Below are 70940 nucleotides of genomic sequence, written 5' to 3'. Positions count from 1 at the left end.
TACTGTAACACCTGAGCTCTCAGAAGTATTCATTTGTACTGGATCATTACTCGTCCTCAGCACCGGAGAGCTCGTGTACTTTTATTAACCTGTCAGCTCTAATAAAGTGGAACCACGTAGCGCGGATTAATTTCACGCTACAGCTTTGACCTCTGACCTCTGTGCGGATCTATACGAGGAACATGAGACATGCTTTTGGACGTGGACCAAGCGGTCTGGAGGTTCGGGCCTTTTGGGCACATTCAGAAATGATTATGGGATTTCTACACTGCGCTTACTCAGCTGAGACTAGAGGCCATGATGGAGGTGGCTGACACATGTACAGAATGTTTATTAATATGTATTTTACTGACACCTTGCTCTGATCCAGGTCAGCAGGGGAATGTAGAGGTTTTAACAACAAGAGAGAGGCCTTGGGTCAGCGTGTGAAATATTCCTAATAAAACTAGATAAAACATTACAGGTCTGTTGTGGCTAATAAAATGAGTCCAGTGGGCTAATTAGAGTCTGATCCAGGCGTACACTGTCCAACCAAGAACAATAAAAGCACAGATTGATGAGGAGACGTGTCAGCGGATGAAGCAGCAGAGTAAATGTTGACGGAAATGGTACAGAAACACTGGACCTCACATGCAGTTCAAGGAGACAATGAAGGATATTTGACAGAGCACTGTGTAAAACTGGGTCAAACTGTGCGTGACAAAAACATTATGCTAACATGAAAACTGTATACAGGATCAAAGAAGACACAGGATTATTTGGTTGATCAGTGAAAAGCTACGTAACAAAACCAAATTAAGGGTGTTAAACTTATTCGGACTGTAAGGCTGGAGACAAACTCGCGCTCGTGTACACACCCGGGTGCATCATGACCGTAATTGTTCACATACGTGTCTATGCATTACGCGTGTTACTGGGAATACCTCTAGAGGGCACATGAGAGAGCTCAGGCCCTGGTGCTGAGTTAGCACTGTCGCCTCACAGCTAGGAGGTTCCTGGTTTGAGTCCTGGTTCAGGCGCACTGATGATGCATCTCCTTCTATCCCACTTTTCAGCCCATCCAGTCGAGGCAGATGGCTGCTCAACATGAGTCTAATTCTGCTCGAGGTTTCTGCCTGTTAAAAAAGAAGTCTTTCCTTGCCAATGTGCCGAATGTTGCTAAGTGCTGCTCATGGTGGGAAAAAAACGAGTACGGTCTAGACCTGCTCTTTCTGTAAAGTGTCTTGAGATAACTTTGGTTATGATTTGGCATGATACAAATAACATTTGATTGATTAATTTAATGTTCAGGATGCTCATCAGCTAGGTTAAGCATGTTAGCATGCCAACATTTGCTAATAAGCACTTAATACAACCATGTGCAATCAAGGCTGAAAGGGGGTGTCACTTATCACCCTTTACAAACTGAAATTCTGACCTGATGGTGACCTGAGCGGTTCATCAAAAGTTATGAAATCACTTGAAGTTATAATAATTCATCCTGGGGCGTGAATTTCTGCACCAAATTTCATGGCAATTGACCCAACGGTTGTACAGTCATTTTACTCAAATCCACAGGGGCCGACCCCCATGATGGCTCATGCATGAGAAGTCAGCAGATCACCAGAGTGAGTTGGATTGATCCTCTGGGGATGTTTCAGACCTGTTCCACTGTGCACCAACATTAAACATAATAGTGAACTAAACACAGAAAACGTAAAGAGATATTTTCTGTTGATCACGTCTCATATGACATCAAGAAGTAACCGCATGGAAAATGACGCTGCTTGGCTCAGCGCACAGCAGCCTTCAACTCAGATCACCTGAGACGGAGAACATAACCAGGGCGGACAACAAATTGCCCGTCTGATTTGGTCCTGGAGGTCGTTGGTAATCCGCTGTGATTTGAGGCTCTCGACTTTACATCTTTGAACCTCGTTACACTCAGCAGGCTGAATGGAGGGTAATAGGAAACATGCTGGCTGTAAAACCACACAGGGCAGAAAGAGAGGGTGTGTGTGTGTGTGTGTTTTCACTGTGTGATAGGGTCAGTGTGATAGGGGCAGGACAGGTTCCCAATCTGAGTGTAATTCCTTTGGTTTCCTGAAGAAGGTGGCTGTGTGGAGACAAAGCCTGGAGACGCTAACATGATGTTTCCTGCTCAGGACATGTGAACACGGACCTGATGCTAAAAGATCAAATGAACAAACACAAAGACAATACTTGACTCAGTCAAACTCATGCAGGAATGTGCTATCAACCATCCTGTATGAATACACACATGCAGAAGTAAGCATGCACATAGGAACAAATACATAAACTCTGGATCTTATTTTTATATTAAGATGCAAATTTATGAGCAAAATTTTACAGTGAAAATGTCGTGTGTTGTCACCAGCACTAAAGTGTTGGTTCCTGTTTTGAGACAAACTGCTGTCTGGATTTTTCATCAGCAACACCATCAGAGTATCATTGTTGAAGCTTATGCATTTGAAGCAATGATTTGCAATGATGTGCATGTGATGCTATCTCACGATAACCCTCATATCAACTTGTGTGAACTAATGCATTTCTTACATACCTGCTGCCTTTGTTTCTACAGCGATGTTGTGGACAGTGGTTATGTTTTGTTTGAGGTTTAGTCACACCAAATATTCTCTTTGCAATAGAAACCAGCGTTACAATTTAGTCAAACACTATTGCTTGTTCAAGTTGGATCTACGGGTTCTACCGTGGCCGATGGTACAAATATATAAATATCAAATATGTTGGTCTAAATATAAATTTGCTAAACCTGTCCCTCAAACAGCAGCTGTCCAATCAGAGGTTAAGAAATATCACAGCATGCTGGTCCAGCTTTGGTTTTCTCCATATGTTGAAACGCTGTGCATGTGATTTCTAAATGGTAAATGGGCAGCACTTTCATAGCAACTTCCCAGTCTTTCAACCGCTCAATGCGCTTTAATACACTACATGTAACATTCACCCTTCCTCACTAACATTCATACACTTATTTTGTGCCATGATCCACTGATCAAGTGGCCATTCATGCACATTTATACACCACAGTCTGTGCGTTCGAGGGCAATTTGGAGTTCAGTGTCTTGCCCAAGGACGCTACAGGAGCATTTAAAGACTTTGCAGGGTCAAGTCTTTCTTCAGCCTTTACAAAGCCAGAAACACAAGTGCAGAAGTGTCAGATATACTGTAGATGCAGAAGTGTCAGCTGGTATCTTTTGTATGTCCTGTATATACCAAACTTCATTTGGTTATGTGCTTTCATACAACTCAGTGCAGGCTGTGATTTAACAGTTAGGCATAAAAACAACAAATCGACCTAACCTCGGAGTTTACGACTCTGTGGTCCCTTCAGCCTCATGGGCCTGAGTCCCTCTTGTCTCTGACTGTGTGGTGACCCCTCCACATGCGTGCAACCCCTAGTTACCCCCCACAGACGTTCATTTTGCGGCCTAGACACACACAAACACACACACACTATTAACATTCAGCATCAACAAAGAACAAGACAGATGAGGTTTGAGCGGCCTACAGTGATAACTCTTTTCATATGAAAGACGAGAAACAAAGGCAGAGCGGTTAGAGAGGGAGAGGGATAAGGCCGTTCTTAGCTGTCACAGAAACCACATATCCCACAAGACACTTCTTCTCTATCAAACCGACAGGCTTTTGCGCAAACGGCTCTGGGGGGTTTCGGAATGTCATCTGATCCATCACGGCAGAGCGTTCAACGTTTCCCTAACCTTACAGTGGAGAAAAGGATCATGGGTAACGCTATTGGTTGATCACAGTTTCCTAACAGACACATCCCTTATGTTTGAACGAGAGACAAGGCAGCGCAGAGGGAGGAAAAAAGGAGGGAAAAAGAGATGAATATCATCATTTATCAGCAGTGAGTCCCTGTTGTTCCACAGCAGAGGAAAGGATGTGATACATCTTTGTTTATTAGCATATTCTAAAAAAAGTCTTTGAGGGGAGAAATCATTCTCGGCTCATTTTGGAGGACGCCATGTACAAAAGAATTGCAATGATCCTCATTAATGAGTCATTCCACTGTGATGGTGGGCTCTGTGTGTTTGTTGCCTGGTTATCAGACTCCTCCGCTGGCATTCAACAGACAAGCATCATTAACTTAGCGGAGAGCTGACTTCCCAGCTATTTCCTTTTGTGAGACAGTCTTGCCCTGCAGGCAACTGCTACTGAGCCACTGACTCCACTGTAAAAGGTGGCACACAGTTACACAATATTTTGACTCTTTAAGGTGCAACGAGAATGAATGTCATAGTTCCACATACACAGATCATGATTTGCTGTTCGTGGTTTTACAGAGTGTTCTCAGTAAATGCTAAACTAATATAATTAAAAGCTTATGGAACAAGTAATAACATTAACCAGTGGTTTAATTATACCTAAGTGCTGTACTTATGTACTAACTTCATGAATATGCACTTTACTTTCACATTCACTTGTTGTGCTACTTTTTACCTTTACCCCATTACAAATCAACTTTTTCTTAACTTCATTTAATATAGAGGTTTAGTTCTGTTACTTACATGTTACTTAACATTTTACATACAATGCATATGAAGAACTTCCATCCATCCATTATCTATATCGCTTATCCTGTTCAGGGTGGAGGGGGGCTGGAGCCAATCACAGCTGTCATTGGGCGAGAGGCGGGGTACACCCTTGACTGATCGGCAGTCAGTCACAGGGCTATAAAGAACTTATCAAAGTTAATGTATAGTTATATAACAAATAAATCCACCTTGAGCAACAACTAAAATGTTTCTAACACATTCAAATCTGTGATAAAATTAGGAATAATAAACCTATAACATATAATACAATAACACCACTTTTTATTTGTTAACTTAAAGTCTAATAGTGGTACTTTCGTTACTTTTACTTACATGACTATTTCAATACAGGACTTCTTAAAGTGCAGCAGTGAATAGATAAATCAATATAACTTATTCTGCATTCAAAATATGCTCGTTAGATACAATTACAAATTATGTAAGTCTGACCAAAATGTAATTATAAGACGATTCATATCATGACACACACTTTTTACAGTGTACCTCCATGCCGGAGCATTTAGTAGCCCGGCCTTTGAAAGCAACATTTCTCTGAAGTCTGATGAACCAGAGAGATCAGAGCTCAGGCGAATCTGCCAACATTTCTCCGAAGCACATCGTAACTCGCTCCGCAGGTCTGAAACAACACAATTCACGGCAACTGCTTTCATCTTAGCTTCCTCAGTGTTCACCATCATTCTCAGGGTATTATTGCTTTTACTGTCTGCTGCGTCATCTGTGGAGGCTTTTTTCACACATCTGTAACACTTTCCGGTGATGGAGGAGGCGGCGTACATTTTCTCTGAGGTGCTTTAGGAAGCTGTACATCACAGAGGCGCTGTGCAACAATATCAGTCCTACCAAAGCATTTCCTCTTTTATTCAACAGAATGGAAAGTTTTATCTTTTATATTAGAAATAAGTCGCTCTTATTTTACGCCATATTCAAAAACATTACTGCTAAAGTAAACTACGCTAGAAATGTTGGGAAATGTTGCTAATAATGGTTTCCTTCAGCAGGTGAATCCTCTGACTTGTTTGAATGAAATTAATATTATACAATCTGTGTGCAACATTAAACGTATTCCCTCCAAAAAATCCTCAGGAATATGAAAGTACTTTTTAAAGTTTTTTATCTGCAAAGCTTTTATTAGTCTGGTCTCAGGTTAAGTCTGGTTAAAAGCCAAAATAAATGCGACCAAACGTGTCAGTTCCTGAAAAAGCAGCAATCTGAGCGAGCAAACGTCAAGCTCGGTCCCTGCTGCACAGTTTCTAAGGACTTGGCCTAAAGTGGAACACAAACAAGCTCCCAACATTTTCTTTACAGTGTGGTTGTTGGAGTAAGACATCAGATTATATTGGACTGGACTTTCCTGGCTGACCCCAGAGAGGTTAAGTTTTTCTCATACCCAGTATGGTGTCCACGACGTGAACTTGCTTTACTTGGGAAAAGGGCAAAGTGAAATCCTCACATGTGTTTCATAAGTTTCAGTCTCATATGGCCTCATTTCGTAGGTGTGATGTTAAATACAGAGTATGGACACAAACACCAAAGGAAGTGACCGAATATAAACACATATATCTAAACTCCCGTTGGAGATACATTTCAGACAACTGAGATACAACAGCTATTTAATCATGTCAAATCAAAGGTCAACATATGTAAGGCTACAGAGAGAACATTGTTAGCTTAAAGTATTACGTCAAAGCTTTCTCATTTTTGGAGGTTTTTTGAGACTCTACAGGAATTCTCATGGGTCACACGGGAGGCTGGGTCACTCAGTGTATTTGCCAAGAATTCAAACGTATCTTGACCCCTTATTCCTCTGTGCGCTTATTATGCAGATGTCCATGCAAAACTGTTGGGTGGATTCCTCCAAGCTGTGCAGCAGTAGCATCCAGTGTAGAGATGCAGGTTGTTAGCTGTAAGGTCATCAGTTCATATCCCCAGACTGGATGAGAAATGTGGGTGTAAAACATATGGACACATGTCCATTCCCTCATCACTGATACTCTTAACCCCCATCAATAACAACTGAGCTGGTCAGAGGGGTCAGTGTGAGTGACTTAAAGTGTAGCCTCCAGGTGTTAAAGTGCTTAAAAAATTATGGTGAAGGCATCACAAGGAAACGTCCCTGGATGGATGTGCTTCATATGAATGTGACGCACTTAGTACAAAGCAGTGTAGAAAAACCTCACACTACAATATACAGTATATTCTAAAGATTATAGTTGGAGCAGTCTTTGTCAATTACTTAGCATTAGGTTGTAGCCTGTTGTGCCTGCCTTAGCTTAGTTTATTAGCTCACCTTCCACAGTTAACCTAGCATCTCTTATCGGTCTACTGAACAATGACTGGTGCTGAAGTATAACCTACAAAGACAGAGATGTGTGTCCAGAAATTAGAAAAGCAGCTAAAAGATGTTATGGGCACTCTCAGATAGCTTTAGCCCAAGTAGAGTAAATGTGTCTGTGGTCATTATATAGCCAAATCTTTATCTACAAGCCTCTAAACCAGGGGTGCCCAATCCTGCTCCTGGAGAGCTACCTTCCTGCATGTTTTAGGTTTCTCCGTGCTCCACACCTGATTCGAATGTTTTGCTCATTATCAATCCCCTGAGAAGCTTCAGTTGATAATGAGCAGATCATTCAAATCAGCTGTGTTCAAGTAAAGAGAAACCTAAAACATGCAGGAAGGTAGCTCTCCAGGAGCAGGATTGGGCACCCCTGTCTCTAAACTAAACTTTACATTCTGAATCACCATTGTCACTGAACAAACCGAAGGAAGTCAGAAAAGGCATTATGCAATGCGACCGAATGAGCAGTGGTGCGTTCAATTACTTACAAACAAAATAGTGCTTTTGAACAATAATGATGCTGAGCTTGAACAAATTATATACTGTAGTTAGAGGCTTTTCAAAGAGAATTTTCAACCTAACTGCTGAAAATAGATTTTCTAATCCACAAAGTGATTTGAGATCTCCACACCAAGATAGCAGGAACGTTAGCACTAGCACTAGCACTAGCGTAGCCCCATCAGCAGATGATTGGAAGTGTTCCCGTGTTCTGTTGTGTGAGAAAGCTCATAGCAGCTTCTTATTTGTTCGGCCCAGTTTGCAGTTGACCTTTCCCAGCCTCGTTGCTACTCCAGTTGGTCAGCCTGCTTTCAGATGGGGTTAAACAATTCATAGTACAGCCATGTCATATTAGCATAATAGCATAATGGTGTTTGCTCAAAGCCAAAGCATCTGACAAAGAAGCTCATGTCAGGGAGTTGTCATACAAATTATTAGGGAAGACAGGCACACAACACAAGCTTCAACAACGTTCTCCATGTCAGCACTAATATTAAGAAGGTATAAAGACCTCTGTCCACCTGCTGGCTAAGAATGCATAGCAACAATAAGCAAAAAATAATAAAAACTCACAACAGGACAAACATATTACTTCAAAACCAGCTCTACTATCTCCACTTTACATCGCTCAATACAAAAGATGCCAGCTATGGAGGGTTAAAACTTTATCTAAATAGTCTCTGGCTTTGATTTTTTCTTTTGGCTCAATAGCAACAATGCAGAGGCAGCTCCTTACATGGCAACAAATGCTAGCTATAAATAAGACTTAGCCCTCCCTCCCCCCCTCAATCAATCATGAGAAAATTTCTCATGGCCGATGGTCGACAGCTCTATATTACAGACATAAAACTGACAACAAGTGAAATACATGAAGCACCAGTCCTGCTGGTTTAACATGTTTCATCTCTCATCAGGAGCATTTGTTGACCACATGGTCCATTCAAAAAGGAACACAAACATACATCCAAAGTCACATTTAGTATATGTGTGATGCAGTTAGCGTTTACAGATAACTCAAAGTGCTCTGTTTGGGTGGGAAAGTACAATAAAACGCTACAGTGAAAAAGAGCTGAGCCGCGACTCCCTCCTGTGGTGAGACAGGTCACATGACTTAACAGCCAGAGAGGGATGTCACAGAGGTCAAAGGTTGTAGAACTACCTTGGGTGGCATAGTTTAGCTTTTCCCTGCAAAATCCCCCCTCAGGGAGCCATGAGGAGACTTATTATAGATGTGAACCTGGAAAAACGCCCGCTGATGCCTCAGTAACCCTCTGCGACTCTGAATCTACTCGCTGTTCCCCGGCTAAACATCAGGACGCACTGGGAACGAGCTGGTGAGAGATTTTGATGATGAGGGTATGGATTTTGAGAAATGGACAGATAAGAGCCCAGTGGGGTTTTTGTAAGCGCACGTATTCATGGGAGTCTTTCAAGGAATGTCCATGCTGATGTGAATAATGTTTTAAAAAATCAGGGATTAGACATTCTTAAACTTTGTGGCAAAGAAGAAACCATGTATCATCTATGATGTAACATGGTTTATACAAGTCTTCCAAATTTAGCAAATAGGGGCTGGTCCATGCCGTTCATAATGACACATAAAATGGTTGTCTGATCTGACGTCCCACTATCAGGATGAACATGGCAAAAAAAACGACTTGTTTAATTTTAGGGTAAAGAACATAGTTTGGGTTATAATAGGTTCTTGATTCATCATGGCTGCCATTAGACACACTTTGTTACATTTCAGGGACTATTATAGTCTTGGTTAGAGAACCCACTGTTGGCTTTAGGTAGGGGGAATTGAACATTGGTCTCCTGTATGAATTTTTTTCTTCATTTTATTGACCCGTCCATCCACCATAACTTCTTCTCTTTGCAGACTTTGTGGCTCCTAAGTTATTGCTCTCCTTTGTTACAGATGAATAAGACACATAATTCCTGAGGCCGCTAGAGGGCTTTGTCTCTTGAACTTACAACACATTGGTTTTGCCCGTTTGCTTTGGAGCGTGGAGTCCATCTCTTGTTGTATTGACTACAATTACCACCTTTTCTGGCAGCATGGTGGTGCAGTAGTTAGTGTTGTTGCCTCACAGCAAGAAGGGTTTGCATTTTCTCTCTGTCCCTGTCCTTTTCTTCAGAATCCTCTCACAGTCCAAAGACGTGCAGGATGAGTTCATTGGTGACTTTAAATTGGTGTGAATGGTTGTCCGTCTCTTGTGTCTTCCATGTGACTGACTCACAAATGCTAACTAGCTAACGTTGACAGTAATTCCTACGCTTATTCAAATTAAAGCAAATTGTTTTTTAAAAACATGAATTACCTGAACAGGTAGAGCTCCAACATAAAGCTACCTTTCGATAGAGGTGTTAAAGTTTCATTCATTAAATTCTGAACATTCTTTGTTTTTCTTTGTCAAAAAACGAGCAAATCGAATTCCATTTTTGCACTAAATGTAGTTTTCTTGCAGCACTTTCATTAAATTACAAAGTCATGGTTATGAACAATATGTGCTTCCAAACCTGAGTGACTTTCAGATGGACGGAAAATGAAAAAAATCACTAAATGAATACATTCAGCAATAAGTCGGCCATTAGCAAGATCTTGGAACTATTGTAATCTGGTCTTTCTAACATGCATCAACCTCAGAATCTAAACCTTATACCAGGCTACAAATAAAAATATGCATGTATGCAATTTACTTCGAGTGTATGCAATCTAAATCTGCATGCAAGCCTTGTTATGTATGTGTGCGTGCACGCATGTGGACGTGTGTGAGCATAAACTGATTACCTTCAAAAAGGTATTTTCAAAGTTTTTGCATAACACAGGTCGACAACAAAGTCCTTGTTCAAGAACACAGGACATAAACAGAAACACCACGAGACAATCAGATATTGAAGCGATGCAGGCGGGGTAACGTTGTTGTAAAGGGGATTTCAGGAGGCCCCAGGAGGCCACTGAACCAAAATAAAGACTGCTGGTGCTTTCCCCAAACCTTCAGAGCTGGTTCGACCTGCACTAGATGCCCCCTGATAGCCTCTGATAAACAGCTAGTCGATCCATAATTCTGACCTGGCCGTCAGTGAGGCTAGACAGAGCTTGAAACGAAGCCCACTGCTGCCACACATAAACCTCTTTGATGAATTTAAGGGAGGACCAGAAAAGGTTTGGAACAGCGACTGAAGATGAAGATCTGAATGAGAAATGAGGATTCAGATAAACGGCTACACTGGTCACGAAAACAGTGCATTCTTTGTTGGAGTTATTTTTGAAGTGAAATGCATCAGAGTCATTCATGTTGAGCAAACACAGAGATGTGTGCGCGTGTGCGCCAAGATGGGACTCGTCCTGGAGGATTGTCTTCTGCTGATCATAAATCGTTTGCTTATATGGAAATATTATTGAACATAGTTCTCAGATGATTGAATCTCTGCATATCATACTTGTCACGAGTCAGTTATCAGGTTGCCAGGTCAGATTTGGTACCTGGAAAGTATCAGATGAAGGTCCAGAGGAAGTTTGTTTGGGCCAAAGGTAGAGCTGGTGTTCACAGGGACTGTCAGGGGAATCACAGGGAGTCCAAAGTATTCACATCATTAGATTATAGTCAGGATATGAGCATAGTAATCAATTAAATGTTCATCATTGTTGATCAAAATATTAAACATGACTTCAATATATTAATGCACAACAGATGTCAAACTTGACATGTCGTGTAGATTCAGCAAAAAGAGGCCCTGGTGGAGAAAAGTGGTCTCATGTCAGTTATTAGTGCTCGTCTTCTATAAATGAAGCTCCCCCTGATACCGCCATGTTGCTTTGTTTGTGCACTGGTTCCTGTTTGGCGTCATAAATGGTGAACGGACTGCACTTACGCAGCGCTTTCCTATTCTTTACACTACATATCACTTTCATCTTTCCACACACACATTTACACACTGATAGCTGAGGCTGCAAAGTTCCAATCTGCCCATCAGGATCTAAATAAACCTAATAAGCATTCAGGAGCAATTCGGTTCAGCGTCTTGCCCAAGCACACTTGTTAAGTGATCGAGCCCCCAACCTTCTGATTAGAAGATGACCTGCTCTACCCCCAAGCTGCGGCCACCATGATTTGTGCCACAATGCAATGCACATAATACAATTAGATATTAAGAAAATATAAGTTGGCACACAATGTAAAATGCTACAGAGGTTTGGACATGCATCCATACATTTTCTCGTTATCTCGCAATAACAGCGCTGGTTTATCAGTACAACGGATTAATTTGGCCAGGTCTGTACTCGCTAACTACTACCATTAGCATGTTAACATTCACAATGAAAACAATTACAGGATGCCTCGATTCAGGTACAACATTTAGCTTCCATGTTCACAGTTTTGCATGTTATCGTGCTAGCATTTGCTAAATTCCACAATACAAATAGTGATATACTGCAGCAGAGGCTGATGGGTTTTGCAGGTATTTGGTCTTCAACTTAAGTACTGAACGGTTTTAAAAATTGTGACCTGATGCGGCGCTACATTAAAATTGTAAAAGTTTTTTAACCTATGCACAAAGTTTGAGGTGTGAGGGAGCAAAATAAAACTATTTGTGCCCCATTGAATAATTGCTCTTATAAACTTGTGCTGCAAATTGATTGTGACATTATACTTTGGCTCCTTGCTTCTTGTTAAGGGCAGCAAATACCTTTGGCGCTGCACAGTCAGTCAGCCGACATGACGAAGCAGATTTATGAGGCCTATGAGAGTATAAATTATTAACTCAGGAGCATAAATTTGCTTGGCTGAAACAACGTTTCTTATACTAGTTAATCATGTTGAAGTCCTGCTCACACAAAGATAAATTGTGTTTCTTGTGGGATGTTTGTTGGTCTGTTTGTTTGCGTGTGGTAGCTGATCTGACCCGACGCGTTGTGGCTAAACTGAACGGCCTTTTCTAGCCGAGCTGTGTGGTTGTTTTGTTCATCGCTGCTTCCCAGGACAATTACACACTGATCCACGTCTTCTGCTGTCCTAATCCAAAATGAGGAGTCTTCAGGCAGATAATGGGGAGAGTTTGAGGAGGAGGGTGTTTCTGTGTTTACATGTATATATTAATTTGTGTGTTATGCATATCATCGCCAGCACAACAGGGCATTCAGCCATATGTCGGGTGTCTGGCCGGGCCTCTGTGTCTCACTGTGACAGCTCTGTCAACACAGCAGGACCGTTCACGCTGCATTTGATCTGCCGGCTGAGGAGGGAGTGACCCCCTCTGAGGAGAAAACCCGGTGTTAAAAAGTCATTAGTCTTGATTAGCTCGCTGTGATTATTCATTTTTAAATGAGCTGCAGCTAATCCAGCCATCTGGTCTGGCAACTGCTGACCAGAGAAGTTCAAAAGACTGAGCAAACTATAAGTCCTACTGGCACAACCGGGTGTTAGCAGCGCTGAAGTTTAGCTGTTAAAAACATAATGCTGCGTTGAAATCACAATGAGGAACTAGATTATGAGAAGGCACAAAATGCAAGCATGTGAGACATTCAGAAAGCTCTATCACGTCTCAGACAAGTTGGTGCAAACTACATGCATAGTTTTTACCCACAGGAGGTACTCCATGCTGCTGGGCCAAAGTAAGTTTGCACTCCTCACATGAGCTTTTCAAAGAAGCCAATTCAAACTTATTATCATGTTGACAAGACAAGATAAATGATTTTACTTTTACTAAATACAACATTTAATGGATACAGTCCTTTGCCTTTCTGTTGTTTGTTGAGTTTGTATTTGCAGTATTACTGACTGAGTGTCTGGGGCAACATTCGCGGAAAAAAATCACAAGTGGCTCCCAGTTAGTGACGCGTTCTCGGTCACCCAGCAGTGGTTGGTCTGCCAGAGAGGGTAGGTGGAGCTAAGCGGCTGCTTTTCCGGTCTCTGCAAGGGTTGCGAGTAAACAGTAATCTACTATGGCTGAACAAACAAAGAAAAGATTGATGACTACAGATACAACTTCAAAAATAAGTGAAAAAGAAAAAGAATCATATTCGACGTTCAGATGAAGGCAAACAGTCTAAAAAGGAAAGCAACCATCAGAGAGGAAAATCAAGAGTTGCAACCGGAGCCAACCGTGGACGTCACACATGCAACACTGTCTGGATATCTGGGAAGTGTGCTCCCACAATTACCGTTTATCACCATAGGTGTCGCCAAAGAGAACGAAACTAAGATCTTTGAGATTACAACTTCAAGTCTGGACCCGCTTGGTTGACCCACCAAATGACCCACAACCTAATTTTCTGTCGCCATGGGTAAAAACAAAACTTTTGTTTCTGTCCCTGTTTGTGATGTAAACAAACCAAACTATAAACTATAAACAACACTCAGTCTAGCAGTTTGGGAATGATGGTCTCAATTGTACACTTTACATTGCGGAGGAGGACCCTTTGGATGCAAATTATTAACCTGCGGATGTCGTTCTATAAATATATGCAAAATTGTGTGTCAATTATTCAGAGCATGACGAGCTTTGCATAAGTCAGGAAGCTATTCTTTTTACTTGCAGAAATATAAATAGAAAACAGATGATCCCTGTTTAGTTAAATGAGGTTTATAAATGACATGATTTTCTAAAAAGAGAGAATGTGAATGACAGCCTCCAGTCAGTTGAAGCTGTGTGTATAACAACTGTGGGAAATACTGCCGCTTAAACCCACGCAGACATGAGAAAAAAACTCCCACTGAGAGGACCGGAGCAAAAACACAGGACCTCAGAGCGAGGTGACAAAGCTGATGATGCTGTCTCTCTTTTCTTACACACGTATGTTGAAATATTCTTATTAATACATGGGAACAATATGTAGATACTGGTGAAGTTAAATCGTAATATTCAGTATGAGCGTCGCTCACAGTTTCCTCTCTGTGATCTGCAAACAGTCAGGTTCACAGAAACAGCCTGCCTACACAGCATCCTTTGTTCCTGCGTCCCCCAGGGGGGCTGCACCCTGCTGTTAATGCAAAACCACTTTATTCACACAAAGGCTCAAATCCACAGACAGCAGATACATCATATTCAGGTCCCTGTCAGCCCGTTGTGCACACTGAAGGAGACTAAAGAGGGTCGAGCTGCTACAAATTTAATTACAGCGCAATTTCCTAAAACTTTTCGGAGGAAGTGAGGACGTTCTGTGACATGTGTGTTTAACACATGCTCTGCAGAGATGTATGTTTGTCTTCATGTGTAATGAGTGGACACATAAGTCATTCATCATCGTACAGTCCTGTCAGCTGTATTTGTGATTTTTCCTGATTAAACTGACTGATGTAAGGTCACATGAGGCTCAGGGCTGCAGAGTGCGAGACCCCAGGAAAGAGTCCTGTTCACTGTCAGACTCAAGAAAGACAGCAAAGGGCTGCAAGGCCCAGAAAGGCCTGCGCCAGGATCCAACTATGTAATGACAGGAAGTTTGAATCAATGGAGTGTCTGTCTCAGCAGCTATTGGATGGACAGTTGTTTTCAGACAATGAATCCAAATTAATTCAGTCATTCTCTTACCTTGTCTTTGGCACAGTTACCACCAGATTTGTGGTTTTGTTTTGAGACACACGCCCCCTTCAGGATGGTTAACCTAAGAGAGCTTCTACTGTTTTGATGCTATCAAGCTAAACTAAAGATGGATAGTCCATGTTGTAGAGACAATGCATTAGGTCCCAGGAACACACAGGGGGAAACAATTCATTGACTCTGTATTGTATAAAGGTGCCTCCTCATCACTTTCTTCAGCTAGCAGAACAAAAAAAAATCCCAGAAAGCTGCTGTGTGGTGGAATGCACTACCAACATGGTAAAGGACCCACAACTTATGTGCCCTGATAACTCACCTGGTGAAAGGGAGAGTTTGAAAACTGTGGAATCCTCCTTGCACCGTGATTTGGTCTGACAAACTGTCGAGAATGAAGCTAAGATATGGTACACTGAAGAGAAAAGGGTATCTTTGGCTGTCAAGGCCTGTGATACATCAGCCCAAAAAGTTTAATCAGACTCAATGAAATGATTGGATGGCCTACCTGCCCGTCTACCTATGTACCTGCCTACCTGTGCACACTATTGCTGTACGTTCATTCCGAATGAGCAGAATTGCTGAAAGAGTGAATGCTGGTTATGATAACAAGGTGTCAGACCGGTCACGGTACCCATGCTGACCCCTGTCCACCACGAAAAGCACCTATTATGAGCACGTGAGCATCAGAACTGGACCACGGAGCGATGGAAGAAGGTGTCCTGGTCTGATGAATCATGTTTTCTTTTACATCATGTGGATGGCCGGGTGCGTGTGGTTGTGCGTCTTTTACTTGGGGAAGACCTGGCACCAGGATGCACTGTGGGAAGAAGACGAGCCGACGGAGGTAGTGCGATGCTTTTGGAAGTGTTCTGCTGGGAAACCTTCGCCTGCCATTCATGTGGATGTGGACTGACAGGTACCACCTACCTAAACATTGTTGCAGACCAAGTACACCCCTACATGGAAACGGTATTCCCTAAAGTCAGTGGCCTCTTTCAGCAGGATAATGCGCCCTGCCACACTGCAGAGATGGTTCAGGAATGGTTTGAGGAAAATGACTAGTTGAAGGTGTTGACTCGGCCTCCTAATTCCCCAGATCTTGATCCAATTGAGCATCTGTGGGATGTTGGACAAACAAGTCTGATCCATGGATCCAACTCGCAACTCACAGGACTTAAAGGATCTGCTGCTAATCAGCACACCTTCAGAGGTCTACTGGAGTCCATGCCTCGATGGGTCAGGGCTGTTTTGGTGCAGAAGGGGGACCTACACAATATTAGGCAGGTGGTCATAATGTGATTTCTGATTGGTGTATATTTGATGAGGAAATATTCCTACAGTGTTGTCCACTGAAGGCTGGAGGCCCTCAGAAAGATGACATACTGGTTGCTCACGTCTGCGTTGTGACCTACAGGAGATTGCTCATGTCATAGACATGCCTTATCGTCTCTGGGATCTATCACTAACACTTTGCCTCTGTTTGGACAGAGTCATACCCCATGAATGGTGGAATAACAGGCCTTTACGTAAAGCCCACCGAGTGTTTCCTTTCCTCATCAGGACCAGATGGTATCAGCCATTAGTTAAGAACTTGATCTCAGCGGGAAAATGAAGGATTTCACAGTCAAAGCCGAAGCCTTATGGGCTTCAGCTACCTGCCATTGTTGACAATGCAACACAGATGCTTTTAACCCGTGACTAATAATCAAATATTAAAAATAGGGAACATAATCATGCCCTACAGTGTTATTAGTTGTTAGTATTAAAGTGATATTTATCACCTTTGGACTGATTTCCCTGAAGCTGCCGGACTGAACTGTTTGTTTAGACACGCTTAATGAAATAAAGTGGCATTAGGAGAGAGGGAAATGTGCCTAATGTGTGCTGAAGGTGTAAAAGATAATATGAAAGACATGCAGGTAGAGGCCAGAAAAGAGCCCTTCAGATGTCGATCAGCCAAACATATGAGGCCAGCAGGGACCTGTGAAGGCCTGCGTAGCTCAGAGTCCAGGCGTCTGCTGCCAGCTGAGCAAATAACACCACAGGAGGAAGGAGAGGGTCCCATGACGGAGAGTGGAGGAGATACAGGACCTTTGGACTCGCTGTTTGCATTAGATAGATGGAAGCTGGGAAAGGTAGGATCGCTGCAGTGTGGTGATCATGTCATGTACATAACCAAAACTACATGGAAAACAGAACAATACAGACACATATGTTGTTGAACTTTTTATTCCAAACCCAGGACTGCTGGTGAAACTTTCCTGGATGCTTTTCCACCAGATTTTGGAGCCTGGCTGAACCTGAACCTCAGCCACACAAACATTAGTGAAATGAGAAAGGCGCTGATGTTGGCCGATAAGTTCTGGCTTGCCGTCTGCATTCCAGTTCATCCCAAAGGTGTTGAATAGGGTTGAGATCAGGGCTTTTTACAGGCCAGTCCAGGCCTTTCACATGGAGGCAAATAATGGACAAAAAGATGTTGAGCTCGCAAAATAATGTTTCCAAATTATTCCACAGCCCGCAGTTGTATTTCACCTTTTGTGTGCATGTGAAAAAACGTTAATCCCTGTGGTCAAACTCGGCCATCATTCCCCCATGACAACTCTGAACACCCGGTGGTCTGACGCTCCTGTGCTAGTTTGATGAGTAACACTAACACCCTCCCGTGCTCAGAGAGTGGTTACTTTAGCAAAGCTCTCCGTCCATCAGGAGCCATTTCTCATCAAAATTTGTGTGATTTTTTTGCTCATTATAAAGTTGTGTCAGTGGTACAACAGAGACACTCTAACATCATGAAGTCTAATAATCAATAATTTCACTGCCTTGTCTCTCTCTCTTTCCCGTCAATAATTGTCAGCCATCAGAAATCAGTGCACGCTAGAATCAGTTGCTCCCTGATTGGACAGTTTAGCCTCCTCTGATTGGATGGTCAGTGGACAGCGTGGAGGCTAGCTGATTGGCTGGTTAGCTGAGGTGTAGAATTTGTGCTAGAGCTCGTAGCTTGTAACTTCAGGTTCACACATACAATACAACTGCGAGCTGTAAAATATTTGTAAACATTGTTTCGTGAGCTCAAAATCTTTTTGACCTTTCTTTGCCCCCATACTTCCACTACAAACTGGGAGCCATTTCATGTTCTTGGCTTTGTCATGTATTAACTATTGTCACATAAAGCACTGTAGTGTAACGGAGCAATATATTTTAAACCTGACATAGACGGAGCTGATCAATATCAATTTTCTAAATTGAATATTTTCTGCTTTAACTGAAAAGGCCGTAACTCTGAGAGACTGGGTTCTGTTTACGACCTGTATGTAAATGTAAGTAAAATCACTCAGCAGTAAAGAGATTAATGTTCTGCCACGAGAAGTCTTGTTGGAAACAACAAACGCAGCTGTTCCAGTGACACTTCCCGCTCGATGGCCACCCATACACCAGTCCACTGAGGCTGCATTCGACAGCTAGATTTGAGTCTGAACTTGACGCAGGGTAATGATGAAGAAAAAAAACATGTTCACCTTCCTTGTATAAAAACAAATGTGTGAGGTTTAACAGCTCGGAAAGTTTCTGCCGACATGTTGATATAGAGCAGAGATACTCTCCGCAGTAATGATAGGCCCTTAACACTACATTAACACAGTTATCGTTTCCATTTCTTTAGAAACAAAAACTCTTCAGCCATCATACTACCACCCTGAATTTATTTTTGGAGTCGTGTAAAGCATCGGTCGATATGCCAGAATAAATATCACAGTAATTTGACGTATAAATTGCCCCAATTTACGCCTCCTGTGAGGTGAGACGTCTGTATAAACAGTCCTACAGAGCTGCCGACACAGCGGCTCAGTCAAATCTGCATTTGTTGAAAAGTCGGTGCTGGAATTGAACCAAGATCATTTATGTCATGTATATATGATGATGAAACCGGAGACATGTCTCAGAAAACATCCGTGCAGACAAGAAAAATCTAACAAGCTGATAATGGACAAAGTTTTACAAAATTGTGTACAAAAAAATGTACAGCAGAACAACTGTAGGGTCTCATGAAACGCAATGCAGGTACTAAAATACAGGAACAATAAAGTAACCTGCTGCTATTCTCAGTGTGCCAGACTGTCTGTCTGTGTGTTTACCTGCACAGTGTTTACGAGACAACCTGGAATCCCCCTACTGAACAACAAAAGGTGGACGAATGTGTGTGTGTGTGTACATGCTACTCAGCAGCCTGCAGTCTGCATCTCTGCTTCTTTTAGGTGTGACCAGCTCTGCTTGGAGCCTGGCCTCCTGCTCCCCTCCCTCTGCTGGGCAGCGAGGTTCGGAGAGAGAGAGAGACAAGCGAGTGAGGGAGTCGCCCTGACCTCCGGCGCTACATGCGGAAACAATGGCGACGCGCCTCGGTGTGACAGCGGGAGACAGGAACAGGCACAAACACAGGAACCGTCCGTTCTGCCACTGAGACGGACCTGCAGAGGCCTGAGAATCTGGAGGAGGAACCGTCTTTCTCTCTCTCTCTTATGCCTCATTGCTCTCTCTGCCTCCTTGGATATGCCCTAATATGACAAAAAGTGATACACTTGTTGATTGTATGCTGTTATTAGCCACAGGTCCCAAAGGGGGAGGCTCAGAGCGCCACAGAGTCGTAGGGAAAGAGACAGAGGTATTTTAGGATACAATGATGGTCTCTCTTTGCTCATATACCTACACAAGAACTCAGAAGCTTCATACCAAAGCAACATAAACACTATTAAACAAGACTACAAGTCTGCGCTTGGGCATAGCTGAAATAAAAGCTAACGTCAGCATACTAACATGCTCATGATGACCATGCAACATTCTTATTTACTATGGTTCACATTTGAGGGTTGAGGGATTTGCTTATTAGCACTAAGCACTATAGCCACTTTCACAATCCTGTTCAAGGCTGGACAGTTGGGCCTTTATTTTGCCTTGCTGTTCTGTATAAAAGGTATGAACACAGAATGCTGGGAGCAATGCACATTTGAGCCAGTAGTAGAGGTAGTACCAGAGCAGAATCAACAGCTCTTTTTACACTAACAGATTTTCAGTTGTCAGGGGATATATCTCAACAACCACTGGATGGATGGGGACACATTTTCAGTCAGATACTGATGGTTCTGTTTCATGACGTATGATAACGCAGGTGGATTGCCATAAACAACAGCATTCATTAACTCTCTCCTTAGGATGAACTGGAATTACGAAAGTGATGCAAAGGTAGGCATGCTAACATGCTAAGCTAAGTTGATGAATGAGGTCAACATTATATCTGCTAAACTTCAGTATATTAACTATGTCATTGTAAGTTTGTTATCATGCTGGCATTAGTATGTAAAGTTCGGCCTCACAGAGCCACCAGCATGGCTCTCTTTAGTCCTTTTACACACAGGTTCTGTCACAGTGCCGTAAAAACGCTCAGCCATTACGCCACCTTCACAATTTTACACTGAACCAAGCAGCGCTGCCATATTGCTGTCCTGGTGTGATTTCACACAGCTTTACGGCCTTGCAGAAGCAAAAGAGACGTGAAGGTTCACAGCTCCCCAACTTACACTAATGCCGTTTCATCCCTGTTACTACCTCCAAAGCCGGCCCGGCGGTGGAGTGACTTCCCATTTGACAGTCCCATTTGAGTTAATTGCCATACCTAACCTACATCTGTATTTTTAAGCACAGTAAGAAGCCGTTCTCAAGGCTGAATGATGAACTTTTGGTAAATAGAAATACAATAGAGTCATTTCAAGGCTGTTCATGAATAAGGTTGGTGGTTGGTTTGTCAGATCTGCTTGTGGATAACAAAGACCAGAAAACACAGAAGACAGAAGAATGTGTGCCCTATACTCTGTGTGTGTGTGTGTGTGTGTGTGTGTGTGTGTGTAGATGGAAATACCAGGCGATACCAGGCTGTCAGTTTATAGCAGAAATAATGAATGACAGGCTCCAGCTGATTGTTAAAGAGGGTGTAGTCTGGGCTGAGCAAATTGGCCTTGAGTTTGGACTGAAATACATGATTGTATCTGATTCCAAAAAATTCATCTGGTGGTTGGAAATCAGCTCCTCAGTTTTTTCCTGACTGGGACTGAGGAAAACGTAAAGCACTAAAACACGAACAACAGAAACACAAAAACAACTTATTATTTGTGTTATAGTCCAGATAAAAGTGGACCACTTGATGGATGAAAGTGGCACGTTTGGGTAATTACCTGATAATTTTGTCCGTATAAAAACACAGCTCCTTTAAATGAGCTATAGCCGATCTTAGCTTCATTTATCTCGTGCTCAACTTCACTAAGACGCATGAAAGACAAACATTAATCATTGTCTCTTTGTTACCTTGATATTCTTCTCCCCCAAGGCCAAGGTTACTTAGGAGAAATTATGTTGAACAATGAACGTAAACTGAACTCATTTGTCACCAGCTCTCTCTCGGTATAATGGGAGCAGGGATGAAAAAGTGTCTGTGGCTTATATGATGTGTTTAAAAAATAATGAGGTATTAATTTACACAAGAAGCATTTCATTTTTCCATTCGGCCCTCCCAGCAATCAGCCACGCTGTCTCATTAGCAGCGGGTTCTGGGAGAGCCGACATGCTTCTGAGGAATGGCTTTCTGGCAGAGATTTATATCTCCCTGTGAGCATGCCAGATCACTAAAAGTAAGCAGAGTGTAAAATAGTACTTGTGCTGAAATTTGAGCTCGTCACGATAACCAAACAAGGGCTTTACAAATATTCCAGGAAATTGCCTCAATAGAAAAGAAATTATGTGAAGTCTCTAAGACAGAAGAAGCCCGGAGAGCAGGGGAACAAAATGACTTTCACATGGTTTCATATGCCGACAGCACCCTGTCTAAGAAGAAGCTGTTAGCTAACGCTACTCAGTGGGACTCGTCCATTTGTTAAACTGACCTTACACTAGGACCGCCCGTGACTTAAGATTTTCCAAGTCGAGGAGTAGTGATTATAGTTAAAGCCAATAGTGAACTACTGTTTCCATGCTTATGATATATTCTTTTTATCATTTAAATATATATTTTTAGGAGGGTTCAGAAAATGTTTTTAGCTCCTGGGCAGGAAAGGATTGTAGTAAAAAACATTGTTGGCACTGTACGACATTACAGAGAAATACAAAACCCTATTAACCCTTTAGTAAATTTGACTACGTACGCATGAAGCAAACAGCCTGCTAACAATAATGCTAACCACTAAAGTGGTTACGTTAATGTCTCTGAATTTGTCAGAAAACTATAAAGGGGACTGAACATTATTTAAACACAGTAAAACGTTGTCCCTTCATGCTTTGGTCCTCCGAAGCTTAGCTGGGAGACCTTTAGTTTCTTTAAGCTGATTCAGTTGGCTTAGCCTGGCTCGTAGCTGCTAACTAGCTAAGTAAGTAATGATAATAGCCATAGGACGTGGTTACATTGCATAAAGACCATAATGAAACTCTAACAACTATGACTATTTTCATTGACTAACTTTTGGTCGACTATTAGGCAGCAGCGTTTCAACAATCTCATATCATCATTTTTTAAGTTGATATGTTGAACTTGTTAGCAAACCGTTGCTTATTTAAACTACCAGCAGTTATAGAGCTTTCATCATTTATGTTACACAGTCGTGCATCTGGCCATCTAATAAATGTTGAATCTTTACAATCATTTAGCTGTTTTTAATCTCTCATAACTGCTGATATAATATATCAGACACTTTAGCAGCTAAATGTTCATAACCTGTGTGAGCAGTTTTTACTGGTCAGGTATTGTACGTGTGTGTACTTGTGTGTTAAAACAGCTGCCTGTAAATGATAATATGAAAACAGTGAGAGTGAACTGAAATAGTAAAGTTGCAGACATTAAAACCAAAACAACGAGCTGAAAGGAGCTTTAAGTTTTATAGAGCTGAGGGGAAACGCGGAGTTTGATGATAATACGTGGCTTCATCGCTAACAAAACACATGTTAATATAAAAATAGGCACGATAGGCACAGCTTTAAATTATATCCACATCAGATGGAGTTCATGTTATTCATCAACCGGTGAATCAACGCGGCGTAGGGGAATCTTTTTCTCTACCAGTTTTTGGTTAGTTTAGTAAGACAGGGTTAAGTTAAGGTATTTCATTACAGTACATTAATAAAGCTGTCCAATTGTCCGAAGCAACTTACATTAAGTGTATTAAACCATTTGATTAACCTTAGATTGCAATAATCTTGCAGGTACATCAACTTAATCGTACAAGCTGACCTGCTTCAAGATCAACAGGGCGGCTGTGAGACGTGGTTAAACGTGATTTACACATAATAACATGCAACCAAACCCCTGAAGATTACGCAAATTGCCTACACACAGCAGTTTTGTCACAGCAGTAGAGCACGGGTGTGCTGAAATGTTTTCTTGCAAACACAAGAGCAATTTAAATTTATGGTTCTTGATATGAGTCACAAACCCTCATGGCCTGTGTAAGCACTCCAAAGTAAATGTCATCTGGACCATACTGTCAGCTTGAACGATGCGTGTTAAAACACAACTGCACAGGAACACTTCAAGTACCTGGTGCCTTATGCTAACAATGTATGCTGCCGTGTTTTTGCATGCATTGTTTGCATTCTGGCTGTAATTGATTGTCTAAGAGGTCACAGTCTAATCTCACTGTATTATACACATACAGTATACTGCATCTCATAAACAGTACACAATAGAGCTGCTGCTAATGGAGCGATTGAGCCATAAACCTGCCAACCATTGATGTATAACAGAACACTGACTTCCTGTCTTGCTTATTGTGCTGCATTCAAGGTAAGCACTGGAAGCCTCGAGGGGCTGCGTTACAATAACTGAACAGATTACATCAGTCAGCACCCAGAGGGCACTTACCGCCACACCTCACCCCACCCCTCACACCCTCCTCTTACCTCCCTCCCTCCCTCACCCAGTAATGTGGCATTGTTCAGTATTGATGAGATTGACCTTGAGGAAATCCCCTGCAGTGGAGACTGTCAGTCTGACGAGCGCTGCCAAGGTAAACACAGTTAATCAGCCAATCGGTCTCCTCCGTCGCCATTTGACACCTGTCTAATGAGGAAGCAGGCAGTTCTCACCTCGCAGCAGTCAGGAATGTTAAACTGGGAACACTGGGGACATGTTGAGAGCGGAGTATTCTTCCTCCCTCCATCCTGTACGAGTCTCTGAAGCCGAGGCTGAGTCGCGTTCCTCTTTTCAGCAGGAACCCCCTGCTGGGTGAGGCATCGCTTTCAAAGGACTCAAATGTGCAGCGTGGCCCATGAGGCTTTTCTCTGTGGGTCGGGTGTGAGAACTGAGAACTGGCTGCAATGTGTTTTTTAAAAAGGAAATAACGCGACAAAGACTCAGTGCAACTGGGGGATGTGGAGGCCAAAGTGCCAAACGGGTGCAAACGTTGTACATGTTAACCCCTGAACTTTGTGGGTTCCCCGTGAGGGTGTTAATGCAGTGTGCAGTATACAGGCCCCCTATCATCCTGTATTAAGAGCGCTTCATTTACCTTATAAGGACAAACAGGGCAAACATCCAATCCTGTGTAATTTGGGAATATTAAATTCGAATAGGCAACACTGTCTCTTGCTCTAGTTTTCCTTTCAAAGAAATCAATTTTTAAATGTCCCTGCAGAGCTGTCTTCATTCCCACATATAAAAAAAAAATCCTTTCTGTTGTGGATTCTCTGGTGAAAGAATGTGCTGATTTAAAAAAAAAAAAAGGGTCCGGTTCAAGGAGGGAATATTTGGGCTCCGAGAAGCAAACTACGAGACATTACACCCCTGAACACAATGGATGTTGTGATGCAGATTATCCATTGTCCATTGTCAGATTCCCCCAGCCTCACCCTGTGTTACCCCACAACACATCGCCTGCACTATTACTGGAAAAAACACGGGGTGAAGCAGTGAATCCCAAACTCTTTTTGTTTGCAAACTGGTGAGGTTTTTGTGTGGCCTTGGCCTGCGTTGCCAGGGCGGTGGGACTCGCCTCTTCGTAAAAACAATCATTGGAACAGAAGATAGAGTGAAGCGTGTCCAAGAACATGGCTGCCTAAACTAGAAGACTTAGAAGAAAAAATCCTTTATGGTCACTTTTCATGAGCTCTGCAGACTGCCTGGTTTATTATGATTGCCTATGAAAGAAACAAAGTAACAACCACTTTAGTAGCACGCCTAAGAGTTTGAGAAGATGCATTGTCGGCCATTTTTCTTTGCAGAAAAGCAGAAAATTTGTTGTAAAAATCCTATTTCTTTAGGTACTAAGTTTAAGATATTAAGTTTCATTTAGTTTTTGTAAAGTTTTAATGTAGGTTAAGGTGTATCTTTTTCTGTCAAGGGAACATACCGAGTTACACACTAGTCCTTTACAACAGACAGAACAACACAGACATGCATCAAAGTGCGCACAGTAAAAAGTGTTCAGGGTGTATTTTGTGTCAGCAGGGATCAGCTGGATTTCCTGTATTTTGTGGCTTTCAACCAAATGGGACTATTTCATTCACAAAGTAGGATTTCCCATCCCTAATATACAGAGTTTCTAATCAGACTTAAAGTTTGTCCCATTTCCATGTGTTTCAGATTTACTTGGCGACACGGCGGAGAAGAGAGATAAAGGGGATGAGAGGATGTGGAGGAGGAAGAGCTGCATCCAACCCTGCAGAGATCAGTACAGTCTCCTAATAACAACGATTTGAGAAGATACATAGAAATGTCACCATATTTTAAATTCTGTTTAAGTTTAAAAATAAATGTTCACTGTGAAATATACATGGAAAAAACAACACGAAACTGTTGTCCTATATGGCACTCCCTTTTTCAAAAGAACTGTAAATGCAGGCTAAAATTAAATCCCAAAGCTTCCTGACTGTGAGTCACCCTGCAGAGCTTTGTCTGTAGCATAGCCCCATACTTCAGTGATGTCTAATTGGAACATACAGTTAAAGTATGACTGTTCGTTTCCTCCGTCTCATTACCTTGTCTCGTAGGTTCTCTCCATCCTGCCCTCACATCCACCTGCACATTGTAATGAGGTGATCGCAGCGCTCAAGTACCCGGCCGTGATCCCATCGCATGCCTGCCCCATGTGTACACTTTCCTCTCTTTGTTAGCCCACGGCCTCACGCTCACATGGAGGCCCGGGCCGCTTCCTGCAGCCGAACGCGGCGAGGTGTGTTTCTAATTATAAACCTGATGCAGGGTTAAGCACTCTCTCTGCAGGCCGCCGCAGCCACCAGGATTTATGGTACCCAGGTCCACGCTCCCGCCTGCGAGACCCTCCAGAGACGCAGAGCTGCTCACTTTCTGCAGCGATAAATCAGAGCAGTATGGCCGGTAGCTGCCAGTCCAAAGCGAACCGATAGCGTTGTATCCTGCAGGAGGTCAGAAAACAAATCTACTCCTTACACTCTTGTTAGATAAATGTGTCTCTTTATTGCCTTTAGTCCTGTGGGATTCTCAAATATTAGACTTTATCTGCAGTAATCCATCTCCAGTAATGTTACTAGTAGCTATTACTGTCCATGTCACAGCAAAGTCAGGTGTAGAATGAGAGAGACAAATGAGTATGTCAATCAGCAGGTGCAGAGAGGTCGGTATCTCCTTGAATCCTTCATAAAAATAAATAAGAAGCTGAGGGGGCAATTAGCTTAGCTTAGCTTAGCTTAGCTTAGCATAACCTTAGACGCAACGGAAAACAGCTAGTCTGGCCCTGTCCAACTGAAAATATGCTGAACAGAAACCACATTTTTCTTACATATGGTATCTTTGATCAAAATGCAAATACAAATGTAGAGCTGACGTTTACTGGGAGCAACATGCTGTAGCAGAACGATGTACTCATGAACAGCGGCTGGATGCAGTGACTTCCTGTACGAGCACAAATGGTTGGTTGTTTGTTTTTTAATTTCTGTTGGTCATTAGTGAACTTCAGCTGTTTGTTGCCATATTTTACATATTTGACACCCAATGAAAATCTGCTCAACGACACGTACAACAGGAGATTCACAGGAGAGTGGGTTCTTCTTCGGTTTAGTTACACTTGCAAGTGCTCTGGCTGAATGCACACAGGAGCTTTCTTGAGTCTACCTTTTATACCTAATCACCAAACTTACACCGACACCTGTAAGTTGTGCATCACTTCTTCTCTGACACAAATCCTTTTGTGACTAGTTGTCAAAAATGGTTTGCTTGACCCTGTCCATAGAGCAAACTCAGACTCGTGCCTTCACAAATTACAATGTCAAATATATCTGTGGCATGTACTCTGTTGTTCTGTGTTGTATACGGAGTTTAGTGTTGTGCAGGATAGTTTTCCGTTACGTAGGCCAATCACTTGAAACCCTTTCAGACTTCAATAAAAACATTGTGTGTGACGCCAACCACACTCCGTCTGTCTGTCTGTCTCTCTTTTTGAACTGTGGTCAAAGACATTTGTCAAATTTGTATGCTAGGCTTAAACCCCCCCTCAAATTAATACATTACATTAGTTCACAAAGGACAAATTAGTCAAATTGACTATGACTGGCCAAGAAATGAAACACAGTTTGTTTTGTAATATATAAAGGTCAAACACCAGAAGTATGTCCAACACTTAAGGTCACAATACATCAAAGGCATACACCCACACTGTTGCTTCTAACCCCAAAAAGTCCTTAAAATACTCAACACACACACACACACTGATCCAAAACATGACCCAAGCCAAAATGAATCCAGCTCTGAATTACTTCAGCCTGAGCCTTTTGATTATTGAAAACAAGAGGAAATCCTTCAGAGACAGGAAGGTTTCCCTTTTGTGTAATAAAGATCGAAAATATTGAGCCAAAAACAACCTGGAATGTGGTAAACAATGTACCAGAACAAAGTACCCGCATGACAAATGTGTGATTACCAGGACCTGGCATAGCTGGACAGTTGATCATAACAGAGTCATGCAAGCCCCGGGGAGCAATAGCCTCAGTTTAGCACTTACAGGGAGTGATACAAACATGATGCTATCACAGTAGCACTGTGATAAATGCCTCTAGGGTAAACACAAGTGGCCAGGCATACTTAAGAGTATTACACACCAGTTTTTTAAAGCTACATGCACCTTCCTATATATTGTTAATGACTAATGAGTCAGGGAAAAGCAGCCAAAATCCTAATAAACACAGGAAATTGTATTGAATATGGAGTCGAGGTCAATGCAATATTGTTGATCATAGGAAGCTCGTCTCGCTTATTAACAATGACAAAAACAAACAGAGGTGGGTCTGTATAGGTGGACGTTTTGGAGCAGGACAGCAACAAGCAGAAGTGGGGTTTTCCTACAGCGAGCGCGGCTCTCCAGGGCCCTTCAATACATGAAAGAAGCCCTCAGAGCTGCCAGAATCCCTTTCAATACACGGAGGTTTTGCAGAGGAAAAATATCCAATCTGGGACCTTTGTTCCTTTGTTCTTGTTCTCAAGTGTTCTTTTGAGAGCAAAAAGGTGAACTGAGGGTGTTCTTTAACCAGGGTGTGACTGCCATTACACAATTGTAGCCAGTTTAATCCCCATCTTCTCAATATTTCAGGCTGAGTAGATGCATAGTAAAAAACACAGTGATGTAAACAGGTAGCCATAGGAAGACACACTATACAATACATGACAGTGACATATAAACCATACAGTTCCTGTGTATTGTCAGCTGGTGCCATCGCCGGACACATGTTTATCTTTGCATCCGTGGCATCAAATTGAAAAAGCAATGACAAGCAAAGAATGTGCTGATATAAGTAAAGTAAAAAACAATGATGAGTGTCAGTGGTTATAGACGGGGGTGACGACTGCAGGGTTTGGGTAGGTTTCATATTGTTACAGCCCATAATATTCATGTATATGAGTCGAAAGGGACCAAAGAAGCGGTTAGTAACTCTAAAATAATTACAGGTTTAACTTAAATATTGAGACAACAGCCTATGTTATCTCCTTTGTTAACCTGGATTATTGTAACCGTTTTCAATTGCTAAATGAAAACGTATGAGGAGTTGATATCGTTTGGTGTTGCATTATATGGACTCTGGTGACACCTGGCGGTCTGAATAACGTACTACATCACAGTGTGGCGATTACTGGGAAACATTGAGCTCCATGCTATTCAGAAACCTAAATGCAGTTTTTTTTGGGGGGGGGTTAAAATAAGGATAATTAGCAGCCGAAGTGCCAACACAAGTCAATGTAAGTAAATTCAACTCTTGAATAACAAAAAAATAAATAAGTATAAGCCTACTTGTGTAAGTTTCAATTACAAAAAGCAGCATACAAAAAGTTACCTATTACCCAAATTTACACGCGTGTTTTGTCGAAGAAAGACATGTCTTACCGTTAATTTGATATTCAAATTGTGCAAACTTCATTTCCCACATCACTTACTATTTTATCTTCATCAACAACAACACGTGTTTCGAGTGAGACCCGCCTCTTTACAGCGATGAAAAACCTGATTGGTGTAAATGATGTGGATCTAACCAATCAGAATGCCTCTTCTCTCTAAGAGGACCTCTGATTGGCTTGTTGTCATAGGAACCGCGCCCCCTTTACAGTATGTCCTTTCGTCTTGCTAGGGGCTAAGAAGACAGTGTTTTAACAAGGTAAACCAGGTTTTTCTATTATCTAAGTATACAGTATTGGAAACATATACTATGTTTGTGTATACACAGGTGAAGAGCGAAGTCTATATTGTGTCAGTAGACTCGTACGTAGCTGTTGCTACTTGCATAATACAGAGGACGTGCTGTGTCAGTTTGGTAACTGTCCACCGGAATGTGATCTCCTTGCTTTGACTTGTGTCTGTCACAGTGTGAGATTTTCACACAAAACTGCAACATAAATGTAACTAAGATATTGTTTAAGAGCAACAATAATTCTTGATCAGTTAATGCGGAAATATGAGCACGTTGGTGAGTTATTATTGACTCATATAATTTAAAGTGCTAGTTAAAAAAAACTTTTTGGGACCTTTGGATTTTCTAAGTGGAAATTAAATTAAGTATTTGTATCTACAGTAGATCAGTTATATGTTATATGCATTCTTAAAATGTAATGTTTAAATTTCCAGCTTTTCTGTGCTACTGTTGTAGTGACATACATCACTGGTAAACATGAATGTCTTGTTTTAAGGTGAATACACCAGCAAGATGGAAACCAAGGTGACATCAGAGCCCAAAGCCAACGGCTTATCTAACGGAGGGGCAAGGATCGTTTATGATGATGATGACGAGATTCTTAAGTATGGTATTTTGCACTAGAAATAATTCAAAAACAGCCAAATGCAAAAAGTGTTGATGTCTCTCCCTCTCTGTTCCTCTAAGCCCAACAGACCTGTCGGAGATGTTAGCCGAGGGGACCAAGGAGTCGCACGACAGAGCAGAGAACTGCCAGTTTGTAAAAGATTTCCTCAGAGGTCGCATCAGAAAGGAGCTTTTTAAGGTTGGATAACTTTGAGCTAAATTTAGATAAATCTCTGCTCATTGTTAATCGATTTTTATCACAATTTGAACCTGACTTCTCTTTCTTCACATCTGCCCCAGGATTCTGTCACAGTTCTCTATCACATTTCACCATTAACCATTTTTATTAAACAGCCGTAAAGACATTCGAGTTTCAGATTTATCTGTTTGTCTCACTTTTCTCTTTCTGTTTCCAGAGGGGAACAGCAGCTCTGTACTTTGTCTACTCGGCCATGGAGGAGGAGATTGAAAAGAACCAAGACCACCCTCACCTTGCCCCAATTTATTTCCCCACAGAGCTGCATCGGCGCGAGGCCCTGGCCAGGGACCTTGAGTACTTCTATGGGGAGGACTGGGAAAACCAGGTCAGCAGAGAGCACACAGAGGCTACTTGTCAGTGTCAGACCCAGCTGGCCTTCTCTGGATCGTTAATCTCCTAGTGCCTGAAATTCACACATACATTTTGTCTGGCTTTAACAGTGTGCTCTCTCTAACAGATTAGCCTTTCTGCAGGCACAAAGCCGTATGTGGACCGCATCCACGAGGTGGGAGCAGAGGACCCTGTGCTGCTAGTAGCCCACTCCTACACCCGCTACATGGGCGACCTCTCAGGCGGACAGATCCTCAAGAAAGTGGCCCAGAGGGCACTGAAGCTCCCCTCCACAGGTGAGGGTCTCAACTTCTACCAGTTTGAGGGCATCCACAGTCACAAGGGCTTCAAGCAGCTTTACCGAAGCAGGATGAATGAGCTGGAAATGGACGCTGAGACCAAAGAGAGGATTGTGGCCGAGTCCAACAGAGCCTTTGGCTTTAACATGATGGTGAGAGTGCAGGGAGGATAGGCTGGGAGATGGTTGATAAGAAGGCATGTTCGATGGGGAAAAAGGTATGACAAAAATCTGCTTTTATTCTGACATCAGGTGTTCACAGAGCTTGAAGAGATTGGAAAGACGATCAATGAAGAGGTCCAAGATGCAGGTTTTGGACACAGTCATGCAGAGATCATGGAGGGAGGTGATATCAACAAGTGTCCCTATTACGCAGCAAAAATGGGTAAGAAAGGACTACATTTTAGAGACAGTACGAGTGATGAAACTAGTAATGGTCAGCTTGAATTAAGCACCTTTAATAGAACATGTGCAGTAGTAAATTAGAAGAGGTGAAATCTGTGAAAATATTGGTCATAATAAAAGTTTTCCTGCTCTCCATTCCTCTCCTCCTATCTGTCTCCTCCTCTCTACAGCTGCGAGTGGAAACCCCACCTACGCCTGCCAGCTAGCCATGATGCTCCTCAAACACCCGCCCTGCCAGGTGGCTCTGGCTGCCTGGGTGGCCTTCCTCGCTGGGTTTACCGCCTGGTACCTTTTTTAGCTCTGTGCCACACTCGTTCTGCTCATCACCTCAGAGCAAAGAGCAGAGAACTCTGGTGCATCCTGCCAAACATTAACCTCATCACCCTGACTCATACTGCCTGAAAGTAGCACTCGATAAAACCGAAACAACACATTTTTAAATAAAGTTTTGTTTTGAAGCATTTCTTCATCTATATTTAGAGTTTTAATACCTAAGTTGCAATATTTATTTCTTGTCAGATTCCCTTATTTATTCCTCTCTGTGAAACATTCAGGTTTATACTTCTTTGTAAGTCTGCTAATAGCAGTTAAAGCTCCTGTGAGGAACTTTGGGTTTGTGTTGATGTTGGCGCCCCCTATGGACAAAGCCGTACCTCTTATCTCTTTGCTGATTTTGTCCTGTACATGTTTAAGTGGTGTTTTTTAACTAAAAATCTCTTCCTGCTTTCTTTAACAGTCACATGTATGACTCACTTTAAATTTCTGCCCTGGAAAAAGGAAACTAAAGGGGGTTTTTTTCGACCTAAAGGCAGCATCCAGTAAATCGCTTCGTCTTACACCTACCCCCACGCCAGCAGTTTCAGGCATTAAAAATAACTACACAGTAAATAATCTTTCAGATGCTGATGGTCTGGTTTGCTTTTGTAGGTCATATAGAATAATCAGAATTAATTTCAGTCTGTTTCATAACCAGAGAAAAACTCCTCACAGGAGCTTTAAACATATGTTGGGATTTGGAAGTTGTAGTTTGATCACGAAGACTTTGCATTTGCTTTGTATGCTGCTCTAATTGGTGATATGCACACAATGTTTTCAAAAATATTACCATATAGAAAAATTAAATGCATTGTTGTCTCCTTATGATTAGAATACAATTAACTGCATGCATTTAATATGAAAGATACACTGATGTACAAATGTGTCGACATGTTGATGTGCTTGATTATCGAGGTGTTTCTGACTCTAAATAAACAACAGTCAAGTTTAGTTAATAAAACTAAACATCAAGAAATCTCTTAAAGGCCATTTGCATTTTGTGTCCTTATAAACCAAACCATTCAGCATCATTTTTACCAATTTAAAAGTTACATTATGTAATAATTATGTTGTAATTGCAAATGTATTAATGTATGAAATGATTACTAAAACTCTTCATGTAACCTGCTGATAGTTTTGGCACATCATATGAGTCAACCTGTCTGTCCTTGAGCAGAAGCAGTAGCAGTTTATGAAGAAACACCTCTGTCAGTATGATCAATAGTGTTTAATAGTGTCTGTGTCTGCTGTCATTTGGTGATACCAAAATCTTACAGCACTGCACTGCTGCAGACTCAAGCAACATTAGTCAAACCACTGATGCTATTAAAAGCAGGAACTCGGACAGAAGTAAAACATTTGATTGTAGCTTAAATGTGTGTTGTAACTCTTTTTGTATTGATTGAATGACTGAATTAAACAGAATAGACAGTTTAAACTGTATTTTGATGTTGAGTGGTGGACTAATGATCATCCAGCAGCTCCTCCTAAAAGTACATCAGATAAGAGCGCTGCAGATCAACTTCATCAGAGTTTTAAAGAGCAAACTGAGATCATTGAGCAACAACAGGAACCGGATTTAGGAGATAAAGGATGTAATCTACCTGTGACTAGCAGCAGAGAGCTGATGAGTCAAACATAAAGATGCAGAGGAAGCAGTGACAGCCAACAGAAGGTCCACAGACTGAGGAGACGACAAACTCCCTGGACATGAAAATCCCACTGACAGTGTTGGTGTTGCTGTGGAGCTCTGGTAGGAACTCAGGTCCTTACTTCTTTAAAGGGCTGTTTGAGGGTTAGGAGGTTCAGACTTTGCAGTTAAGGTAAGGTTAGAATTAGGCTAAGGCCATTGTTAGGGTCGGGATGTAGCGTTAAGTAGTGGTGGTTAAAGTTATGTGATGTTAGTTTATGCATGTGTGGGATTGTATGTGTATGTGTTAAAGATATATTATTTTTCTATACTCCAAAAAAATTGAATATTTCCCATGTCTCCCTTGGGAGGTTGCACAGGGTGACTTCTGTGGACATTCTCAACTTCTCAAATTTTAAGACACACTAATTGGCTAAAAGATACAGTATAAACCACTCTCATGTCTAAGACCAAGAAGCGATTAGCTTAGCATAACAGCAGGAAGCAGAGAGGAAAGCTGGCCTTACTCTTTTCAGAGATCAAACATTTGACTACCAGCACAACTGAAGCTCTCTGACTGCAGTTGTATATATTTGTATACATATATTTTATAAGAAAAAACTCTGAAGAATTGTGCTTTTACTCTGAGTTTTGCAAAAGTATGTAACTTGAAGTCCAGGTGTAGATAGACTTCAGGGTTTCCTCTCTTAGACCTAAGAAAGCTTCCCCAGATCTACAGATAATGTTATACAGATATTTTCACAGACTGAGTAGTACAACTATGTGTATAGCACCTTTCTAATCCCAGGTTACAAAGTGCTATACAGAAACTTCGTAGATAAAAATAATATAAATAACAAACAGAATAGTGGTAAAAATAATACAAATTTACAGAAATCCACAAATATCAAACAGGGGGAGATGTACTCCAGAAAGTGATCTAATGCATACAAATTGGCACACATATACCCACTCAAACATACAGAGATGTAAGATCATCTCAAAGTTTAAAAAAGAGTTTTTTGAAACAGTCAACAGATTCAGCTGATTTAGTCACAAGAGCTAGTACAGCAAAGGAGCAGTCAGCCTTAGTTTCTTACGTGGAATCACCACGAGATTGTGGTTGGATGATCTAAGAGGTCACTCTGGGATGTATGGGGTTAAAAGCTCTGAGATATGAACAGGAGCTAAGCCATTTAATGCTTTAAAAATAATAAAAAGTAAAATAAATAAAATTGATTCTGATTTTAACTGGCAGCCAGTGCGGTGAGGCTAACATGGGTGTCATGTGAGATCTGCGATTAGTCCTCCTTAAGAGTCTGGCTGCTGCATTTTGCACGAGTTGAAGTCGTGACAGAGATGATTGGCTAAGGCAGGTAAAAGGAAAAAATCCAGCCAGGTAAAGATGAATGCATGACTGATGCATTCTATGCCCGGAGCTGATAAAAATGGTCTTATTTTTGGGATGTTTCATAGTTGAAAGAAACAGGCTTGTACTGTGATGATCAAATTCCAGTTGAGGGTCAAATAAAATGGTAAGATTTCCGGAGAAAGGTTTGTGAGAGGACCAAAACGCTGGAGATATTTTTAGGAGTGTTCAGGGCCAATAATAAGAAGCTCAGTTTGTCAGAATTAAGCTGAAGAAAATAATGAAACATCCAGTTCTTGATAGCAGTCATTACAGTCCTTGGGAGTGCAACTGCGCGAGTGAAAATGTTGTAAACAGCCTCCTGTGGCTGAAGAGGAAGCTGCTTAAAATCTGATAACACTTTCGTTGGGGCTGAAAACTGCAGTTTTAAAAATGAAAAACAAAAAAAGGTTTATATAGAGAATGAAGAAGTGAGGCAACCAAACTTTTGTAGCTCACTCTTTGAGGGCAGCAGCTAAACTACGCTAGCATTTTAGCTTTTTTTATTATTATATACATTAGCCTCTTCTAGCAGTAACTGTTAGCAGTTGCATTCTGGGCAGTCTCGGAAACCATCGCCCATGATCTAAGACGATAGCCTCTGGCGACTAAGGTGAATATGTCGGGCGTGTCCAGTTTAGCCAGCGGTTAGCGACTTCCAGTCAAGACTTCCTTTTTGGTGCGCTGCATTGTTTACAGTCCAGTGAGCAACTTGATAAGAGACCATGTGTTCAGATCAAAAGGGAAGGGAATTATCTCCTGCTTGTCTCTTTGCTGATTCTGTCAAATTGGGACGTTTTAAAAACATTTTGCTAATTCGATTTTTCCAGTGTCCACTCTAGTTAAATATAAGATCATTTACACAGGGTGGGAGCCTTTCTGTATTGTTACATATAACTGAAATGTGAACTCTGTTGAAGCACAGGTCCCACTATATGCTTCATGGCTCAGCACAGTGCAACAAGCCTCTGACCTCCATGGTTGTAGCCACAGCAGCTTGCGGGTGTGTGCTCTGTGTTGCTGCTTTACATGCTGTTTTATTCTTTGACGTTTTGTCTCCTCAGGACTCCAGGCTGAAGAACATCATTCACCAGGTATTTAAAGAGAAGGAGAAACAGCTGTCTGGTTTGATTTTCAATTTAAATGCATTATATCCTCCGTCTGTGTTATCTCTCTTGTTTCTATTAGAACCTTCTAACTTCAGGTTGATGAGGGGAGCCAGCCGCTGTGCCGGTGGACTGGAAATGAAACTCAGCAATGATTGGAAACCAGTGGATGACGTTTTGTTTGACTGGACCTTGAGGACAGCAGCTGCGGTGTGTAGACAGCTGGACTGTGGATCTGTTTTGTCAGCAAAAATTCAACACAGTTCCACAGCGAGACACGTGTGGAAGATAAAAGCTTCAAGTGTTCAGTCGGGATCTGAACTTGGAGGCGATGTATCAGTGACGGCCAAATACTCCACCTCCAGCTTGGACCTCGCCTGCTCAGGTAACACTATCTGTGACACCAGATTACAGCAGAGTCCACAACTGTAGTTTCACACACAGCGTTGTTTCTCCCTCTGCAGAGTCTGTCAGGCTGGTGAACGGGACCACTCTGTGTTCAGGAAGGCTGGAGGTCAGAGCTAATCAGTCATGGTCCTCCGTCTGTAAAAGTGGCTTTGACTGGCAGGATGCCGAGGTGGCCTGCAGAGAGCTCGGCTGTGGGGCTCTGTTGAGTTTCCAGTGGTCAATCTTTAAAAGTGAAACAACTCCGGAGTGGAGGAAAGAGTTCAAGTGCAGAGGAAACGAGTCCGCTCTGCTGAACTGTGAGACCCGCAAGTCAGCAAGAAAAGCCTGCTCACTTGTTACACTCAAATGCTCAGGTAGAGGAGAAGTTACAGACTGTCTCTTAAGCTAACTCTGTTACTAATGACTTCATTTAACATATAATGTTACCACAAGGTCCATTTAGTAGCTGCATTAGAGCTTTGGATCACTGAGGGTCTTCTCATGCCTATCGTCTATTCTTCCATGTGATATGAATAAAAGCTACAGACGTTTTGGATAAGAGCTGATATTAAGGAAATAACTTTGAACCTCGATTTCTTTCTCATCTCTGTTCAGAGCCTGATAATGTCAGACTGGTGGAAGAAGGCCACCGCTGTGCTGGCAGACTGGAAATAAAACTCCAGGATGAGTGGAAACCAGTGGACGGCTTGATAGGGGATCTGGAGCCTGTAACTTCAGCGTGTAGAAAGCTGAACTGTGGCTTTGCTCTATCAGCTGAAATTAAGTCCTCTGCAGCAAGATCTGTGTGGGGGATCGTGTCCTCCGGGGTTGAGTCTACATCTGCACTGAGGGAGCGCCTATCAACCAGGCCCTGGTACTCTTCATCCAGCCTGCAAATCACCTGCTCAGGTAAGATCATAGACAGTGGTACAGAAATGTAGGGCATGCCAGCTGTTGCAAGAAGAGACCATATTTGGATGAGAAGGTGGATATGCAATGCTACGCTATCGTGGTCGACGGATTGCTTAGGTAGCCACTTATCAATCACAGGTAGCCAGGCCCTGAAGCAAACCCTGCTTTATCAAATTCACTCTAAATGGGACCCTAACTTAAAATAAACATCATGCTGGAATGAAGAAGATTTAAAACTTGTGATTGAGACCCTGAAGTCATGAGGAAAATGTTTACTGAGGTAACAAATCTACTGAGCAGTAGGGTCATTTTCTCATATGTTGTGTGTGGAGTTGCCCCCCACTGGCCATAAGAGAGAATGCAGCTTTTAGGACCTTAAAGAGGGGGTATTATGCTGTTTCACATTTTAAGACATACTGCATATATAATGTTACAATGTTGGATGTCAGTACTTAACTTGGGTGAAGTTTCTCAGCTCAGTCTGCAGGCTGCTGTGAACACCAGCTTTCAGACAGTTTTTTCTACAACTGGCCAATCAGAAGAAAGTGGGCTTGTAGGGGCGGGGTTTCTTAAAGGGACGGAGCTGACTGAGTCGTTTCAGGCAGAGTCTGATTCGCATATACCCCCCCTTTAAGCATTGGCTTCATTTTTGAAACCAAGAGGCCACGTCTATTTTATTATCCGCCGAATATACAGTGACATCAGCCATAATGGTCATCTTTACAGTGAGTATTCATCACAGTAAATGTCAGAGATTTACTGAATTAGCTGGAGCCAAACATCCATCTAGCTTATTACAGAATTATTTTTTTCAACCTATCATAGCCGTCTTTCCCTCCATTGATGGTTTCTACAATTGTCACTATGAGCAACTTTAACCACAGTACCCAGACGGCTCATTCCAGCTGACTTTCACCTCCTCCAACACAGCACAAAACTACACCCACAAAGCTGTCAGTCACATCACACACTTCCTGTTTCCTGCTGCAGACCATATCATCAAGCGAACAACAGTTGTGTTTATCAAATCTATGTTTTCTCTCATTATTTCTCCTCAGAGAAAGACATGAATGGAAGTCAGACAGGTAAGTGTGGCACTGGCTGTATTTAGTTTGGTCATTTCTCAAACAACAACAAAGCAGATTTGTTGACGTGAATTACCCACTGATAGTTGTTAAGAAGACAGTTGCTGGCTACAGAGGAATTTAAGTTTTCTGAAACAAAGTTTTAAAGGATCTTATTTTTATAAAAGGTTTTTGTAATCATGTTATATATTAGTTTCAGCTTCTCCACACATTTTCATCGGGAGACTTGTTGGCCTGCTGCTGACTTTGGCATCGTTTCTGTATGCAATTTGTTACCACAGAAAGGTACGGGGCAGTTGGTTAAAATAACTAAATCTGTATGAGGGATCTAGTAACTTAAAGGTGTCCACTGCCATGTCTTTCCAGGCCACCAGGGGGCAGAAGCCAGGAGGCCAGGAGAACTTCGAGCTCGTTTATTATAACGACGGTGCTTCCAGAGTTGAAGGCTCAAATGAAGAGGCTGGGGTCCAGGGCACAGATCTCTGAGCAGCTCCAAATATATCATTCAACTGTTTTTACTTTAAACTTAGTCAAAGTTTTCACAGTTACAGGAATGTTCTTTATAAAAAAGTATGTAAAGTAAGTAAAAAGTAGTAACCACAGATATCAGCTTTTTATTCCACAACTTTCCACGGGGACATCACCTGGGATTTGGCATTTTAGCCATTGACATTTTGTTTTTTGGAGACAGAAATGAGCTCATTTCCACGCAGCTCCCTTTGGAACCACAAAAGGTTTGTTTTAAAAACAAATGCAATAATACTCCCCAAGACCTGTAAACAAACCTCAATGTTTAAAATCTGTGGAGTTCCCCTTTAAAGTCGGAGTAATACAATAAAACAAAGAGCAAGTAAGAATATTTCTCTGATACGGGTTATTCAAAAGAACAATATAATACTGCTTAAGTAATTATTTTGAAGTGCCTGTTAGTCACAATAAGTCAATACAGACTGTTAAAGTTGCTCAATAAGGAGGAAAAAATGGAAACTATGTACATGTGAATAATAAGCAGAATTTGAATTTATGTAAGGTTCTGAAAAGTCCAGATTAAATGTAAGCATGTATAAATGTGTGTTATTGCATTTTAATTTGCAACAGATTTAACAGATAGAAAAAGATACTTGTGACCAAAATCATTTTGTTTAATTCAAATACAAGAACATAGAAGGTGTTCTTGTTATTATATTGTGTATATTGTTTTTATAGATATACATATATAGATGGGGTTTTTTTCATCTTCTATGTGGTGGTTTCTAAACATATCCCATTGCCAAATATCCTTTAGATCAGTCATTGTTCACTGATGAGACAATAACAATGTTGGGGAGTTTTTAAGTATTCACTTAATCATTTACCATGAAAAAGTAATTTGGATGGACTATTGCGTACTTGATGATTATTTCATGCTGACCAGTGTGTTGTCATTATTTGAGATGTAACACAATCATTTCCTATTCTCAAACATCCACACAACCTCACTTGTACCAAGTAGACTTTTATTTCATTTGACTATTACCTCCATCACACATTTAATCAATAGTTACTGAACAAAAGTAATCTGAATACTCTTAGAGATAACTGTAACTATATCACACAGAGAGGCACAGCCCTGCTGAAGCCTGCAAACATGCATCCTTTTCAAAAAAAAAAATTGCCATTATTTATTTATGTCGTGGACACAACAGGCAGAAAAGAGTCAGCATATCTCATTTACAAATAATAGCAGTTTTATTTTGAACATTCACTGAATTCCCTGTTGATTCACCAAATCAGGAGTTTCAGACAATTTATTATTTTAGAGTTCCAAACACCTTCTCAAACCCCTGTTTGTCCATGACACGTCCGTAATGAATGGAGAAATAGAATGTCTGGGGAGTGCTGTATCTCTTTAGTTTCAATATGGTCTCATTTAGGGAGTCCCCTGTATCCCCTATGGTCATAACATCTGACACAGGGAGGAAGATGTCATTGCGCTTGCCCCAAAAGGTGAGGTGGGACACTTTGAGAGTGGTCTGGGATGGGTCCAGGTACATCATCCCCACGACCCTCCTGAAAAAGTGACTGGCAGTATACAGCATGACACCGGCAAAAAGCGCTATCCCCGTTGTATAGTTAAGAAGAAAGAGGGGGACATCTCCCTGGAGGTAGAGGACGAAAACTGGGGGCAAGATGATCAGGGTGATTGCAGTTTGGAGCAGTTTGAGCCTGGACACAGCTCTGAGGAGCTTAATGTGCGACAGGGAGTAAATCATAGTGTACTTCTGTGTGGACAAGTCCGCATACCTGACCAGAGCTGTGATTCTAGGTACAAGGGGTCCATTGAAGTTCTGCTGGACAGGTGTTTGACCTGGTGAACGGGGCTGCAATCCATAAGATATCCGACCTGTGAGCAGACACGATCCTCTGGTACAGGAAAGGATGTGAGAGGTTAACCTACGCAGCACCACTGATCTGATCTGTGGAAAATAGAATTAGACAATTAAATGGGTTGGATTGATTTAAACAAAATCTTGGTTGCAGTTGCACTTTTTATGATGTAATTGTTAAACAGATTTTAAATGTTGTTTGAGTCTCCAAGGACAAATCCTTCTTGTAGCCTCCTTATAATAAATATATGAACTAACTAATACAAGCAATAAAGCATGTGCTGTTTTTGTTCTTGATTAGAAATAAAGTGACAGAACCAACAATAAAACTTGTAACAACCATTGTGTCAGTAAAATGTACCAGAGTTAAACAAGTCCTCCTGACTGAGCTGTCATACAGCCAGGCATAGCATCAGTTAGCTTTGGAGGCTAATAAGGGAAACTTTAACCTTCGTTCCTGATCTCTTGCAGAAAAGAGAAAGCATTATCAGACTTTGAGAGCAAAAGAAACTCACCATGACCAGCAAGAGGCTAAAAATAGAGAGAAAACATAGAAACACGAAGTTTCTTTTGAGAACAAGGCTTACTGTAACATGAACCAACACTGTGAGCCGGAAGTACTTCTTCTTCTTCTTCTTCTTTTGGTTTAATGTCGGGTCCGGAAGCACTTACAAAGTTAACAGCTTCTTTATGTTCTGCTCCGCTCGTGTGCCCACTTGCGGGAAAGTTGAAAATAGTAATTTATGATATCGTTAATTGTGATTTCATAAAAAATATCACCTGAATCTCAACTTGTAAAATATGCTGTAAACGTTTTTCGGGTCGAAACGTATCTTGGGGCAGAACTGTCACATTCGTCGGAGGGAGCACTGAACGAAACCAGACAGAGTTCCTCCTGTTTGTCGTGGTAAATGTAATATCAGTGGGGTTATCTCCTGTCCATGTTTGATCTGTCGTTTTCAGTATCTGATGTAAGCACTAAGCTGAGTATATCCATATGACAGATGACATTAGGACGTTTGACAAAGGTTAACTTAGCAGCAGGACGAGCTAACGTTAGCTAAAGGCGGGGCATTTGTTACCAGGTGCTATTTGTTCTTTGACACATTCACACACAGCCGAGGACAACAATGCTTCAGCTGGGAGATGAAGTCAACCTGTACTCGGTCGTCTTCGTCCTGCTCCTCCTGGGGACCCGGAGCCCGCTGTGGACGACCGCCCTCACTGCTTCCCTTTACCTCTTTCTGGCCATGTTCAGGTTCCCCCAGGTACCGACCAGCCGAGCCCATCAGGTGCTGCATCACACGAAGGGAGTGACAGGCTCCGGCCAGGTGTCGGTGGTCGCTCACCGGGGCGGTGGGCACGACGCACCGGAGAACACGATTGCAGCCATCCGGGAGGTGAGAGGGGTTTGGGGTCTTTTCCCCCTCGATTCCTTCACATACTCTTGGTGTTTTTGTTTCTCTTATTTACAGCTTTCCACAGCTTGTGTTAGCAGTGGTTACAGGGAGCACAACACCACTGGAGATGAAAGAGGTTATATCTTTGTCCATGACAGTACTGAACAATATTGCCATATTTCTAAAAGCTTGCAGTGAATTAAATTTGAGCGACGCTTTCAGCACCACAGCTGCACATATTGAACTGTAACATCCTCAGCTGGACTTGGACAGTCAACATTTTGTCAAACGTATAAACCCAGCCTGGCCATTTTTAAAGCAGGCACAGATATATATTTAAAAGGTTAATATCAACTGTTCTGTAAGCAATCAGTTAATTTTTATACTATATTATAATCCCAAATCATTACAAAAGTTATAACTTGACACATATAGACAGACATCCAGTCTGTCCACCAATCCAGGCATCCCACTTTCTTAACCAGCTGGGCCCAGAAAGTGGGATTACAGAGAGCCAGACAGACTGAGCAAAGCAAAGTATATCTATATCTGTTTACAAACTGTCAAAGTCAATGCTAGGGTTCAAACGTATTAAAAACAGATTTGAAAAGGTTTCTTTCCGTGACCAGAAACATCCTGAAAACCTTTTTGTTTGTCTGTCCTGTTCTAGGCCAGTAAGAATGGGGCGTCAGGCGTAGAGTTAGACCTGGAATTCTCTGCAGATGGAGTCCCTATACTGATGCATGATGACACTGTGGACAGGACCACCAACGGGTCAGGACCGCTCAGCAAGATGAGGCTGTCAGAGCTGGGCAAACTGGATGCAGCTGGTAAACATCGACTCAAGTAAGAAAGAATATGCACGTACAAGAACATAGACAGATGGGCAGACATTACAGACATTTTATGGGTATTTATTGCTGCTGATAATTAAGATTTAGGATAATACTGGTTTTTTTGTAGGCAGATAGAGTATGTTTTAATAGTGAAGTTAGTGAAGTCCTTTTTCCATCAGTTTTGTCATTATTGTCATAGTGAAAAACATCTGAAACAGCGGTATCACAAGGCTCTGACATTTTAAACCGAGATGTAAGAAATTAATTTATAACCATATCCTCTTAAAAATACAACGAAAAATTAGATATAAAATGAAGAGACAGGAAAACAACAATGACAAATTAATCACAATTATGGAATTACATTATTTTTGGCTTTGTCAAAATACTTTGTAACTTTGCTACCTTTCCACTGATTGGCCGGTTTGCTGATACCATTGTATGTTCTGCTGTAGGGATACAGGGACAGATTATATTGTTCTGCTGTAGGGAGGCAGGGACAGATTATATTGTCCAGGTCCAGCTGGAAGAAAAAAGATGACATTATTTTACGGTTACAGGTTAAGATATATATGATGGTTAATCTTGATCCTTGGATCTACAGGAGACTTCAGTAAGAGAACACTGGAAGGAGATATTAAAAATACGATAAACATTGCTGTAATCAGTCCAGACAGAAGAAAGGCGCATTGCTATTTATACAGAGGGGTGCTATAAGAAATACAAATGAGTCCAATAACCCAGTGAGTTTCTAAAAACAGCTCCCTTTAGAACAAACAGAAGAAGAGAGTGAAGTACAAAACAGTCCCTCGAAAAAAAGGATTTAGGATGCAGCTGGTATCCGCACAAACACCATCCAGAGATCTAAACTAGAAAGTCAAACAGAAAATGTAATTCACTTAATCAACAACATAATATGATTTTGAATAAAATAAAAATAAAAATAAAAATAATTATATAACACTTCTAAACGTGAACACATTTGACAAACTGCATGACAAGGAGAACTACAGAAATCTGCAGCGTTCACAAACAGTTTACACAGGAAGAGAAATGTTTGTAGTTTTCTATAAGAGGTGAGAGTATCTGCTCCTTTAGCAAATGACCTCGGTGGCTGACGGTGACGAGTGCTGGATTTGAACGCAGTGCTCATGATCAAATCCTACTCCACCAATGTTTGCAAAAGAAAAATTTCTGTTGGCGATGGTGATACACTGCTCACTTTTACAATCATTTTAGCTGCTATGCGACTTGAAATTTGCCTTTGAAAACTTTGACTTTTGAACCAGTTTTTAACGTCTTTTCAACGGGGGCCATAGTCGTCTTTTCAACGGAAGAATGCTCACTGAGAATCTAATCAAAATCACATTTCACACGACAAGCACAGACTCAATGTGCCTAAGATTAAAAACATAGGTAAAAAATCATACATGACAAGCAAATAAAATAGGAAAATAAAACATAAAAAGACACTATGTACAGAAAGTGGATACAAAAAACTGGGAATGGTTAACACTGGGATGCTGGGAATGTTTAACATGTCTTATTGGGGGTTATAATCACATAGAGGCCCTGATAGTAATTACATCACTCAGCCTTACCCAGGAAAAAGTGTCCTGTCAAAATATGGTGTCAGACAGATGCTCAGAGCCTTAATATACTGTGACTCCTTAATATATCAAAATAATTTCATTGTAAACAGGAACATAAATGTTACGCTGTATCCTAATAAACTTTGAATTCAATGTTTCCAATGTTGTTTTATTTTAAAGTCATTGCATGCAGGTAAGCCCAGGGTCGCTCTGTAACATGTTTCTCCTTCATCCCCAGGGACAAGTTTGCTGGAGAGAAGATCCCCACTCTGGAGGAGGCAGTGGAGGAATGCATCAAGCTGCAGCTCACCATCTACTTTGATGTCAAAGGTCATCCAGACGAGGTGCAGCCAACAAAGCCAACACAACAAGACTTGATAATGTGGAGTCTGTCTGTCATACTTGTTGATTTAATTGACTTGTAGTAAGTCAACATTACATAATGATGAGAACATGATGTGTGATTATTCTAGTCCAAAGCTTTTACTGCGTGCAAAGTGATCATGATACAGCTGCAGGGGTTTGTGAGGGTTGTTGTAGTGCTCAATTGATTAATTAATCACGCAGGTACTCATGAAGTCTGGCTGCTGATCAGTGAAACACTCTAAGCTTTAGCTTGGGATTGTGGTAACCTGCATGATACATAAATAAAACATTGATTAACAACAGTTAACTAACAGTTAAATAATGATTAGCTGCACACTTATTACTACCAGTGGGTCACTCAGGGTTTATTTTGACACTTGGGAAGTACTCCTGAACACTTAGGTCAGTTTGTATTGTGCTTTGGAACAAATCGTGTTACAAACACACACGCACACACACACACACAAACACATACACATTTATAGCTGCTATTACTCTGAGGACATCGCCTCATCATCACTTGATGTTTGTGTGGATTTGTGCTCAAACAACTTAAAAAACACTGAGCCAGAGACAACAGTCAGTGTGGCATCTTCTGGCACTTAAGTTATTGACTTTAGTTGCACTTTAGCTGCAGTGTGTGTACCGTCTTATTCTGTATAACAAGCAGCAGAATTAAATCATGCATCAGTGAACTTTAACCCTGTGAGCAGCGGGTCTTTGCTCAGCACATTTGTCGATGAGTAGGGGTTAATGCAGAGCTGCAGCGGTGCTTGTTGTCTCAGGCAGTGACATTCTTGAGGTTCAGGGCCCACAGCTGAGTGTCTACATGTACACAGCTGCTAGTTACCACACACACAGTGATACACACAGCCTCCCACACACACCGCAAAAAGATGACTGTCCTACAATGACCGTGTGTTTTCTTCTCCCCTCCCAGGCAGCCGCAGCCCTTAAAGAGATGTATATAAAACATCCAGGCCTCTACAACAGCAGCATCGTCTGCTCCTTCGAGCCCAAAGTCATCTACAGGGTGAGAGTGCTCTATGTTTGATGCTATTATAAATACATGTGCAGTTCACCATATTTAAAGATATAACTTTACCTGACTTTGACTTTGACACATTGTCATATTGCTAACAGTCACCTTTACTTAATCTCTGTCTCTACTTCTCTCTGGCCCAGATGAGACAGAGCGACCCTGAAGTGGTCACAGCGTTGACCCACAGGCCGTGGAGCCTGAGCCGATTCGGAGATGGTGCTCCACGTTTCTCATCGTGGAAACACCATTGGATGACAGTAATGGACATTGTGTTGGACTGGGCGCACCATCACATACTGTGGAAGCTCTGCGGCATCTCGGCCTTCCTCATTCAGAAGAACTTTGTCTCACCGTGAGTTAATGCAGCAGATGTCGATCATTTGAGCATCTCGTATCACCTACTTGTGCAATTCATCCCTGGAAAAAGCCGCTGTCAGTCAAAGCTGGTGTTCTCTGTAATCGATAGAAGCAATAACATTTAAAATTGGCACCATAGCTGTGGAGAAAGATGTACAAACAGTTCCTGGTTCGCCCATTCTACATTCCTACAACACCCAGCATGCACCCCTCCTTCTGAAAAGAACGGCCCGGCGTGAGTTGCTGGAGTGAAATACGACAGTTTTTTTTACTGGTGGATCGTCTAAAAAAAATCTTTGGGTCTGCAGTCTACATTTCAAACCTGACGAATCCGAGGCATTGGAGGCGGACGTCCTAAATTGAGGAAGTGTGTTCAGCAAGCTCCCTGGCCTCCGCCAGATGACGCATTTTACGTAAACTGGCGGAGGTTTTCCAGGGCCCAATGGAGAAGCGGATAGCATCTTCCAAAGGCACAGAGCCAAATTCCTTCTTTTTTTTTTTTTTACCGTAACAGCATTAGCTCCCCATAATAGCATGATAGGACTGAGATTGAAAGTCGACAAACTGGCCCTTAAAATAAACAACCTTGCTAACAATGGATAAAGTCGATTTTAAAAGGTCTGAATCATGTGGTTTATAGCAGATATTAACGGTGTGTTTTCATATGCTGCCTGTTCCGCAGAGACTACGTCCAGTGCTGGGCCCAGAGAGGAGTGGAGGTAGTCGCCTGGACAGTCAACACACAGGTGGAGAAGGAGTATTACCACAAGCTGCTGAAAGTCAACTACATCACAGATAGCCTGGTGGAAGACTGTGACCCACATTACTGAAGACCTTTATCAAACGTACTGTATTCACCAACTCAGGAGTGCAATGGTTTTTTTTCACTTGATAAAAGTGTGTGTTGCTTACTGACTTTAAAATCCTATAATATCATTCACTTTTTACTGAGTAAAGACCGTTAGTCCAAAGTAAACTAAGTTTAAAGTAAAAATTGTATATACGCTATACAATATAATTACTGTACATTATAAAAACATCTATGGTTCGTGACTTGGGACACCTGGACCTCAATGTGTCTGTAGAGCAGACATAAGTGACTCCGGTACCATTTCAGATTTGTTGTATTCATAAGCTTTTCTGCTCCCGTTTACCTACAAGATGATGAATTAGAATAGCTCTCATGTACAGTTTAATACACAGTACTGTAAATGAATATACAGTAGAGGAAATATGAGGGATGAGCAGTGTACGGAATTAAACAGTGATTACAAAGAGTGTGACAATAAATGAGGCCTATAGCAAGAGTAGATGTCAGGTCACTATAAATACTGACTTCAAGCACGTCAGGCAGCAGCAGCAGCAGCAGCAGCAGCAGCAGCGCCTCACACACAGAGCAAAGGTGTCAAACACAACACCCGACAGTAAAGAGAGCATTAACACTGCAGAGATGTGTAGTAGCAGGAAGAGCACAGGTGTCACTACTAACACTAGTGATGTCTGCATTAGGTGTGAAGGTAAGCTGTGCCAGTTGAAGTATCTGCGATATGAGGGTCTTTGAACTGGAAACCCTAAATGGAATGAAGCCAAGTGTTACGGTTAATTATATCTGTTGTTGACAAGTTAAATTCATTGTTAAAAAGGTTCAGCTCTGACTTCTGTTGCTTTTTGACTTAAATCACAGCCGATCTGTATTTATGTTTGATCTATGTTTATGTTGTTACATTTCCAGAGATTGATCATTTAAAATAATTTAATGAATTATAACTTCAAGTCTTAAAAGCAGAATGAATAAATCTTGATCTGATTTGATATAATTGATTATAATGTGTAATAAATTAGAGATATTCTGACACCATTTTATTACTTCCTGGTACTGATTCTGATGACTAAGTCCTGGTAAATATCAACTTCCCCTCTAATACTTGTACGATTAAAAAAAATACACATAATATTGGTGAAAAACACTCATTGCTTACATTATATTAATAGCTTTGTTGTTTGTAATTGTCACACAATAATGTACTGAGATCAGTTTTTGGGGGGCTGATTGGTTATCTGATCAGTGCATTGACTGGTGTAATCAGCTCTATGGTAAATCAGAGTGGGCTGTAGAGTGGGAAACGTATAAAACATTGGATATTGGACAAAGGGAAATTGTTGCCTGTCAGATGTTTTCTCAAGTCATAAGACAGCTGAGACTTAAGATACCAATTATCTACAATTAAACATCAGTCCAACTGTTCCAAACAAATAAATGTTCATCGCGCAGATAGGCATCACTTGACCATGGTTTGGTCTCTGCTGTTAATTCTGAGCCTGTGCAGTGGGACTGTCGATGATCAGCGTCTTTGTGTCTCAGGTGATTGACCCAGATAGTACAGATGAATGGGGGGGTGAGTGGGAGGTGAAGTGTTGGATATCACCGTGGATAAGCCTGTCTGAGCCGCTGATCTTCGGTTAATAAACACCTGCTGTCAGCCCACATTGTGTAGAGACACTCACCTGATTTTCACCTGGATGACACGGGTGACCTGTGAGAACTCTATAGTAAGAACTACAAAGATATGCAGCAACGCTCATCATGATACAGTATGAACGCTTTAGTGGTCGGCCTACAAACTGAGATAAAAGAGTTTAAAAACACGTTTATTATTATAAAATGTGCAGGCTGTCAGTCCTCAGAATTATGAGTTGAATTGTACATTTTCGTCACGCTATAAACTTTCTATTTAAAAAAAAAGCTGTAAGATTAGAAGTGACTCTATAAAGAATCGGGGGGAAAAGCAGCTTAACTTTACTTTCCTTCATTACTCGTTTATCCATCTGCGCGTGGTTTAATGGGTGAAAGGTGATCGCTCCCGCTCCTCCTCCTCAATCTCGTCTGAGGGGCGTGCTGTGACGTCACTGGGGGGGGTTGCCCTGCTCCGTAAAGCAGAATGACTCGAGGTAAATACAAACAACGAGAGCGGAAATCAAGAGGCTGTAACTTCAAAGTAAAAGTCACAGAAAGTAGCGCACCGTAAAGATCTTAGTGTCTGACAGTGACAGTCTCGGTATTTAATAATTTATGTATTCAACATAAGGAAAAGAAAAAACAGTGGACATTATGACAAAACACACACACACACTTTTGAACAATATGAACAAGCTATCTCATTCTGTGAATACTGCTGTTTAAATGGTGCTGTTTTCCCTACTGAATTAATGAAAACTACGGGTAAACAACTAAATACCTTTATACACAAGTTGTTATGAATAAATTATAAACATTTACAATGTGGCAAACAAAAAAAATGCAACAGCAGAACTACAATGTAATCATATTTTATTGTACAACATTCAACATGTAGCACTGAAAAACCTCCTGTCCTCCATCCAACCTATTTTAGATAGAAATTAAAACTGTCCCATTTCATTTCATTCAACTGTTTAGTACAATGTGGGCAGGTTCTCTAAATACCAATGTGACTAAGTACTAAGTTGAGCATATGTCATAAAAAATTGGCCTCCAGATGCGATTTTTGTCAAAAGGTTTTTACTTTGAAAATCCTGACCGGAAGTCCTTCTCTTTATTTAGTTTGCCTTGACGCTTGCCCAGCATGGTAGCTTTCCGACCTGATGAAAATATCAGTGTGGGTAATGTCCTTGTGTTGTGTCAGAGAGCGGAGGTGTTGAAGCCAGTCCCGGAGCATCAGCGGAGCACAGAGGACAGAGTGTCCGGCCTGGAGTGTCACTTCCTCAGATTTCAGAAACCACAGTTTCCCCCTCTGACTGACTGATCCCCGGCATGTGGAGCCGCTTTCTCCTTGGATGACCTACACGCAACCTCTCTCAGGAGCAGCGGACGTCGGTTCATTAGAGCTGAACACCTGCTGGTTAGGAGGAGAAGCAGGGCACTTATTAATACACAACAAGTCAAAAGCGAGACTCCTGCAGGCTTCAGGCCGACTCTGGAGCACCTGACCCGGGGAAGAAAATACGACGTTCCCAAATTTTGCATTTCCAGCGTGGCTGCGTCAGGAGGAGCGGACTGTGGAGGGGAAGTTGCAGAGTTGACAGCCAATGTTTGCACCTGGTAATTAAAAAAAGACAAACGGCTCTTTAAACACCACAGAAAGTCTTGAGGTTCCAGTTGTTCACATGATGTACACAATCACCAGAGGTCCCAGCAAACTTGTTACACAACGGAGGACAGGTTGGTGAATGTGTCTGTTATCTAAAGCATGATGCAATGTAACATCATATTGATTATTTCACTATGAATGGTAAAGTTTGTGTTTGTGCAGCGGTCGAAATGATTCAGTATTTGCATGCAGGGCGTTTAAAGGTAAATTACAGACTATGAACCCAGATATATAACCCAGGTTTATGTCTTAAAGGTCCCACACAACAAATCGAGAGCAAATTCAGCGACCTGAAGCTCAAGCCGACGTCTTGGCTCTCTGCAAAGTAAGTAGCTGCTCAAGGTGTTGTTTTGATGCATTTATTGTAACATTATTTATGCCTGCTGTTTGAGCAGCGTGGGCCGAAAATACTTCGCACGTGCCCCGTGAGGGCGATCACATAACATCGGTGTGACTTTAGTGACGTTGCTGTATCTGTTATCAAACACAACTTTCTCCGTCCGTCCGTCCGGGGTCCAGGGTGACCTTGTGATAGCCGACGGCTCTTATTCCTGTAACCGTTTGTTAATGGTCCGTTAAGTCAGTTTGTCATCTAGGACCTCACCTGCCCTGCGGCGGCTTCACAAGCAGCAGGTCTCCTGTGCTTCCTTCAGGCGCTGCTCGGAAATACCAGTACTACTCACAAAAGCGCTGAGCCAGCAATTTTTCCTTTGCAAAAAAGCAGCACAGTATATCAGGAAAAACTCAAGAATTATTTCTATGAAAGGTGTGAACACATCATAATCAATAAAGCCCAAAGTTAAACCAAGGCCTCCTTAAAACGGTTTCAACTGTATCATTAAGCATTCGTTTTTGCTCGGTTTACCTGATAAACTGGCACCTGAGTTTACTTTTAGTGCAACTTGAGCTGAATTTGACAGCAGACTCATTTTGGAAACCTTTTTTATAACTTAGACAATACAATTCTTAATTTGATTTTTGGGGTTAGTTGATAATAATAGGGCTTCTTTTAAGACTTTATATCCAAAACATTATTTAACATTTAGCTTCACAGGGGAAAACACTAATGGGTCATTTATATTCCAACCCCAACCCTCAACTGACCAGAATTGTACTGCTAATTTAAGTTAAAGCTGCAACTTTTATTTACTCTGTAACACTGTTGTGATCTTTCTTTTGAAAAACATACTAACATTTTCCTTGTCCTTAGAGTTGTTAAAAAAACATTCTGGGATAAGGTAGGGTAGTAACATACAGTCATTTAACCACAAATTAAGTAAAAACTCATTCACTTGCTTTGTAAATACCATGTTCAAAATTAACCTGTCACTTTCTCTAAAAGCTGAAGACACAACCTGAGGCTGCAGTTATCGCCACACTGTGTTACACAAGCCAACAAAGTAGATAACATGCCTGTCAGTCAACCGTGAAGCTTCAATAAGTTAACAGGCAATGTTTATCCCTCACTGTGAGATTGATCTGTTTTGATGTGATGCAAGATGTCCCGATCCCTGAGCAGACTCCTGTAATTAAACTCTGTCTGATCCCTGCAGCTCTCCGCCCCCAAAGATTGTCTTCAACCGTCTGAACGGGAAGCGCTATCACGGTGCAGCCACACAGAAACCTGCCAGCCCAGCCGAAGGGTTCACCCCTGCACATGAAGAGAACGTCAGATTCGTGTTTGAAGGTGAGAGTGGCAGGATCAATACATGAAGGGATGCTGGTCACGGTGCAAGGTCAGACCTCAGGGGCCATCCTGAAGCTTGTAGAGAATGGAGATGTTTAAGCTTACAGTGTCGGAGGTTGTGAGGATTGAAACTGGGACACAGTGATGGGCAGATAATCTCTCATTACTTCTCACTAGTAGCTGCACTGTAGCAAATTGGTTACATTAGGTTCACAATCTGACTCATTTTCAAAACTAAAAGAAAAAGAGGAGCTTCAGTAACAGCGTGCTTTTCATTTGCATTTACAGCTGAACCAATTGGTTGGTTGATTGATTAGGTGATCATAAGATCAATTATAGGCTACTTTTGGCTGAGCGCCTGGGTCAGTCCTACACATGGGTCTGTATATAAATGACTGACTGAGTAACTGAGTGAGTGAGTGACGGTACTTTCAGAGCCATAGAGAGTAGGCAGCGCTACCCCTCCGGTGTCCTCACCATGTCCGCAGCGCGCATATCCAGCGGTAGTTTCGGGTCTTTGTTTTAAAGGTTTCCTTGGGTTGGTCTTAACAGAAAACGATCTTATTTACGCTAGAAACAGGACCTTAATTATCACACGGCAAAAACAACTGTATGAGTCGAGACAAAGAGACGGAGATGATGTTATTTATTTATTTTGACTAACATATATACTTATGTACGACGGAGTATTGGGGCCACATTAAAGAAAAAATAAAAAAAAGATTTCGAGAATGAATTCATAATTTTACGAGAATAAAGTTGTAATTTTACGTGTTGGAGCCATTTTGAGCATGTGTGTTATGGTTGTCTTAAGTTGTAAATAGTTTGATGCAATATTGTTATAATGATTTACTTTGACCACTAGGGTGTGTATTTGAGTTGGATAATTGGCCACATGACTAGGTCACGTGTTTATAGGTCACGGGTGAATGGAAGTTAGTTGGTATAGGTGGAGGGAACATACAGTTCTTACCATAACACCCAGACATAACCGCAGGATCACAGCATCATTGGATCAATAAACACTCATCATCAACTGGTAATCACCACTCCTGTAATTGCAATAAACGGGAACATCACCCTAATGCAATATCATTCTGGACATTTATCATTTGGCTACGCGTCAAGACCTGTTTTCATACACCTATGCAGGTGACTAGCTGAAGGTTGGAACATTGGTTTAGATGACATTACGAGAATAAAGTCGTAATTTTACAAAAAATATATATATATATCACGGGAGTAATGTTAGGCTATGGTTAGCCTGTATCTTATTTTGAAGGGTAATATCAGAAGAGCAGCCAGTCGCCTGCGCTAAAATGACTAAGATCACCAGTCAATCACAAGGCTGACACACAGAGACAGACGAACTTTCATACTCACATTCACACCTACGGGCAATTTAGAGTCCCCAATGAACCTAACAAGCATGTCTTTGGACTGTGGGAGGAAGCCGGAGTACCCAGATGCACAGAGAGAACATGCAAACTCCACACAGAAAGGCCCACTTCGTCTCAACCGGGTTCGAACCAAACAGTTTTTACTGTTGGTAGGGCAAAATTAGCTTTTTAAACTTCTGACTCTTCTTTTATTTTATAGATAAAATATAAATTGGTATAACAAGAAAATCATTTTCACATTGATTGATATTAAAAATAATCGTAAACTACAGACATACTTTCAATTTTTCAGCAGCAGTATTTCCGATTCCCAGCTGTTTTGTAATACACCAAAAAGAACCCATGCTTTTCAATACAGCCTGCCAGAAACAGTCTGATGTGCTGTGAAAAACAGCAGATGGCTGGTAACAATTCACACTGAGGTACACCAAATGTTCTGTTTGGCAGTGAGTTATTAAACATTACCTGTTATATATTCAGTATTGCTTAAACTGCCTGTTAGGTAATCATTAATTTTCAGTGAGTCCCTAACTTGCAACTTCTCTAAAGTGTTACAGTAACTTAAAAACCACAGAGGTGAGCTGTGCTGCAGATGTTCATACAGAGTTAACATGTTATGTTTAATTCTGCAGCCACGTATTAACTCAGTAAGGTACAAGATGTTGAATGTACAGACACCTTCAACAGCAGCCTCACGGCGTAAACGTAGCGCTGCTCTCCAGAAAGAAGTTAGCAAACTGTCAACACGGGTCTAATAAGAAGAGAGTTTCTTACAGTCAGCAATGATTGCCTTTGAGATTACCCAGCATGCCTTTCTGCTGGCCAATACTTCATGCCCTGGTGGAAATGAAAGACTTGTAGAGCTGAATCTGCACATATCATCTTGGCTTTGTTGCTCTTGGACGGCTGCCAGCCGAGGCGGCTCGCAGGCGTCCTTTTGTGACCACAAAATCCAGTCGGGTGAAGAGTCCTGGCTCACACCGAGAAGAAAAACCTCCAACACAGTCTGTCGAGTTGTGTGAAGATAAAAAACCTGACGGGCCTTGATCCTGCAGAATGTGTTTACTATGACAGAAAGGATAAAATAATAACAAATGCCTTCTCCAAACATGTTAAGATAGCATTTAACCCACCCCTGTGCGCACATACAACTAGATTATAGCATGTGTTTTTTATATTTGACAACCACACACTGCTTTAAGTCCTACAGGTTGTAAGTAGATAATGTGTGGCTGAAAGTTTGTGTTCAAGGCAAGCCAAAACCTTGAGGCTTATCAGCGGGTGAAGCTGGAAAACTTTCACCCAGAGCAGATAAAACGCACCCCACAGTCAGGTCAGGCCCTCAAACGAGCATGCTGTGACGTTTGAGTGTCAGGGAGTAAGGTCGGAAATGTAGAAAAAGAGACAGAACAGTACATTACCAAGTTTTTAAAAAGCCTACATCCAGGTAGATCTCCTTCAACCAAGTTTGCATTTAAGTGTATAATGTTTGTTTTGTTGCAGCGTGGCAGGAGGTGGAGCAGAAGCTGGGGGACGGGGACGTCATGGGGTCAACTGAAAGCAAGGGGCCCATTCAGTACACAGAGAAGACCCCCAGTGCTACGATGAAGAGTAAGTACCTGCATCCCACACACGGGGAGAATATAGGTCAGCTTGTGCAACTCCCATTCATAAATATGCTTAGATTCTTCAAGGAATACAAACATAGTAAAAGTACTCTCGTTAAATCTAATCTCACTACTCAGTTTTATGACATCAAAACAAATAAAACCTTTCCTCGATTGCTACACCATGAACTTTAAACCAGTAATCATACCTTGTTTTATTATACTTTAACACCGCATGAAAGCTGAATGGCCGCTCTCTGTGGGATTATATTCCTGTTGCTGTTTGACTCGGCTTTATGTGCAGCCGGAGGGCAACCGTGTAATAGTTTTAACTTTTAATTTTTAGTTTTAATTTTTAACTTGTCTTTGGTCTACACGAACCTGGCTGTTCCAGATAAACCAGCCCTGACTGCTTATTGTAGCGTGTCTCAGCTTGACTCACTCGCACACACCTGTCTGCTCCGGTTCCTCCTGTGGCTCGCTGCTCTTAAAGGTCAATTCGTGAAGGGATAACAGGGGAGTATTTATACTATTTGAGGATCTGAGGCGCTTGATTGTTATGAGTTACAATATGAGTGTAACGAAACTCCTACAACCGTTTGTATTTCACTTTAAACAAGCCCTTATTACCTGTGATCACATGTTTTTAGCCACAGTAGAGCAGTGGTTCTAGGGATGGGATGCCAAGCTTTTACAAGCTATTGTCAAGACCAAAATCTTAACTCTCATGGATTGCTGCTTAATTTTGTGCAGACATGAATGATACCAAGAAGATGGAGTCTTATGACTTTGGTAATCCCCTGAATCTCCTGTTGTGCCCCCAAGAGGTTTTAACTTGAATTAAAGCTCCTGTGAGGAGTTATGAAGCAGATTGAAATTAATTCTGCTTACTCTATATGACCTGCAAAAGCAAACCAGACCATCAGCGACAAGATTGATTATTTCTTTATAGTAATTTTTTAATGTCTGAAACTGCTAGCGGGGGGTAGGACAATTAAAGTGAGTGATAAATGTGATTTTTTTGTTAAAAACCACCACTTAAGCACGTACAGGACAAAATCAGCAAAGACCTAAGAGGTACGGCTTTGCCCACAGGGGGCGCCAAAATCAACACAAACCAAAAGTTTCTCACAGCGGCTTTAAATATCTCACAAACTGTCCATTAGATTTGGTGCAGATATTCATTTTAGTTACGGATGTTTGTGATGATCAGCTGACTTTATCACCATAGTACCATCACCAGGTCAAATTTAATTCATAAACGTCTGATACTTCAGTTTAAATCCAAGTAACTGCAACACGTATATGGTGAAGACAATGCCTCGCTCTTGACAGCTATATAACTTGAAAACATCCAAACTGCCTTTTTATTGTTTGCTTTTTACAAGATAAGACACAACTTTACTTTATCAACACTTTGTCACCTCTTTCATCATCTGTTTGTTGTTCAAATGTATTTGACCTGGTAGTCACGTGACAAAATAATTAATAAACAAACTGAATCAATCACAAAACGCGTATTATACTTTTATTCTGTCTCTGTGCAGACTTTGTGCCCATCGACCTGGAGGAGTGGTGGGCTCAGCGCTTCCTTGCCAACATTGCCAACCTGTCATGACTGGATGAAGCTTTGAGCTGGGACAGGAAGCACCGCGTTGATGCTCCGTCAGTGAAGGCATCACGTAGGTGGAGAGGAGGCGATCCATCTTCTGGATCTGTGGTGCGAAAGGCCTGTGCGTAATTTGAATCTGATTAGACGTCCTGTGCTTCACGCTGCTGTAGAGAAAAAAAACTGGGTGAACCCTAAAGCGCCCCTGATGCAACGGCAGCGACTGTGAACTGTGACAGCGCCGACGTGACGTTGTGCTGCCACGAAGGACCCGTCTCTCTACGAGAACGACGTGTCTGAAAGAAGCTGTGAGATTTGTCTTGTTCAGGAACCTGCCTCCTTCCTCAAATGTGCTCAGCTGAATGTACGTCATGGCTGATCTTTTAATATAAATCTACTGAAAAGCAAAAAAAGTAAAATGTTTTTCAAAAACATTGTGTACGAGGAATCATTTCTTTGGATTTAATTCCCTTTGTTCTGATCTGCATGAATGCATGACTTGACTAAATGAACCATCACATACATGAGATCACTGAGAGTGTACAATGTTTAACACGTCACGTTGATAGTTCTTCAATCTGAGGAACCAGTTTAGTCCCACAGCAACATTTATCATTTTTTATTTTCACGCTTGAAACTAAATAACTTAAAATACAAAATCTGTCCATGCAGCAACATGCAGAACCTGTGCAGGTGCAACTACAAAGTCTTTAAAACATTATTTCATTTTCTTACAGCCTCCTCTGCCAAAAGTTATTCACAGACATAAGTTGTAAGCACTAAAGTGAAATAGACTTAACAAGTGTTAAAGCATGGCTGTAACCACTCTTTTCCTGCCTGCTCCTCCATCACCCGCTGCCTTTTTCCTCTTGCCCCGCCTGCGGCCGGGTGCTGAGTGTCCCAGCTTTGCCGTGGTGAAGGTGATGCACTGGGAGTCCAAGTAGTCCACCAGCTTGGCGGCACCCAGACGAATCCCTGCTGCCTTGAGTCTCTCCTGAAGCTGAGACAGGACCAGAGGTTGGTACTGGAGGATCTGAGTGTACAGCGCGGAGTCGGACAGGATGAAGGAACGCACAGCTCTGAGTCGGTCCTGAAGGCGGGACACCACCTGGGACGCAGAGATGCCACCATCACTGTCTGAGTCGCCATCAGAGGAGACACACAGCTCTGGGTTGGACCTGCATAAAGAGAGAGTTCATAAACATTACAGCTAAAGGTCTTTATCTAGATTAATCAGCACCAAAGCAACTATCAACAAACAGTGCAGTGACTGATGTGTGCACATATGAACACCTGAGATGATCCACAAACTTAAACACACAATGTACCTTTCAGACTCCTCAGCCGTTGAGGAGGTGTTGGAGCCCTGCGAGGCGGAGAGCGGCTCTGCCTCCTCTCTGCTGTGCTTCAGAGGGGAGGTGTCAGCGGGCACTCTGGGCTCTTTAAACCTCACTGTGCAGGAGGTCGGCCTGTCGCCAGCGGCTACTAAGCTTTTGGGTGGGGGCTTCACCTGAGCCCCGCGGCCCGCAGAAGGTACCTCACCATCAGAGTCGGAGTTCACCAGTTGGTGAGTGTACTGGTGGATCTCCTTCAGTTTGAGGACCATCTGACGCTTGGGTAAAGGCCGAACACCAAACCTGCACAGGGGAAGAAGCAAAAAAGAAGAGAAAACAAGCAGATGGACAGGAGGAAAACAACAAGAGACAACACAGAGGTAATCCTAATGCTCCTAAGATAACAGCCTTCATTAGAAAGAAAATCAAACGTGACCCTTCATCGCCCTTTCTTTATCGTCAGGGTGGGGTGAGGGTGCACCCACTGACCTGTTCAGTTTGTTCTTGAGATCCGGTGTGTCCATGTCAGAGTAGTGCGGCATGGGAGTGATGGGCACCAAGGTGCGACGCCTTTTTTTGTGAGAAGATGCTGATGAGACACAAACAGGAAGACCCTAAGACAACTGTCTAAATCATGCACCAGAAATGAATAAATTAAACCGAAGTTAGTGAAATAAATCCTAACCAACCGATCGGTGTTTTGTTTGACCCTAGCATTTAATAATTTGAGTTGGCACTAAACGTTGGATAATTGATTAGTTGGTTGAGTGAACATTTAATCGACCCCTGTTTGAAAAACTATATATATTATTATAAAGCCAAGAATCAATACTTGATTATTACATGGCTGTTAAATACTTGATTCTGATTGGGTAATTACGGCATTCCGAGGTCTGTTATTTCTAGATAGAAGACCGTTGCTATGAAGAACGGACCGTTGCTAGGGATTCGTCTCTAATCACACAATCTGGAGGACTAACTGTTATCATATCAATCCACCAAAAGTAGTCCTGCCAATTTGACGACGGTCAGTTTACAGAGGGAAAAAAAGAAAAGAGACAAAACAGCGGAGAGAAAGCAAAGAGGTTAAATAATGCAAGAACTGACTGCTACGACAGATCAACAAAACTGAAGACGGCACATGAAGTAAACATTAAACAAAACAGTAAGGGATACAGCGGTGTTTAAAGACGGTGAATAGAAAAGAAAATGTCAATCATGTGATGTGCTGATTCCTGCAGCCCTGTTCAACTTCACCGTCAGAGGAAATGTTTCCATTTAATGTGAGTAAAAACAGCTAGCTTAGCTCATTTTAATGTAAGTTATAACAGCTAGCTTAGCTCATTTTAATGTGAGTAATAACAGCTAGCTTAGCTCATTTTAATGTAAGTTATAACAGCTAGCTTAGCTCATTTTAATGTGAGTAATAACAGCTAGCTTAGCTCATTTTAGTGTGAGTAATAACAGCTAGCTTAGTTCATTTTAATGTGAGTAATAACAGATAGCTTAGCTCATTTTAATGTGAGTAATAACAGATAGCTTAGCTCATTTTAGTGTGAGTAATAACAGATAGCTTAGCTCATTTTAGTGTGAGTAATAACAGATAGCTTAGTTCATTTTAATGTGAGTAATAACAGATAGCTTAGCTCATTTTAGTGTGAGTAATAACAGATAGCTTAGCTCATTTTAATGTGAGTAAAAACAGCTAGCCTAGCTCATTTTAAGAAGGCTACAGAGTTAGCCTTTGCTATGGACGCAGCTCTCTCTGTGAGGGTAATGGACTATTTTTAAATGGAAAACGAACAGGGAATAATTTTTAAATTAATAAAATCATTTCCAAATCAATATTTTGTGTTAAATTATTGATTTCGTAAGTACGTTTGTAATTAGGTAGCACTACTTCCCATTTGGGTCCTGCTAAGACTGTTGTGGTTCCGTTCCGCTGTAACGACCTGCTTACTATATATTATCACTTACATATTTGCTATTAATATTGTTCTTATATGACAGTAAATTGATTTTTTTTAAAGTTATTTGTATTACTGGATAAACAATACATCAGAAGATATTAATGTTTTGGGAAGTTTTCTGGCCCTGAATTGACAATTGAATGATTAATCATCAATCTTCAATTGTTATAGTCTAATTTGTTCTAGATAGATAGATAGATAGATAGATGTACTTTATTGATCCCAAACTGAGAAATTGTGGAAAGACCTAAGTTGCAGCCCTAAATTAGCGAAATATCAGTTGATTTTGAGGGATCTTAAAGACAAGATCAAAAAAATTGGCCCAAGAAAAATCAGTAATAAAAACGTTTTTCAGCATTTCCTGACATTTAGGGTAAATTTTCTTTACATATCAATTTGAAGTTGCCGTAATTGTGACTTGAACAGGTGATATATTTGGCTGATTTTGTCTCTCCTTTTTTTTGCTATGGATGCCTAGTTTTCTACTTCCTTGATGCGAGTGACTCAGTCAAAAGAATAACTCAAGACTGACTGACTTTACACTTAAACATCACAAGTAGATTAGATTTGCAGAAGTGTGTATATTAATGGAGAAAATGTGACTCTTTTAAAACAGCTACTATCTTACTCTTTAACACTTTCAGACATAAATTATTTCTGTTTTCTGAGATATCATTTTGACATTAATAAGCTTGTATGTCAGTATATGTTGGACATAATCATATCTCTGGATTGGATGTAGTTTTACAAAACTTCAGATCGTTCATTCTCGTAAATTATAGAAAAAACCAAAAACCTTGTTGACATATTGCAGGGAGAACAGGATTACTTACCTGGTGTTTTGAGCTGGGCAGAAGGGTTCACCCTCCGAGAGAGAGGAAGAGCCTCCTCCTCTTCCTCCTCCCAGCTGTCCCATATTTTGGAGTCCAGGAGGCTGTTCTCAGGTGGTTGTGAGCTGTGGGCTTTGGTTGGAGAAGAGTTACTCACACTGTGAGAACTCTTTGAGTGCTGAACTCTGAGACCAGCTGGTGAAGTTTGACAGTCAGTAGATGAAGAGGACCTGGCTGTTTCTCGTGGTCCCATGCTCTGCTCCTGCAGGCTGGACCCTCTGCTGTCCTCCAGCCTCAGACTGAAGCAGCCCGGGTTGACCTCTGCGCAGGCATCGAGGCCCCACGAGTCGTTGAAGGCTATGGGGGGCTCGTCCATGGCCGTGAAGCTCTGCTGGAAACTGGATTCAGAAGCTTCTGCTTTTGCCTCTTCCTGCTCTCCTTTATCCATAGTGTCTTTATTATGGCACTCTATCTCTCCATCTCCCTCCTCATGTCTCATTCCAGGCCCTGTGCTGTTGTGACTGCTGGACTCAACAGAATGTCGAGAGGATTTGCTGTGCCTCTGTGAAATTTGACAACCTCTACGGGAGGAAGACGAGGGTGGGTCTAAAGGGTCGGAAAGGGGGGACAGATGAAAGCTCCCTAGCTCTGTCTTCTCTGGGCTTTCAGAGGGCGCTCTCTCACTTCTTTGACTTGTCAAACTCTGTTTATCGAGGTTGCTATGGAGAGGGGAGGCGGCAAGAAGAGCAGCGGGCAGTTGGAGCTCTGTATTCAGCGGAGTGCTGCTGTAAGGCCGGGGCTGCAGGTGGAGGTGGAGGTGGAGGGGTGTGTCCTGCTTTGAGGAAGTCGAGATTACGGGGTGTGAGACCTTACGTTGGCTGAGGGGAACGGCAAACTCTTCTCTATCCTTAATCACATCACAACTGCTGATTCTTTTTGAAAAAAGGTCGAGATTAAAGCTGGAGTCACTGAGATCCATCTCCTCCAGTTTTACCCTGGGATCGCTGCCCTCTGTTGGGCCATCGTGTGCAGAAACTCTGGTTAAACTGTTGGAGGTCTGGAGTCTGTTATTAGACGGTAAAGCAGGAGAAGAGAAAACAGAGGATGAGGAGGTGTCATGTTTAGGAAACAGCTGCGTCCTGCACATGCTGCTTCTGGTCTGAGTGGAGCTGCTGGTGCTTTGTCTGTGCTGGACCGGTGTGGACGGGATCAACCAGGACACTTCTGGAGAGCAGTCCACTGGACCACTGGATCGATCATCAGGACTAAACTGTAAACTACTGAACTTTTTATTCTCCAGGGTGGGTTCATTAGCCTTCAGGATCGGCTGGGGTTTGATCTGGGTGTGGGAGCTCTGCGGGTTCTGGACTAATAGGGGTAAAGGACTGCGGCAACCAAGAACTTCCTCCATCTCCTCGCTGGAATCAGACAAAACTATGAGCTCAGGTTCCTTCTTTTTCTGGCGCAAATGAGGTGAATGAGGGACACAGATTTCTTGCATTAAAGGAGGAACTTCTTTAGGCACGCCCAATTCAACAGCATCTGTTCCCCTGTCACCCCCTAGCCCGGGGGACCGGTCCGGGACAGGCAGTTTGGATGAACTGGTTGGAGGGCTGAGGGAAAGTTCGTCAACTAAGCTCACTGAAGACTGAAGCAACGTTCTCCCGGAACGTTCGGACGAAGGTTTATGAGGGGACTGGTGCTGTTTGGATTGAGGGCTGGATGTCTTAGTGGGACCGGAAGTAGGGGTATCTCCTTCCTCGTAAACTCCCCAGGAGTCTGAGAAGAGGCGGCTGTAGCAGCGATCCAGGCTGTGGTCCGGCTTCAGGTGAGAGTTCTTGTGTAGGTTCTTGATGACGTCTGTTGAGCTTCGTCTGGGTTCTGTCAATTTCGTGAACACCTCTTCTCCATCTTCCTCCTCATCGACCTTCTCCTCCGCTTCCTCCACGCTGTCTGTCTCATCCTCCCGCTTCCTCTGTGTGGCGGCAAACTCGTAGATCTCCTCCAGCTCTTCCTCGTTCACTTTCTCCTCACTGATTTCTACATCACCCACTGTGAGGTCATCGCCTTGACAGTCTTCTTCCACTCGTCCCTTTTCATCCCCTCCTCCGTCTGTGTCCGTACCCTCGTCTTCTTCATCCTCTTCGTTCCACATGGAGCGGAGCAGCTCCACGAGGGCCTGGTCTGTTTGGTTGTTGATGTTCTCCTCCTGGTACATGTAGTCTTCCTCATCTCCCCGAGTCATTGCATCCTGTCGGTGGAGCTCGCAAAGCTGCTGCAGCTCCTGCAAGTCAAACCTCAACAAACAATAAAACAGAAGAGAGATGAGTTTCTTGAAAAAATAAATACACTGCTCATCAGAACCACAACAGGTCATCAACTTAGCTCTGCTGGAGGTGGACATAAGTTCTTAGAGAGTCAGACAGCATCCATGACTCACCACAGTGGTATTATAAGCTAAATGTACCTGTTCGTATGCTGCATACTAACCTGGATGCGAGCTCCAGCACATGAGGTCGCAGGGATGCAGGGATGGAGCAGTGCGCTGTGTAAAGGTACCGCAGCAAAGCAAACACTGCCTGTCCTGGGACGTCGCTTATCAACACCCTCTGGGCTGCAGGCACGCCCTCCTCCTGCACCCCGAAACCACTTTCATGTACCTGTGAGAGGAGAGGAGGATAGGAATAAGGAAATTACAATTAAGAGAGTAAAAGAACTGAGGTTGTTTCTCATCAAAGATGTTTAAAGAGGGCGTATCATGCTGTTTCACATTTTAAGACATATATAATGTTACAATGCTGGATGTGGGTGAAGTTTCAAATCGGTAGGTAAAAGTATGTTGGAGTAATCCCCAGGCTTGTCAGCTCAGTCTGCAGGCTGCTGTGAACGCCAGGTTTCATACAGTCTTCTCTACACGCTGCACTTTGTGACGTCACAAAGTGCAGCCTCAGCAGGCTTCAGAGAGCTGACCAATCAGAAGAAAGCGGGCTTGTAGGGGCGGGGTTTCTTAAAGGGACAGAGCTGACTGAGTCGCTTCAGACAGAGGCTGTAAGAGGGCCTGCACAGTGTGAGAAAAATTAGGAGTTTTTTTAACTGTTAATTATGCTAAGCTACTCCACAGGTGTTACAGAGTGAAATATGAAGCTTGAAATCTGCATAATACCCCCCCCCCCTTTAAATCAAGCTAATTCTGGTATTTTTAAACCCTTTTTAAATTTGTATATACTTTGGGATCTAAATGAAAAAACGTTTGAACTGCTTCAGTAGATTGCCTCAGTGAGAAGCCACATGGAGCAGTAAGTAGACGAATAACTTCTGTGCTTTCCAAGGTACACTTACACTTTTTGTAAGTGGAGTCTTGTCTCTATGTTTGAAGAGAGCAAATTAACTGTCGTTTCCTGTTTCAAAAAGAGCGTCTTACCTTGGCAAAAAAGATTGATCTCTGTAGGGATCATTCTTGTAATGTTTTTAAACACTGAACAACAATCTGAGCATATCAGTTGCAAAAACAAGCACTTTAAGTGGATGTACTTACATCAGGAGCATTTGTCCAAAGGGAAAACATTGCAGCCTGTTTTACTGATGCTTTCTGTCTTTAGTCAAATAGACCTCAAAATATGCAAGAATAGGGCTTAGGTATAAATATATCAGAATTACTCACTTACTTACATACAGGTTATTATATTAGCAGGGCTGTCTTTCACAACACACATAAATAAAATGTACCATTTCTGCCAGCAGGGGGCAGCGAGCGTACACCATGAAGGAGTGAGCAAAGTAGACATCTCCACTGTCCACCTGTAGCTGCACATCACTGAGCTGAGGGTTGTTCACCATGCTGCTCAGGTCTGACGCCAGTCTGGACAGCACCACCTACAGAGGAAACACCAGCAGAAAGCACCGGGGTCAAAGCACCGCAGGAAGAATACATAATGGCACACAGCGGGGAACAGCAGACAAGACATACTGTGTTTATCATAGAAGTTGGGGAAAATGTGCTTTGCAGAATAAAACATGGTGATGGGTGTTCTTACTGATCGCTCGTGATCTGCTCCTGGCTGATCAGTCGTCCTCCTCGCTCTGTTGTTTGTGCCCTCTGAGTGTGTGTGTGTTGCCTCTGGTAGGAAACCACTCACACAGAGGTCAGCCTGCTCCTCTGACTCCTCCAGGACGAAGCCGCTCAGACGAAGGCTTGTGGTCTGAACAGCTCTCTTGTCTGTGGAAACAAAGACAACCATGACATGAACTGATGAATAATTAAGTTCCTCCCATGGGTTACACTACTGGAGCATTATAAAAAATAGAAGTAAAATATAAACAGTATTCAGTTGTCTTACTTACAAAACTTTTTTACAATCACAAATCAACACTCTCCTTATGTGGGTATGTCTCTACTGGCATACAAATATTTAACAAGACAGTTTTTTTTTACTTGTGTGTGTGTTTGTGAGTGTGGCTTCACTTTTGTGTTTGCTACCTTTGAAAGGTCCTGAAGCAGTGTAACCACACTGGGTCAGGGTCATGCCGTCTTCAGCCAGCTCCATCAGGTCTCGGAGTGCCTGGCTGCCCACTGGGAGCTGCCCCGTCCCCGGGGTGGAGGGAGCCGGGGAGGAGGAGGCCGTCTGAGAGGAGGATGGCAGGATGGAGGCCCTGCTCCCTGCGAGGGGAGTTCCTTCAGTCGCAGGTCGGACAGAAGACTTGTTGATGGTGCTGGAAGAGGCTTTATCAGTCTGCAAGAGGAGAAGAGCAGTAACGTATAAATGGAAATTGTGTAAAATAACTGCTTATATATATTATAACTTAGAATTATAATATATAACACATAATAATACATAATATCTGTTAATTTCTATATGAAAAGCCAGAACCACCGAACAGTGTGTGGTTTCTCCATCTCACCAGGAATAGATTAAAAAAAGGACAGAAGCTTGACACTTTTGATTGCGCGTTCACTTTAGATGAAACAGAAACAGTACAAATATGTATGCAAACATGTCTCTGGTCTCTCTCACCGCTGCCGATTCCCAGGGCGTGATGAACTCTCCCAGCTCTGGGGTGTAGAAATCAGAAACACAGGTGGAGCCCCCGTCCAGCAGTGCGCTCTTCCGCCAGAGGGGGGCAGCACCGCTACAGCCGGGCAGAGTGCTTGGGCAGCGGATCGGGGTGGGTGGAGAGGGGGGTCGACTGCGCAGGAGGAGAGCAGAAACTCGTTCCTGCAGCCTCGTCAGAGCCGTGTTAGCATCCTGAACGAGGAGGAGCAGAGGAGGGCGAGGGGCAGCACCCTTTTTCCTCTTCCGACGCCCCTTACCTGCAGCCGGACAAGGAGAAAAGAGAGGGGGTCGGATGATCCAGTATATATTGTATTCATTTATCTAGGTAATACACTGAAAATAAAACCATTGTGACCTATAAGCAAATATTTCAACAGTTTTTCAACAGCAACACATACAGAAAAACAATACTCAGACTAAATATATATGTTCCAGGACAATACGGATAAAATGAAAACTGCCTCAAGGAACAACAGAGTTTCCCACATTAAGACAAGAAAGCTTATTAACACACTGAATGAAAACACAAAACTCTCAACCATCAACAGCCTACTTTTATTTTAATCCGGATGTTTAAAGATCATGTTGTAGTTTTCTTTTGAACAGAACAACTTTTAGGTCCCTGAATGTTTGGCAGAACAGAGCTCTGGTGCTTATTCCTGAACCTCTTCAGTAAAGCAGTTATTGACTAAGATGCATGAACTTTGCCCACAAGCTTAAGTGATTTTTTCTTCCTTGAAAACCCTGTTTTGTGTGTTTCCTGAACCTGATGTGGTTCAGCAAAAACTTCTAGATCTTACAGACAAAGCACAAACACACACAAAGCTTACAGTCTGGATGGATGATTGTGTAAAATATGTGTGCATGTTTTAAAGCACACATGTACTGCAGCAGTGTCAAGCAGTTTGTGTCCGTGGTAGAAAAACAGCACTGCTCTGTGCACATTTTCTACACCATTGTCCTTATTTCGACCATTAACAAAAGTCAAGTTGTCAAGATCACACTAGCTATGATCAGAAACAAAGTGGTAAAGAAAGAAATGCAATAACATACAAGTGTTTGTGCTACGCTTTGAGAAGTAACATGGACAACAATAACCCAATGACTCTACATATAGATGGACGACACGCATGCATCTGCCCTCATTGTAAGAAATTGAAGCCAAGACAGCCCTCGTGATAGGCGCTGTCATCTTGCGATGGTGAGGTCATTTGGAGCCAGAGCTGCTCAGTACAGATCTGCGGGTGGAGCTGCTGTAGCCACTTCTGCTGACCAAAACACACACTGAACTGAGCGCCGGCATATTTAACGGTAGAACAGCTTCTTTGTGTTGGTCTGAAGAAGACGTTCACAGATATGTAAACTTCAATGACTGTAGTGATTGTTTTAGTTACGTCTTCTCTCGCCATTCCTCCTCCACTCTGCTAATCCAGAACAGATCGGCTGCAGGAGCCGTATTTGTCAACAGAGCTGTCAATCATCCTTTTTACAGCATCAAATAACAAATTAAAACTCAACTTGCAAATGCCTTACACTTGGATGTAAATCAGCATGATAAGAACTAACTATAATGACAGAAACCCTGTTGAGAAACATTTATTTGACGTGTATTTTGATTTTATACTTTGACTCATGTCCCATCTGTTAACATGGAGGAGGCGGGCTTTATGAGCTATACTGCAGCCAGTCAGCAGGGGGCGCTCGAAATGTTTTGGCTTCACTTTTAGGGAGCTGCCATGTCGTCCATCTTGCTATACAGTCTATGAAACAACCACAGATGATTGAGTGATGTAACTGTACCTGTGTCTGGCCTCCACCTAAGCCCTGCAGTCATGGATGTGTGTGAGGCAGCAGTCTCTGTTTGTAACTCTCTCTCTGACTCCATCTCCCTGTGCTGCCCCTTCTCCTGTTCCAGCAGGGAGGAGGACAGAGCCAGGGCAACCATGGTGTCTTCGTCCAGGGGTTCAGTCTTCTTTCTGGGCTTCTTCTTTGCTGGGAGACCTGGTTTGGACGGGCCTTTTCTTTTGGTGCCTCCATTCTGTGTGCTGGAGAGAAAAAACAAAGGACACAAAGGCTAGAATACGGTTTGTCTTAGCTCTGCTGTTAGGTGGCGGGAAATCATGGTCATTTAAATTCAACATTGTCTCCATGTTGATCAGTCAATGTGAAACAATGCAACTTTCAGAGCGGGCTATCAGAGGAGCTGCACTTTAACAACAATATTTATCATAAACAGCCAAATTATTAATATCTCAAAGATGCTTGTGGAGAGGGTGCACCAACTGTTGGGACTGACAGTAAGCTCAGAGGTGTGTCATGGTCCTTTCTTGTGGTTATATGGTGGCGGACTCACAGTGTGTTGTCAGTGGGGACATTCTGGGCCTCCTCAGCTTGTCTCTGCACGGCCTGCAGCAGCACAGCTGGAGTGACGCCCATGTCTGAGGAGCAGCGCTTCAAGTGGGCCGAGCGACTCTTCTGGGACTTGAACTTCTTGCCACAGATGGGACAGTCAGGGACACCAGGAGGAGGAGGAGGAGGAGGAGGAGGGGCAGGGGCACTCTGTTCACTCTCATCTAAGCACCTGTAAAGTAGGATCATTATCACATTCAAAACTCGAGTTCAGGATGTGTGAGTTATTTCTACTGTCGCAGATCATTTTGGATAAGAGCAACAGTAAAATGCCAAAAATACAAACATAAATATCAAGACCTGTTGAGGTGCTGCGTGCGCCCATCAGGGGTCATGTGTGACAGGTCTCTGTGGCAGATCTGACAGAAGAAGAGGCCTCCATCCTCCAGGTCCACAGTCTGAGTTTCTGCTGCCTCCCTGTCCAGCTCCTGCTGCAGACGCAGGGCCAGAGCCTCGTCACTGTTGTCAAGCTCTGGTTGGAGACCTGAGCTTAAGGATTCTGGGGCATCTGGGTAAAGAGAGACGGTGGCATGTAAAGATACAGGTAAAGGGTGTGCTTAAGTTACATTTGTACTAGACATTTGAAATACATATTATGATGTATAATAAACTGTTATATATTGTGATTTTAATGTATTTAAATCATGATGGCTCCATTTGTGCCTTGTCTCAGACCTTCAGTGCAGTCAGAATTACAACACAGTTTTATCTTAATGAATTTAACATTAGATTTTTTCCCCTGCTTGGCTACTTTATCCATCTTACTTTCTAAAGCTAACTAACTAAAAGCAATTTTGAGATATACAGTGTAAAATGTTTAGATCAATGCAAACACAGCTATTGCTACTGTGTGACATCATGGAGAAAACAAACAAATATCCCCACAATCCCCACGTTTGTATAAAACCAGGACAATTGTTTCATGCCCTTTTTACAGCATATGATCATGGCTGACTAAGAACAATTTAATACAGGCCAAACACGAGTAAACATTACCCACACAGAGGCGTAGCCAAAGAAAACGGCTTGTAAAAGCTCAGTAATAGATAATGAATAAGGAAAGAAATCTGTGCCAGGAGCATCAGGGGAGCTCACCTTGTCTTGTCACCTGTGTTGGAGGCGGTGCAGGATCACAGTCGTTCTCTTGCTTTGTTGGCTGGCTCTTGTGCACCATCCTCTGTGGATTAGCTCTCTTGAACTTTTGCATCCTGAGGAGAACTTTGTCTTTTGCCCTCAGATCTTTCTGATCTCCTGCCGCTGCAGGCACAACTGATGCCCCAGCATCTCCTGAATCGTGTTCTCCACAGACCACATGCTGCTCTGCCTCTGCACCATTACACACAGGCTGGATCCCTCCACCCTTAGACCCAGAGTCTCCTTCTCTTCTGTTATTTCTCCTGCACTTGTCTCCATCGCTTGGCTGACTGTAGGACTGGTGTTCAGCTTTTCTTGTCGGTCTGGGTTCACCTGGTTTCTTGCGGACTCGTTTAAGCAGCTTGGAGCAGAGATCTACAAAATCCTGGTCCGAGTCATCCATGATGGGGTACTTTTTCACACATTAAAAGGTCATGCCAGCAGGTCCCCGGGTCTAACTGTCAGCCTGCTAAGAGAGCTAGTTTAGCTTGTTTTCAGGAAACTACGAGGGTCCCCTGTGAAAGAGGAAGTTACATTTGCTCAAAGTACTACATAATAGCTACATTTAAGACTAAGGCTTGCCCTGTAACTACACTATTAAAACAAAATAACCACGTATTCTTTCAACGTACGTTCAAATCTCTAAATCAATATTCTTTCCAGGACAACATCTCTACAAATAATGTTTTTATAATGAAAATATAATGTATACAGAAAGCAGTTAGCCAGCTAGCTTGTAATGCTAGCACCAAATCCTCACCCAGGTTAGATCAATTTGCTCTTCAGCTTTCCGCTTCATCTTTGTCCATTCAGCAGCATGTCGCATGTAAATGTCTCGTTTATGTTATACTGCATATATAGCTTTATTTGTCAATATTATAGGGGATAAAAGGACAAGGAGCTAACTAGCAGTGTTTGTTTTCATTTTAAAAGTGCTCACACTCAACCGCTTCACTTTGAGCTTCCGGTCATGTGACGGTGAGCAACCGGAAGTGTGCCGAGCATTTCACGTAACGCGCGGGTATTTTATGAGAAAAAGAGTTGTGCAAAAGTAGTGTAAACTGTGCTTCTTAACCATGTGGTTTATTTATTTTTTTTAACAATAATTTTAAGCAACATCATGTCCATCATGTATCCATATAAAAAGAAAACAGCATACATTAGCACAAACACAGATACTGTATATATGTTGACACTGATTAACATAAATTCAACACCTTGATGTTGTTCCTGTTGCTTCCCATTAGATGCCCACAAGTGGAAGCGTTTAGCTGTAATACAAAAAATACAATTACTCAATTAGAGAAGATTAAAGGTAAATTTAAAAAAGGAAATTATATGACATAACAGGATAAGCAGTATAGATGGATCTAAAATGGCCTGCATGTGTAAATGTGAGCGTGAAAGGTTGTCCATCTATTAATGTCAGC

The 70940-nt window shown here is 42.1% G+C and overlaps 5 protein-coding genes across 6 annotated transcripts; 3 read left to right on the top strand and 2 right to left on the bottom strand.

Moving 5' to 3' along the window:
• Positions 1-29567: 29567 nt before the first annotated feature.
• hmox2a (heme oxygenase 2a) lies at positions 29568-33276 on the top strand. Its single transcript, XM_069665782.1, has 7 exons — positions 29568-29619; positions 30149-30257; positions 30340-30457; positions 30675-30842; positions 30975-31298; positions 31398-31530; positions 31721-33276. Exons 2-7 carry the CDS (start codon positions 30166-30168, stop codon positions 31846-31848), a joined length of 963 nt encoding a protein of 320 aa, XP_069521883.1. The 5' UTR covers positions 29568-29619; positions 30149-30165; the 3' UTR covers positions 31849-33276.
• Positions 33277-39918: 6642 nt separating this feature from the next.
• On the bottom strand, positions 39919-41356 carry tmem186 (transmembrane protein 186). The gene is made up of 2 exons (XM_069666611.1): positions 41275-41356; positions 39919-40849 (listed from the first exon to the last, which is right to left on the bottom strand). The coding sequence occupies exons 1-2, from the start codon at positions 41275-41277 to the stop codon at positions 40184-40186; spliced, it is 669 nt and encodes a 222-aa protein (XP_069522712.1). The 5' UTR covers positions 41278-41356; the 3' UTR covers positions 39919-40183.
• Positions 41357-41428: 72 nt separating this feature from the next.
• On the top strand, positions 41429-47722 carry gde1 (glycerophosphodiester phosphodiesterase 1). 2 transcript variants are annotated; one of them, XM_069666048.1, is made up of 7 exons: positions 41541-41666; positions 42018-42159; positions 42830-43005; positions 44826-44931; positions 45894-45986; positions 46139-46347; positions 47035-47722. In XM_069666048.1, exons 3-7 carry the CDS (start codon positions 42899-42901, stop codon positions 47180-47182), a joined length of 663 nt encoding a protein of 220 aa, XP_069522149.1. In that variant the 5' UTR covers positions 41541-41666; positions 42018-42159; positions 42830-42898; the 3' UTR covers positions 47183-47722. The 2 variants fall into 2 exon arrangements, with proteins under 2 accessions (XP_069522148.1, XP_069522149.1); XM_069666047.1 differs by having other exon boundaries at positions 41429-42159.
• A 2240-nt stretch (positions 47723-49962) lies between these two features.
• mcrip2 (MAPK regulated corepressor interacting protein 2) lies at positions 49963-57216 on the top strand. Its single transcript, XM_069666173.1, has 5 exons — positions 49963-50550; positions 50735-50804; positions 52033-52166; positions 55070-55177; positions 56721-57216. Exons 1-5 carry the CDS (start codon positions 50496-50498, stop codon positions 56789-56791), a joined length of 438 nt encoding a protein of 145 aa, XP_069522274.1. The 5' UTR covers positions 49963-50495; the 3' UTR covers positions 56792-57216.
• A 172-nt stretch (positions 57217-57388) lies between these two features.
• slx4 (SLX4 structure-specific endonuclease subunit homolog (S. cerevisiae)) lies at positions 57389-69913 on the bottom strand. Its single transcript, XM_069666282.1, has 14 exons — positions 69505-69913; positions 68677-68881; positions 68321-68548; positions 67768-68012; positions 65929-66224; positions 65394-65646; positions 64943-65132; positions 64643-64790; positions 63407-63576; positions 60920-63213; positions 60069-60071; positions 58606-58705; positions 58111-58419; positions 57389-57960 (listed from the first exon to the last, which is right to left on the bottom strand). Exons 1-14 carry the CDS (start codon positions 69911-69913, stop codon positions 57588-57590), a joined length of 5223 nt encoding a protein of 1740 aa, XP_069522383.1. The 3' UTR covers positions 57389-57587.
• Positions 69914-70940: the final 1027 nt, after the last annotated feature.

This window comes from Semicossyphus pulcher, unplaced genomic scaffold (genome assembly GCF_022749685.1).
Source record: "Semicossyphus pulcher isolate SPU_LCO1_2020_fin unplaced genomic scaffold, fSemPul1.0.p SCAF_17, whole genome shotgun sequence".
Lineage (NCBI taxonomy): Eukaryota > Metazoa > Chordata > Actinopteri > Labriformes > Labridae > Semicossyphus > Semicossyphus pulcher.
Note: the sequence above shows the minus strand (reverse complement) of the source record. Positions and strands in the feature narration are given on the sequence as shown.

Excerpts from the sequence above, each read along its gene's own strand:
- hmox2a (XM_069665782.1), top strand. The coding sequence starts at position 30,166 with ATGGAAACCAAGGTGACATCAGAGCCCAAAGCCAACGGCTTATCTAAC. Across the intron at positions 30,258-30,339 it reads GATGATGACGAGATTCTTAA|CCCAACAGACCTGTCGGAGA; the intron begins GTATGGTATTTT and ends TGTTCCTCTAAG. Across the intron at positions 31,531-31,720 it reads CTATTACGCAGCAAAAATGG|CTGCGAGTGGAAACCCCACC; the intron begins GTAAGAAAGGAC and ends TCCTCTCTACAG.
- gde1 (XM_069666047.1), top strand. The coding sequence starts at position 41,890 with ATGCTTCAGCTGGGAGATGAAGTCAACCTGTACTCGGTCGTCTTCGTC. Across the intron at positions 43,006-44,825 it reads GCTGGTAAACATCGACTCAA|GGACAAGTTTGCTGGAGAGA; the intron begins GTAAGAAAGAAT and ends CTTCATCCCCAG. Across the intron at positions 45,987-46,138 it reads AGCCCAAAGTCATCTACAGG|ATGAGACAGAGCGACCCTGA; the intron begins GTGAGAGTGCTC and ends TCTCTGGCCCAG.
- mcrip2 (XM_069666173.1), top strand. The coding sequence starts at position 50,496 with ATGATGTACACAATCACCAGAGGTCCCAGCAAACTTGTTACACAACGG. Across the intron at positions 50,551-50,734 it reads TGTTACACAACGGAGGACAG|GTCCCACACAACAAATCGAG; the intron begins GTTGGTGAATGT and ends TATGTCTTAAAG. Across the intron at positions 55,178-56,720 it reads CCCCAGTGCTACGATGAAGA|ACTTTGTGCCCATCGACCTG; the intron begins GTAAGTACCTGC and ends GTCTCTGTGCAG.
- slx4 (XM_069666282.1), bottom strand. The coding sequence starts at position 69,913 with ATGGATGACTCGGACCAGGATTTTGTAGATCTCTGCTCCAAGCTGCTT. Across the intron at positions 63,577-64,642 it reads GCCCCCTGCTGGCAGAAATG|GTACATGAAAGTGGTTTCGG; the intron begins GTACATTTTATT and ends CTCCTCTCACAG. Across the intron at positions 63,214-63,406 it reads GTGCTGGAGCTCGCATCCAG|GTTTGACTTGCAGGAGCTGC; the intron begins GTTAGTATGCAG and ends TTGTTTGTTGAG.